At 34.0% G+C, this 72089-nt stretch overlaps 1 protein-coding gene and 2 pseudogenes across 1 annotated transcript; all 3 read left to right on the top strand.

Annotated features, from left to right (window-relative positions):
• Positions 1-14366: 14366 nt before the first annotated feature.
• LOC120214488 lies at positions 14367-16711 on the top strand (annotated as a pseudogene).
• A 14253-nt stretch (positions 16712-30964) lies between these two features.
• LOC120214549 lies at positions 30965-62284 on the top strand (annotated as a pseudogene).
• Positions 62285-64219: 1935 nt separating this feature from the next.
• On the top strand, positions 64220-66432 carry LOC120214487 (elongation factor 1-alpha-like). Its single transcript, XM_039212375.1, has 3 exons — positions 64220-64332; positions 64953-65436; positions 65550-66432. The coding sequence occupies exons 2-3, from the start codon at positions 64975-64977 to the stop codon at positions 66429-66431; spliced, it is 1344 nt and encodes a 447-aa protein (XP_039068306.1). The 5' UTR covers positions 64220-64332; positions 64953-64974; the 3' UTR covers position 66432.
• The last annotated feature ends 5657 nt before the right edge of the window (positions 66433-72089 follow it).

The following is a 72089-nucleotide window of genomic DNA, read 5'->3' as shown; positions in this document are numbered from 1 at the left end:
ATATTTTTTTCAAGACCCCACTCACATATCATTTTTTTAACAAACTTAAAGATTGACTCACCATCATAAGGAGGAGGAAAACGACGAAAATTAAGTATTTTAGACTGAAGTTTCTAGTTATTATCAACATAATGAGCAGTAAGAGCAAAATAAGAACGTGAAGTGCATGCAGACCAACCATCACATGTAAAACAAACACGAGTTGAAACAAAATGCATTGAATCAAGTAGCAATTTTTATGCTTTTCATGCTCCAACATGCAATACTTAGTAACAATATACCTAGATATATCCTTAACAGAAAAATTAAGGTAACGATGGAAATCCCTAAGTTTTTCATTCTCAACAATACTATATGCATAACCATGACACAGAATAGCCTCAGCAAACAATTCACAGTATTTGTTTTGATCAAAAGAACTTACCAAAGAAAGATTTTCAACAATATATTACTTATTAGATTGGCATTTCTCAGTATGCATTCTAGGGTTAAATGTAACAATATAAGAATAAGTTTTATACCTTTTATTTTTGCAATACTTACACTAGGCATAAATCGAACCATCGACAGATTTGATGAAGGTGTAATGCTCCCAAACAGGAGAAGTTCTTCTCCCGAACTCGGCTGAACATTTAGCCTTCCTCTTAGATGATTTATTGATATCAATTGCTTGTGACAACAAATCATTTACATTACCTGGCAAAAAAAAAACCAGGGTTAGTATACAAAATTAATAATTTTAAATATATATATATAACATATACAAAAAAGGAATGAGCAGTTTACCTCCTTCAGAATGTTCATCATTCTAATCTGTTGGGTTTTTCATCATTCTAATCTGTTGGGTTTTCTCCTACAAAACAAATAAAGAATATATTAATTCAAATATTAAAATAAAAATTAAAAAAATGAAAAAAGGGAATGAAAATACTAGGATAATTTAACTCGTAAGACAAACTATCCATGAAACCGTAGAAAAATATGAAGGTTTCAAATAGTTTAGATTCGGGTTTGGATTTGGGTTCAGGTTCGAATTCAGATTCAAATTTGGGTTTGGATTGGGTTCGGGTTCAGGTTTGGGATCGAGTTCGGGATCAGTTTCAGGTTTGGGTTTGAGTTTGGGTTAGGGTTAGGGTTAAGGTTAGAGAAGATGAACAGTGGTGGGTTTGATCTAAACAAACAGTTTATGTTTCGATTTTCGATGTTTGTATGGATCAAAAAAATGGTTTTGGGATGAACAAGGATGAACTGATGTATGGGTTTGGTGTTTGATTGAGAAAAAAAAACAAGTTGGTTTTAAGTTTTAGGTGTTTGTAAGGGTTTGGGGAAGAACACGGATGAACAAGGGTTTAATTTTTGGGTGTTTGATCGAAAAACATGAACGAGTTTAGGTTTTGGTGTTTGTGAAGATCAAATAATGGTTTTGGGATGAACACGGATGAACAAATGTTGAATTTTTGGGTGTTTGATCGAAAAAAAAACATGAAATGGTTTGGGTTTTGGTGTTTGTGAAGATCATATAAGGGTTTTTGGGATGAATACGAATGAACAAGGGTTGAAATTTGGGTGTTTGATCGAAAAAAAACATGAAATAGTTTGGGTTTTGGTTTGTGAAGATCAGATGAGGGTTTTGGGATGAACATGGATGAAAAAATATGAAGACAAATGAATTTATGGAGAGAAGTCAGAGAATATTGAGAGAATCAGAAAGTCAGAGAGAGCAAAATAACAAAATGAGAAAAAAGAGGAAAATGGCTGAAAAATGAAAATTTTTGCCTTTTATACAGATTCGTTTGGGTTTGGGTTTTGACATGCGTGTTTTTTAACTTCATTTGACATTGTAGCGTTGTCTCCTAGTTTTAAATTTTTTCAATTTAGTCCAAATTTAATGATGCAATTTAAGCTTTGTATTTAAAATTTGTTCAATTTAGTCCAAATTTAATATTTCAATTTATTAATTTAAACTTCATATTTAAAATTTATTCAATTTGATCCTTATGTATTTTCCAATTCTTTCAATTAATATATATGTTTATATTAATAAATTAATATATAGGTTATATATACTAATGAACTACGTAATATATAGTTTATATATACCATATACTTTATATATATAGTTTTTATATATAGTTCATATGTAAACTATATAATATATATAAACTATATATGTAGTATATACTATATAAATAGTTTATTAATTAATGTATTCAACTATATAGTATTCATACATATAATATATACTTTGAATTTTTATAGTATAAATTATATAAGTATAAATTATATTATATAGTATATAAATATTAACTATAGTACATAGTATATAAATATCAACTATAGTATATAATTTATATATAAACTATAGTTTATATAGATTTTATATATAATTCATATGTAAACTATACTATATATTATATATAGTTTATATATATATAATATAGTATATAAATATCAACTATAGTATGTAGTATATAAATATAAAATATAGTTTATATATATAGTATATACTATATATATAGTTTATATAGTTCATTAATAAACTATATATATAGTTCATATGTAAATTACTAAACTATATATATTATATAGTTTACATAGTTTATATAGTTTATACATATATAGTTTATACATATAATTCATATGTAAACTATAGCTTACATATAGTATAAGTTAGTATATAATGTTTATATATAGTTTAAATACTACTATCTATAAACTATATAGTTTATATATAATTTCATAAATTATATAATTTATATATAGTTTATATATACACTATATAGTTAGGGGTGGCAAACGGGCTGGTCGGGTGCGGATACCCCTCCCCCATCCCCATACCCACCTAATATTTTTCAATCCACCACCCGCCCACCACCCATGATGGGTACAAATTTTCAAATCCACACCCGCCCACGCGGGTACATTTTCAAATCCATCCCCACACCCACTACCCACTAGCGACATACCCATCTAGACCCGCCTGACAGCAAACTAATGGGATGTTGGAGTTGGTTCCCAGACAGTTCGTGATGGGGTAGCAGAGCATGCTTCAATTTGTCAGAGGAGTAGCTCTACGAATGTTATGAAGACAGATTGTAGGGAGCATGTAGTCGCAGAGCTGGATTGTTGAGTTGCTTTCGATGTTAATGCTCATAATGCGCCTAATATGGGTTTTGAGGGGCTAAAGAACATGGAAACTGATGCTTTTGATGTTAATGCTTATAGTACGGTTAATTTGTGTTTGTATGGGAAGCATGGGCTAAAGAACATGGAAAGTGACATGGTTAGTGGGATTATGGGTTTAATTAAAGAGCCGAATATTTCCCTAATTAAAGACCAGATTAAAGACTAAATATCCTTAATATTTGGTTAAATTATATGTTATATATTATACAATATTAAAATTTATAAATTAGTCTCTAAAATTACACCTAAATTCATTATGGTCCAAAATTTAATAGATATTTAGTTGGGCGGGCGGGCGGATGCGGGGCGTGTAATGTCTCAAGCCCATTACCCGCCCACCACCCACGACGGGTACCACTTTATAAATCCACACCCGCCCACTACACGCTAAAATTATACCCATCCCCGCTCCAATTGGAGCGGATGCGGTGCGGAATCCACGAAACTGTACCCGTTTGCCATCCCTATATATAGTTTATATAAGTTAGTATATATTGTTTATATAGAGTTTATATTAATAAACTATATAATTTATACATAGTATATATTATTTATAATTATACATAATATATAAATATAAACTATATATAAATTGCATATAAAATTCATATATAATTTATATATACACTATATATATTTATATATTATAGTTGTTTTAAATTTTTTCTCAACTTTTGAAATGAATGCAATTTAGTCCATTTTACAGATTTTCTTCTTATTTTACAATCATTTCGATTTAATCCCTTTGTGTTGTTTAATTTATTTAAATTTTTATTTGTAATTTCATATTTTTTTCAATTTAATCCTTAAAATTATATTTGCATATGAAATTGACTCATACTTATTACTTATTTATATTTTTTAATTGACCCATAACTTTTTAAATGTGTATAATTTAGTAATTGTTTGTATTATTTTCAACCCCACATTTTAAAATTATTTTGATTTGATCCTTCATCAATGTGTATTGTTTAATTTATTTAATTTTTTATTTTTAATTTTATATTTGTTCATTTAATTCTTAAATTTTTATTTTTCATAAATTGATCCATGATTATTTATATTCTTAGTAATTTACTCTAAATCAAATACAATTACAAATTGTAATTCAACATTCGCGAAAGACGAAAATAATTAATCCAAAAATAAAAATATCCGATTTGAACTCAATCCATATATGATAGAGATCCGAACTGAATTTTATCTGCCAATGATGTGACCTGATCTGAACGAATCCACCTGAAATCCATCCGAACTTGAATTAACAGTCTTTAACTGCTCCAGACTTGAACTAGCATCGATTTGAATTGAAAGTAACCCGACATAAATCTAAATTGTATTTGGTGTCAAATCAACCTGAAAATAATCTGATTTAATTTAGAGAAAATCGCCTCAGTGACCAAAAATGCCTTATAATATACGATTTTAACCAACTTTTTTTGGATTTGCCAAAATGACCAACAAAATCGCAACGCGAAATAAAAATCGCAACGCGATCCCCAGAATCGCAAATCAGTTTCCAAAATCGCAACGCGATTCTTGAAAATCGTAATGCGATAGTACAAATTCGCATTGCGATTTTCCAAAATCGCAACGCGAATATGAAAATCGCAACGCGAACACATAAATCGCAACGCGTATCCGTAAATCGCAACGTGTATCCGTAAATCGCAACGCGTATGGGTAAATCGCAATGCGTATCCGTATATCGCAACGCGTATCCGTAAATCGCAACGATAATCCGTAAATCGCAACGAGAATCTGTAAATCGCAACGATAATCCGTAAATCGCAACGAGAATCTGTAATCACAACACTGAAATTTTGGGTATATAACACTGAAATCATAAACTAAATCCCTAAATCGCAACTCATTCCATCTCCATCTATCACTCTCTCCGGCGACATCCGTTCCTATATCCAACGACATCCTTCCCAATCCGGCAACAGGTTTTAGTTTCGCAGCTCGTCTGTTTAGTAAATTAATTTACAACCATGAAATCATCTAATGTTGATCATGTTTGGATAGATTTGTGTTTTGGAGGGTCATGGGATAATGTTCATGGGTTTTACAATATATGCCTTTACCCATGAATCTTCAACTAAAATTGTCTTTACAAAAGTTAACTTATGAAACTCTAATGCTACGTGTTTCAAATAAATTGAATTTAGAGCCCCTAAGTGGATTTAGGCTATCTTATCAGAGAAATGGTAAAGTTTATTTGTTAACCGACAATGAAGATGTTGAACGATTCATTGCTTACATTAGTGTTTCACAAGATGATGTTACATTGTATGTTGTTGAACCTAGAAGTAGTATTGTTGGGTCAGTAGCGGGTAGTAATCAACTAAGTTTTTCTCAAAACCCACAACCTTTCTCTAATCCAAATCCCAATCAACTTTCAGCAGCAAATTCCGGTTTTCGTATTGACCAGTTAGACGATGATGAGCCAACAGAAAAAATTGTGAGTACTAGTCAGTATTCGAAATTTGGTCTTGGTCAATATCCGGACTTTGATATTGGTCAATACACGGATTTTGATGATGTTTCAGAAGAAGAAACAGACCCTGCGTGTAATGATTTTGATATTGGTCAATACCCGAATTTGATGAAACAGCCGTTGCCGAAGAATGTATTGTTGATGATAATGAGGAGGAAGTTACGACTGTGAATGAACATGTTGAACATCCATTATGTAATTCATATAATCCTGAAGAAGAAAAAGAAGAAGAAAAAGTCCCCGAAGAAAAGAAAATGCCACGGGCGTATAACTGGAATATGCCAGAATTACTTCAGATACCGGAAGAAGAGTTGATAAAGAAAGCAGTTGATTGTTACACAAAAGTTATTCGTATCAAGAAAGATGATTGTTTTGATACAAAGGAAGACTTGAAGATAGCTTTGTATACGAAATGTGTGGAAGATGGCTATCAACTAAAGTTAACAAATCAAGCAAAGATCGTTTCGAAACAAGGTGTATGATTGACAAAAACTGTACGTGGCGTATGATTGCAAAGAGAATAAAAGATTGCAAAATGTTTCAAGTTAGGACTTTTATTGATAAACACATGTTCAAGAACCCAAGTTTTTCCTCACCATAGACAGGCAAACAAAAAGGTGTTGGGTGGTTTTCTGGCTGAGTTAATGTTTTGAATGACAGGGTATATCGGGGACATGAAATTATGACTGACATGAATGCTCGGTTCAAGATTAGTATATCATATTCTCAAGCTTGGAGAGCCAAATGTTATGCCTTGGAATTGTTGAGGGGGTCGCCAGAAGCATCGTTTGCCCAACTGCCGGCTTATTGTCACAATTTAAAGCTGAAAAAATCCTGGGTCGGTAACTCATATCAAACAGATAGAGATGGACGCTTTGAGTTGCTGTTTATCGCCATTGGTGCTACGGTTAGTAAATCAATATAATTTTGTTGACTCATTTTTGTTATTACATGCATTTCACATTTAAATGATTATATTTCTTGTGTATATTATTTTGTAGATTCGTTCGTTACTTGCATGCGCCCATTATTATAGTTGACGGAGCACATTTGAAAGGTCGATACCTGGAAGTAAACTTATTAGCAGTAGCATGGATGCTAACAATGGGATATTGCCAATAGCTTACGGGGTTGGCAAATCTGAAACCTCTGATTCATGGACATGGTTTATGGGGCATCTTAGGGATTGCATAGGTCCTATTAGCAATCTGACAATCATATCCGATAGGGCAAACTCAATTGACAACGCTGTTAGAAGGTGTTTCCCAGATGCTTTTCATGGACTTTGTGGTGTTCATTTGTATAGAAATCTAAAATCAAGGTCTGCTGGTATAAAAAAGCACAAATGGACATACTGGAAGGCTGTAAAAGCTTATCGGGAAGTGGATTTCAATAAGCATATAAATTGTTTAAGACGTTTTGCCTCAGTGTGCTCAAACAGTAGAAGATGTCGGGTTTGAAAGATGGTCAAGAGTACATCAACTTGGAGCAAGATATGGTTTCATGACGTCTAATAGTGCAGAATCAATCAACGCTCTAAGTCGTCTTCCCGGAAATTACCATTACTATGTTAATGGAGTTTTTTCGAGCCTCTATTTCAACAGTGGTACTACAAGAAAGAAACCATGCAGGTATTATTTCTTTGAATTCGTAACTTATCATATTTATATATTTTACTAAGTATTGTTTATTTAAATTTACAGGAACATTGGAACATCGTGTTACACCATGGACTGAAAAAAGATAACGAAACGTGTTGTGAAGTCAACGTCATGGAGAGTTGAACCATGTTCAAACACTTTGTTTCAAGTACTGGATAATAACTTAAATGGCTAGTCGATCTAAATGCAAAGACGTGTAGTTGTATGAAATGGCAAACATCTGGTTATCCGTGTGGCCATGTTATAAAGTTGCTCTTCATTTAAACCAAGATGATTCAAGCGCATACGCTATGGATTGCTACACTACAGAAGTTTATCGACAGACTATGCCGAGATTGTCTACCCTATTCCACATCCTTCTGAGTGGGACATACCAGATGACTTACAAACAGTTTTGCCACCAGCCATGGACAGAAGGCTACCTGGCCGACCAAAAAGTCACGATCGTATGTCTAAGGGTGAAGAGAAGAGATCGACATGTAGTCGGTGCAAGGAAAGTGGTCATACAAGGTTGACATGTGGATCACCAGTGCCATCAAAATCATCTTTTCCTCTACCAAAATATGGATCCTCATCAAAATCCAAAGCTCATATGGTGTCAAGCAAAAGGCAATCATCTTAAAATCCCAATCACAATTGGCTTCACCTTTTGGGACTGTTAACTTAGGTGATTTTTAAATGCAAACGTTGTATTATGTGGATTTATGTGTGAACTTTTAATTTTCAGTTGAATTAATGACTCAGGCCACCATTTTGACTTAACCAACTCTTGTTATTCAGTTGTTATCACTATTAGGCATGCATTTGACTATCGCAACACGGAAATTACAATCGCACGAGAGAATCGCAATGCGAAATGAAAATCCCAACATGAAAATCGCAATGCGAAATGAAAATCGCAACGAGAGAATCGCAATGCGAAATGAAAATCGCAATGCGAAATGAAATTGCAAACGAGAGAATCGCAATGCGAAATTAAATCGCATTGCGATTCTCTCGTTGCGATTTTCATTTCCGCATTGCGATTTTCATTTCGCATTGCGATTCTCTCGTTGCGATTTTCATTCGCATGCGATTTTCATTTCGCATTGCGATAGTCATTTTTGCCTTCAACATAATGCAGATTGAAATCAACAAAATCAACCATTACATTCAATCAATTAAACAAGCACAATAAATTATGTTCGCATCAATTACACAAATCAACTTTTCAAATCATCTTTTACAAATCAATTAAACAATCAAAAATAAGCATATTCTTATTTCCGATCATCTACTATTGAATCAACTTTTACAAATCAATTAAACAATCAAAAAAAATCAATTAAACTATGAATCTTTTGCAGCCATACATCATTTTCACGCAGTTCACTTCTGAGATTAACCTGCAGAAACCAAACATTTGCTCAACAACACTTTCTACACATCTAAAACCTACAAACAGCAAATTATTGAATTCTAGGTACTTAACCAAACATTTTCAAACCAAAAGTATATAAACTTACCAATTGTTATGGACATTTTTATAACGCGGATGCAGGTAGGCAGCGTCTCGTATATACGATTTAGCCATATAATGCCGAAACCACAAGCCTACTGCATCTATCTCTATCGGTGGGAGGTAGATACTTGATGCTTCCCGTCGCAAACGCTCCAACGGCAAGCATACGAGAGGACCACAATCTCCTCTGGCTCCGCTCGTTGTGTGTGGCGCGGTCTCGTCTCTAATAACTGTAATATTGAGCTTCTTTGGCTTCTTGTTTCCAGAACGAGTCCAATAATTGATCGCATCCAAGAATTTAGCCAAATGAGAGCTCCATCCCTTAATAACATCTCTTAAATCAGCCAATGATATGTAATTTATCATGCTGTCATACACTATTGTCTTAAGGGATGGGAGCTGAAGCTCGACGAGAATCCAATGTTTACGTTCCAAACAGGGATAACACCTGCAATCATAAGTAATAATTCATTCATTTGCGCACTTATTTCATAGCATTCTCAAGTGAACGCGTTAAAAGACGTCGGCATAATTGTATATCGTATATTTTTATTTTCTTAAGTTTTCTTATTATTAGAAGACGTGTCACCCACGCATCGATATGCTGTTTTACAAAAAAAGACATATATTAGTGACTACATAAATTTTAAAAAAAAATTAATCAAATTGAAATATAAGAAAAATATAAGACTTACCCCCCCATCGAAATAGCCATTGTTCGACCCCTAATAATACGCCCCACCAAGACCGATCAAGCAACAAATAGATATCATCGGTGAGCTTGCATATGTCAGTGAAACACACCCCTGGCTCCGCTCAGTAGATAAAATCAACAGCGGTCTTAGCCCAAAGGGTGTTATCCAGAATTGGTCCGGTAGTTGTTCCCTCTCCTCTTCAGATACCGGTATGGTACTGGCCGGTAACTCATACGAGAGCCAATTTGAATCCATCATGTCCGGCACGTCAGAGGGTTTTCTCAGAAGCCATACATATGACGCCATGTGAATCGGGCTCTTGAATGGTGGGAGGGACCTCTTCAATGATGACAGTGGCCTCTTGAATGGGGGAGGGGACTCTCGAGGAATGATAGGGGGGCCTCTTCAACGAAGGAGTGGACTCTTGAGGGATGACAGGCGAGTCAGGCTTCTTCTTGCGGTGTCTTCGCACTATTGGGGTGTACGGAGACTTAATAGCACGTGCACGCTGTCTGATGCGTGAACTCCGTCGTGCAAGCATAACCCGACGTAAAGCATCCACTCTATCGGCCGCTAAATAATTAAATACAAAAATCAGTAAATAAACAGACATGAATTTAAACAGTGAAAACAAAGAAAATATGTTTCAAACTTGCATTGTATTCACCCAAGTCATTATTCATCATAGTTCACAAAATGCATCAGATAACAAAGAAAATATGTTTCAATAATACTCTGAAGTTAGTATTTGTCTGTGTTTTGTCTATTGGTTGAAGTAATGCATCCATTCAAGTTTCAATTTGCAGAAGAAGAAATAGTTACTTTCGCAACACGAAACTTAAAATCGCAACGCGAAATGATAATCGCAACGAGAAACCAAAATCGCAACGCGAAACCAAAATCGCAACGCGAAATGAAATCGCAACGACAGAATCGCATGCGAAATGAAAATCGCAACGAAAGAATCGCAACGCGAAATGAAATCGCAATGCGATTTTGGTTTCGCGTTGCGATCTTGTCGTTGCGATTTTGGTTTCGCGTTGCGATTCTGTCGTTGCGATTTCATTTCGCGTTGCGATTTTGGTTTCGCGTTGCGATTTTAAGTTTCGTGTTGCGAAAGTAACTATTTCTTCTTCTGCAAATTGAAACTTGAATGGATTGCATTACTTCAACCAAAAGACAAAACAAAGACAAATACTATTTACAGTGTTAAAGAATACACAGTTTAGCAGAATTGGCAGCAACCGAACAAATTTACTTTCACCAAAAGACAAAACAAAGACAAATACTATTTCACAGTGTTAAAGAATACACAATTTAGCAGAATTGGCAGCAACCGAACAAATTTACTTTCAACCAAAAGACAAAACAAGACAATACTATTTCACAGTGTTAAAGAATACACAGTTAGCAGAATTGGCAGCAACCGAACAAATTTACTTTCAACCAAAAGACAAAACAAAGACAAATACTATTTCACAGTGTTAAAGAATACACAGTTTAGCAGAATTGGCAGCAACCGAACAATTACTTTCAACCAAAAGACAAAACAAAGACAAATACTATTTCACAGTGTTAAAGAATACACAGTTTAGCAGAATTGGCAGCAACCGAATAAATTTACTAAGCAATCTAAGTGAAATGGCTAATCTAAGTGAAATTACGAGTAAATTTATCATTAAGTTAATATGGAAAATCTTAAACTTACCTCGTTGCGTAGAGTATGAACCTCATCTGCAACGATACTATCATCTCACGTAGAGCGGCAACCTCACCACGTAAAGTTGGACACCTCCACACGCCATGCACCATCGTTATCGCGTAGAGTACCGATCTCCTCACGCAAGGCATTGACCTCATCACGTAAATCCCTTGACTCATCCCGTGGAGGTGGAGGTGGAGAACAGGGAGATAGGAGTCGTGGCATCTTTGCCGGTCGCCTATCATGAGGTGATGGTGGAGAAGAGGCTCGATGATGTGACGGGATAGGTGAGGCTCTCGTTCTAGAGGTGTATAGTCGGGTCGATCGGGTGATGGCTCTAGGTGAGGTGATGGCTCTCGAATTGGAGGAAGTGGATGTGCTCATCATCCGTGCCATCAAAAAACTCTGACTAGCTTGCCACCAATCAGTGGCAAGCTCTTCTCCGTGGGTGTCAGTCTTTGTAATGGAATGTTGGGCCTCCTAAAATATAAAAACTCAAACAAAGTTAAACGTCTACTATTAAATAACTGTTTATATATTATATGAAAGTATTTGTGTTAACTTACATTATTTATTGTCGCATATGGTATTAAGTCTTCCCAATCCAACAGAGTTTCCTCTTCCAGGAAATAGCCCTGGGAATATCATTTGACGTTTTTATTGCATATGTACGCATGCTGGGGAAAGCCTCGAATATCCAAATCTACAAACAATATAATAACAAATTAGTAATTGTTAAATAATTAATTATAATTTTAGAAACATTATATAGAAATTCTTACCTTAAAGGCCAACAAAGCCTGACAAAGTGTATTTCGACCATCGCCACGCAAACTTTTGCGGTCATCAAAGGCAGTAGACAACTTAGTCCAGGTAGCTTCCATATATACGAACCCCACGAAACAGATTCCATGCATTCAGATCCTCTACCAATATTATTAGCTCCCGAGGAATAGGTGTCTGGCCTCTCTGCCTAAAAAGCGGCATACACAAGTAGTAGAAGGCATACTCGGACAACATCGACGTCATCCATCCGAGTGAAACCAACTTTCTTATTAAACAATTTCTTCAGGTCGCGACGTGTAGGTTCGGCTTCTCCATTGACTCATCCGGAAAAACCGGGATAACCATGATGATGGGGGGCGATATGAGAGTGTACCGGCCTACATCATCGTGTCCGAATCGTATACCAGTGATTAAGCAAACTCCTTCCGCCCAAAACAAGTATACGCTGGTGGAAAATGAAACCATATCTCTTCCTCACCACGTTGTATACTGTCGGGTAGATTTGATGTCATGGTCTGAAGCCACAATGGGTCAAATTAGCATCTCCACCGGATGCTGTACTCTCAGCCATGGCCCGAAGCAGGTTTCCTCAAACAATTGTCTTTGAGCAGGTGAAAGCTTCGAAGCAATTGTAGTGGCTAGGCTAACTTTATTCCTTAATGTCAATGAAGCCGAAAAAAAATTTCTACAAAAAACAATAAACATACCAAGTTAGATATACCAAAAAACTACACTGTGAAGATATACCAAAAACAATAAACATAAAAAGTAGTAGTTATTCTTGAAACTAAAATTTGCAACACTGTTTTGTCTTTTGGTTGAAATGAAAATCGCAACGAGAGAATGACTGTCGCAACGAGAGAAATGAAAATCGCAACGAGAGAATCGCAACGCGAAATGAAAATCGCAACGAGAGAATCGCAACGCGAAATGAAAATCGCAATGCGATTTTGGTTTCGCGTTGCGATTCTCTCGTTGCGATTTCATTTCGCGTTGCGATTCTCTCGTTGCGATTTTCGATCTCTCGTTGCGATTTTCATTTATCTCGTTGCGACTCTTCTGCAAATTGAAACTTGAATGGATTGCATTACTTCAACCAAAAGACAGAACAAAGACAAAGACAAATACTAACTTGAAAATCGCAACGAGAGAATAGCAACGTGAAATGAAAATCGCAACGACAGAATCGTACGCGAAATGAAATCTAAGTGAAATGGTTAATCTATTATTGAAATGACCAGTAAACTTATCATCAGTTTCAATATGAAAAACCACTAATGCAACATTTCAAATAAAAATAATTAAAAAAACTAACCCTCGGAGGTTGATTTTCCATTTCTGAATATTGTGAGGGATTTCGCCGGAGATGGGACGGATTTCTTCGCCGTAGAGAGTGAGAGATGGAGATGGGACTGAGTTGTGATTTTAGGTTTTAGGTTATGAGTTGCGACGAGATTTGTCTTAATATTCGTTTTTGTAATTTGAAAATAAAATACGCGTAGCGATTATAATGGCGCTTTAAATATCGCGTTGCGATTTACGGATACGCGTTGCGATTTTATGTATTATCGTTGCGATTTACGGATACGCGTTGCGATATACGGGATACGCATTGCGATTTACCCATACGCGTTGCGATTTACGGATACACGTTGCGATTTACGGATACGCGTTGCGATTTATGTGTTCGCGTTGCGATTTTCATATTCGCGTTGCGATTTTGGAAAATCGCAATGCGAATTTGTACTATCGCATTGCGATTTTCAAGAATCGCGTTGCGATTTTGGAAACTGATTTGCGATTCTGGGGATCGCGTTGCGATTTTTATTTCGCGTTGCGATTTTGTTGGTCATTTTGGCAAATCCAAAAAAAGTTGGTTAAAATCGTATATTATAAGGTATTTTTGGTCACTGAGACGATTTTCTCTCTTTAATTTAACATAAACTCGATCTGATCAGAGTCGATACATCAAATCTACCTGACTGAAGCATGAAAGATTATCCGATTTTATACTCGAAATCTATTCGTTCAATCACGTGCAACTGAATGTTTCCTCGTAAAAGGAGCGACGAAAGCGTGAAGTTTGATGTGAACACAAGTGTTAGTGAACCAAAAAGGTTTCATATTTTTCATTTTATTTCCTCTTTCTTAATCACCGATAAGAAAAATAACCGTTGTAAAAATTCACGTGTCCTACTACTGCCCAGAAACCTGTCTTTATCAACCCATCATATACCCCAGTGGATTCCTTTTTCTATTCCTTGTTTGTTTCCATCAACTTGTTCTGTTTCCACCCAAAGAAATAAACTCTCTCTGCTTCTCAAATCCATTCAATTTCACCATCTTTCTTCTTCAACAAATCCCCCACCCAAACAAGGTATAAGCATACCCGGTTTCTGCCTTATAATGGGGTTCCCAGAATAACCAGAAACTTGAAGCCATAATGTCGCCGTTTTCTTACAAGGTTACATTCATCGTATCGGCTCTGTTCATCTGTTCTGTCCAACGCTTCACCGGAATCTTCGCGGCGACGGAGTTCGATTTCGGCACCTTAACTCTCACAGCTTGAAACTCCTTGGTGATGCTCACTTAAACAACGGGAGCGTGAGACTCACTCGCGACGTCGTCCAAGTCCCTTACTCCGGCGCCGGAAGAGCTTTGTATTCGAAACCGGTGAAATTCCGGGAACCGGGAACTCATTCTACGTGTAGCTTCTCGACTTCTTCTCCTTCTCCGTTACCAACCTGAATCCATCTTCCATCGGCGGCGGTTTAGCCTTCGTCATTTCTCCGGACGGTGAATTCGTCGGCGCCGCCGGTGGCTCTTTGGGACTCTTAGATGATAAGCGTCAGGCCGCGGGTTCGTGGCGGTGGAGTTCGACACTCTTATGGACGTGGAATTCAATGACATTAATGGAAACCACGTGGTTTGGATCTCAACAGCTTGGTTTCTTCACAAGTTGGTGATTTGGGAGCTTTGGATATCGATCTAAAGAGCGGCAACCTTTTTAATTCATGGATCGAATACGATGCTCCATCTGGTGTTTTCAACATCACCGTTTCCTACTCAAATTTGAAGCCGAAAGAGCCCATGCTGTCATTCCCTCTAAATCTGGGTCAATCTGTTAATGATTTCATGTATGTAGGATTCTCAGGCTCAACACAAGGAAGCACAGAGGTACACAGTATAGAATGGTGGAGCTTTAGCTCTTCTTTCCAGTCAACATCTCCGGCGCCTCCGCCGCCACCAAAGGCTACTTTATTGAACCAACGGCTAACTCTGTTAAGTCAGCGCCACCTTCATTGGTTCCTTCGAGTTCCCATTCGAGTAAGTCTTCTTCTTCTTCTTCATGTCATAACCGGCTTTGTAAGCAAGGTCCAGGGGCGGTTGCAGGGGTGGTAACAGCCGGGGCTTTCGTTTTCGCCTTATTCGCCGGCGGTCTCATTTGGGTTTTCTCCAAAAAGTTCAAGCATGTTGAGAAATCGAGTCATTTCCATCGGAGATTATCAAAATGCCGAAAGAGTTCAGTTATAAGAGCTGAAAGCAGCCACGAGGTGCTTTAATGCCAATCGGATAATCGGTCAGGGTGCATTCGGTACTGTTTATAAAGGTATTTTACCGAATAACGGCGACATTGTGGCCGTCAAGAGATGCAGTCATAACAGTCAAGGCAAGACGAGTTCTTGTCGGAGGTTGCAAGGATGGTCACATGAAATTCTATTAGTTTACGATTTAATGCCTAATGGGAGTCTTGATAAAGCATTGTTTGAAGCCCGAACGCCATTGCCATGGCCTCATAGGCAGAAAATTTTATTAGGGGTAGCCTCTGCTTTGGCCTATTTGCATCAGGAGTGTGATCACCAGGTTATTCATAGAGACGTCAAGACCAGCAACATAATGTTGGATGAAGGGTTCAACGCCAAGATAGGCGATTTCGGTTTAGCAAGGCAAATCGAGCACGATAGGTCCCCCGACACCAAGGTAGCCGCTGGCACGATGGGATATTTGGCTCCCGAATATCTCCAAATGGGACGAGCGACCGAAAAAATCGATGTGTTTAGCTACGGAGCCGTGGCTCTAGAGGTGGCTAGCGGAAGAAGACCGATCGAGAGAGACGCAAACGTCGCGGCGAAAGCCAAAGTGAGGGGGAATTTGGTGGAATGGGTTTGGAGTTTGCATAGAGAAGGGAGATTGTTAAATGCAGCCGATGCAAGACTCAAAGGTGAATTCGACGAGGGCGAGATGAGGCGGGTCCTTTTGGTCGGGTTAGCTTGTTCGCACCCAGACCCACTGATTAGACCCACAATGAGAAGCGTAGTCCAAATTCTGGTGGGTGAAGCCGAGGTCCCGATGGTACCAAGAGCCAAACCCTTAATGAGTTTCAGCACATCTAATCTATTGTTAAGCTTGCAAGACAGTGAGTCTGACTGCAATGGTATGACCACCCTGTCAAGTTCCTCATCGGAAAGTAGCCACATTGGTCCGGACCTGGTTTGATTCATACATTATTCATTTGTTTATGTATTTATGACACAAAATCTTGAAGAAAGCACAAATTCCAGTGATTTGGGCATTGCAAAATCCTGTGCCAATCAATGTTGAAAATAGCACCACCCCAAGTGGCAAATGGAGACAAGAGAGTTGGAGTAGAGGATCGGTAAAGTACAGAGAGAAAAAAAAACAAAAAGGCTCATATTTATTTCTGACTTTGTTTAAATTAAGAAGACATTTTTCAATAAAATGAAGGAAAGAATCATTGTTATCATAAAATTTAAATCTTTTAGACTTCGGTAAGAAGAAAAATGATGAAGAAATTCCATGGAGTGGGTTTGTTCGAGGGGGGAAAGTTGGTTCTCGTTAAGACTTCAATCACAAGCATGTCCCTTTTTGTATCTTCTGCAAGGTAATGAATTGCTTTTCGCTTGAGAGAGTGGGATTAAAATAATTATATATATATATATATATATTTATGGCAGTTCAGGTTGGTTGAAAATTTCTACCATAAAAAATATGAATTACATCGGGTTTAGTGAATCATCAACAAAATCCTATTTCCATATGCAATGGGGTAAGGGGAGATAGGGTAGTAGGCTGCTCCCAACGCCAGGTTGAGAGCAGCTTCTGTGGAAGACCTCCGGCTGTCAGAAAATTAAAAATAAAGATAAAATACAATGCATGTATAAATAAATAAATAAATACATAGTTGAACAATCTTCATATGTGCTTCTGTAATGAGAAGTAATCCCTGTAAATAAATCCCTACGTAAAAATATCTGCATATAGACAGAAATGTAAGTCCTGGCTAAATTTAAAAAGAGGAAACATGAAGAGAATGATACACAATAGTCAGCGATAGCAAGGTACGAGAAGGAATAAAGTCAAATGGGTTAAAACCTAAACTACTCCGTTACCCTAGTTCTAAGCATTTATAAATTCCAATGACAGAAACGTATAAAAAGACCCATACTACTCGACTACCTTCGCCTTAAGTCTCTATACTTTCCTGTCAGAGGTCATGTCCTTGGTAAGGGCTAAATCTTTCAAATCAGATCTCAAGCAGTCTACCCACTTCCTCCTTGGTCGTCCTCTCCTTCTGGCGCCGTCGACTGTAATCGACTCTACCCTCCTGACCTCATCCGACGATTGTCGCCTAAGGACATGCCCAAACCACCGTAGTCTTCCCTCCTTCAATTTTTCGGATATAAACACCACCCCCAATGACATCCTAATTGCAGAGTTTGGTGTCATGTCCCACAGAGTCCTACCACATGCCCATCGAAGCATTCTCATTTCTGCAGCCTCCATCCTCCTTGCGTGATCCTTCTTGATTGCCCAACATTCTGATCCATACAGCAGCGCTGGTCTTATTGTCATTCTATAAAATTTTCCCTTAAGTTTTAGAGGCACATTCTTGCCACACAAAACTCCAGTAGCAACCCTCTACTTTAGCCATCCCGCCTTTATACTGTGTGTAACGTCATCATCTACGCCCCCATCTTTATATATCATAGACCCTAGGTACTTGAAACAATCCTTTGAGGAGAGAACGTGTCCTTCGATGCATACTTCTACATCTTCATCGTTTTGGATCCCACTGAAGTTTGAACATAAATACTCTGTCTTTTCAATATTGATCCTTAGACCTTTTTCTTCCAAAGCAGTCTTCCAGGTAGCCAGTCTACTATTTAGCTCATTTTTGTTTCAGCAACTAGGAAAATGTCGTCAGCCAAAAATATACACCATGGAACATCGTCTGGTGTCGCACAATAGATGTCGTCCATAATAAAGGCGAAGATGTAAGGGCTAAGAGTCGACCCTTGGTGGAGTCTGATTTCTACTGGGAATGCCTCGGTGTCGCCAACTGTAGTCCTGACGTATGTAGTAGATCTACGGTACATATCACGAATCGCCCGGATATAAGCAGTTGAGATCTATCTCGTTTCCAAGGTCTTTCAGATCGTATCGCGGGGTACGCTATCATACGCCTTCTCAAGGTCAATGAATGACATGTGAAGATCTCTATTTTTTCCCTATATTTCTCCATAAGCCGTCGAAGTAGATGAATCGCCTCCGTAGTAGACCTGCCTAACATAAAGCCAAATTGGTTTTCCGAAACCTAGTAACCTGTCTCAACCTAGCCTCTATCACTCTTTCCCATAGCTTCATGGTATGACTGAGTAGTTTAATACCTCTGTAGTTACCACAACGTTAGAGATCTCCTTTATTCTTATAGATTGGTATCACCGTAGACTCTCTCCACTCCTCTGACATCTTGGCAGTCTCTAAAATAATATTAAAAAGTATAATTTTTAAATCACATCAAATTAGAATAAAAGATATATACTTTTCGAGTGGAATTGAATTGGCAAAAAAACTCATTCTCTAACTTTAATTCATATAAAAAATTTGCCTCTAAATTATACCATCTGACAATTTTATGGCACGCCCTAATATTTAACACTTAAAAGTAGGGGTATTCAAAAATACTCGACCCGAGTGGCCCGGATGACTCGACCAATCGATCTGACCAAAAAATCAGGGTATTTTCTTAAAATTTTCAATTTCCAGGTCAGGTATCCGACCCGACATTTCCCGGGTTGGTCCCAGGTCACAAAATTAATTTTTTTCGAGTACCCGGTTACCTGAGTACCCGATTACATTTATTTTTTATATAATAATATTGTATATTTAATTATTAATAATTTTATATATTAAATTAAACTAATAAAATTTAAAAAGATCTCCCACTATAAAAAAAACCACTTTTAAATTCTATGTTTGGAGGTTGGAGTATATAATTCGAACATTTAAATTTGTGTATATTTTTTTTAAAAAAATTAATAGTTTGAAAATGATAAAATCGGGTATCCGATTACCCGAAATACGGGTACCCGACAACATCTGGGTCAGGATATGGGTCGGCAAATCATGTACCCGAATTTGGACGCCCTACCTTAAATGATAGATATGGAATGGCATAAATATGATAAAATATGATATTTTTGGTTGGATGTAACCTAAAATATTATTCTTTGTAACATTTTTTATTAATATTACTTTCTTCGTAACATTTTCAGTTGACAACAAAAATATTACTTTTTTAAGTTGCAATCGAAAATACTATAAAAAATGTAATATTTTAGATTACGTTCAACTTTAAATATAATATTTTGGGCAAATTATACGTTTAGTACATAAACTATTTGTTTTGATCCATTTTAATACCTAAAGTTTCTAAAATTTCAAAACCATACTAAAAGTTTAGTTTTTATTTCATTTTAGTATCCCGTTCAAACTTAATATTAAGTTTTGAAAAAAATGAAAGTTTAGATAATAAAACATATCAAAATTGATAGTTTAGATACTAAACACGTAAAGTTTTTAACGACGGGTATTAAAATGAAACAAAAATTAAATGTTAGACATGATTTAAAAAAAAAATTAAATATTAAAATAAACTAAAACTGATAATTTATATATTAAATATGTAGTTTGTTCTATATATATTTTCATCACAATTATATATATATATATATATATATATATTATTTTTATTACTATATTTTAACCTTAAATCAAACCGCTATTTAGACTTTAGCTATACTGCCACTGTAACAAGTGGTGTCAGGTTGTAGCGGGCACCGGATGGGTGATTTTGAAGGACACCTTCCACTTCACTGCCTAGATTGGACTTCACGATCTCACGTGTCTGCCCAATTGAATGAAAGGGAAATGCCAACAAAATTCCTAAACTTTTCTGCAATTTATTGTCACTTTACCCCGCATGTGCTTTGATTTTTTCAACGCTTTCGACCTCATAAAATGCCCCATTCATCTTATCCGGACATGTCAACTAGACCAAGCTCTGACTCTCTGTCTCTGTTTCTGACCAGCTCTAAATTTTTTGTGCAGTGAATACATGCGTTGGTGCCATCCTCATGGATACAAGGTTTGGTTCCCTCCCATTGGAGCGTCTTTGGTTCTAATAAACTATACACTTCACGCCTAAATGTGCCTCATTTGCCCTCTCAGTCCCGGGTTCAAATATAAAAATGTTAGGAATGTAAGAGTTTTGATTGAGAGTTATCTTTAAATAAATATTGTATTATATTAATCCAGAGTAATAAAAAAAATCCAAGATTTGAAGTCTCAAAGAATGATATAATTTTAATTATTTTACATTGTTTTAAAGGGTAAAATACATAAATTGTCCCTGATTATAAGACATAATTTATTGAGTTCCTCGATTATTAAAAGTTATAAAATAATATATCGATTATAAATTGTTGCTTTGTTGAGTCTAGTGGAGTAGCCATGGTTTGGTCAAGGTGGGCACTGAAATCCAAATTTTTTTCGATTAATTACTTATTTTACTGATGGTGTACTTCCTGGAATTTTTCGTATCCACCTTGAAATCTAAGTTTTCTTTAATTAATTACTTATTTTACGAACGATGCTCACCTTAAAATTTTATTTGTACCCGTCTCATTTAAAATTTTTATGTTGTTAACATTTACGAGCCCACCCTAAAAATATTTCTGGATCCAACACTGTTTGAGTCCATCGATTATTATAAGTTACAAAATGGTCACCTAACTATTCATATGTTCCGAGCTCATCCTTTTTCATTAAAAGAATGATGGCAGTCTAACCTAGACCTTTATCTATTAACTGAGATATGATAGTCATTTGAGATCTTGAGATCATATTTTGTCATATCACAGTTAACAGATTAACGTCCAACTCAGATATCCAAGCTACAAAACTTAGTGGTGTTTTTCCCCAAGCGCCGCTACAAATATATTTTGTAGTAATCTATTGCCATTAATTTTTTGACATAAAATGATGAGTTTGAAGCATATGGATAGTTGAGTGACTATTTTGTAACTTTTAATAATTGATATACTCGACAAAGCAATATCTTATTATTCAGGGATAATGTCATAACTTTTTATAGTCGGATACTTAACAAAACAACAGTAGGTCGGAAGATCATTTGTGTACTTGAAACTTTTAAGAGTTTCTTTCTTTCAAAATTATCACACAATAAAAAAATTGTTTCTCATTTTAACATTTATACTTGATTATTTTTCAGATTGATACCTTTTTCTGTCGCGTGAAAAACAAGTAATTTATAGAAAGTCTTTGCTGATGTGACTGAAGGTGCATTTTACATAAAGGATGCTTCCTATAAAACACATCTTTATTTATGTGATAGAAAATTATGTTAATTTAGGAATTGGTCGATTCTGGAGGTCAAAATTAGAAATAATTTTTAATAAGGTATATTTTAAGTAAAAAAATCCATTTTTAAGACCAGTAAAAATATCAATTATAAAAAATAATATAAAGTGTACGAAGAATTATCACGTGAAATATCATATTAACACAGTTTAAAATTTAATAATTTAATTAATATTTATATTATAAAAAAGTATTATTGAGGGTAAAATTGATTACTACATTTATATGGATTAAATAAATTGAAGGTTATGGCAGGTAGAGCAACAATAAAGATTCCTTGCTATCTTCTTCAAAGTCATTGATTATAAAAACAAATTTGGTATAAGAAGGATCAAAACATTAAGTACCTAATCCATTACAAATCAGACTTATTTTTCCTTAAAATAGACAGAACATAGAATATGAGTTTATTTTATTGAGTTGGTACTGGATTTGCCCACAGTATTTTGATCTCAACATCAACCCACAACCATATAGTTGATATTGACTTCCTTCTTCCCTGTCTAAAAATATTTAATTTATACACGAGCCAAGTCTCAATGTTAAAGGATTGTTCTTATCCTTAATTAGTCACAAGTTCGAGCATTAACGACGGCAAGAGTATTTGAGCATTTATTATCAAATGATTGGGAGTTTTAATTTTTAATAGTCGAGAGATTCAACAAAGCATCGCTCTATAGTCGAAGGATCATTTTATAACTTTCAATAGTTTGAGAACTTAATAAAGTAGCGCCTTATAATCAAGGGATCAATTATGTACTTTACCCTTAATTTATTTAGTATTTAAATCTATAAGAATCTTAATTGTATTGGACAAAAACATTGGGTCTAATCCCTCCCAATATAATACTTATTGAATATCATTATCGTTGGGGCAACCTTAGACAGTTCAACAAACAAACAAAGTATTAAATTATTATATAAAATAGTATATAAACATCATTTTAATATATATATTACACTTAGGGTAAAACTTAGGATCATTTTAGGATCGTTGGACGAGAGAAAATCAAAGGTTGAGATTAACTCATTGTTTTTTTACAGTGAATATCCTCTCATTTCTTAATGTTAATCTCAACCTTTGATTTTTTTCTCATCCAACGATCCTAAAAAGGGTCTAATTTTGTTTTTAATTTTACACTTGTAATTGGATTGTAGTCCATATATATTTTCATTTATTTTGTTTACGTTCTTTTAATTTTTGTGTGTGTCATGAAAATAAATTATCAAAGATTGCCATCAGTATTTTAAAATAGTTTATATTACTTGATACATAATTATTAATATAATTTTTTGATACACTGATACTAAAAAAGAAAAATTACAAACAACTTTAAAATGATATTATGTGTCTTCAAAAAATAAAAAATAAAAGAAGGAGATATATTAATATTCTAAATCTATTTATAAAAAGCTTCAAGAAAAAAAATCTGTTTGTAAAAGCTTTCCTCAGCAGCTCTTGATTCATGTATTATCTTAGGGCCGTTTGTTTAAGAAAAACATATTTCAAAAAATAAATTCCGTAAAATAAATTATATTTCTTAGATTTTTTTTTGAAAATCATTTTACAATATTTGGATGATATTATGTAATTTATTTTCTACCGGTTGATATTTTTTTTAAAATTCTTTATTATAAACATTAAATACAATAAATAATATTATTTATTAACAAAACAATAATATTATTTTTAAAATATTAGAATAATTCATTTAATATATTTATATCATTATTATTATTATTATAATAAATTTTTTTTGAACAGGAATTACCAATCTTATTGCATGTAAAGGACGTGTCAAACACCCAAAAGAAGTTCAAAAGACTAGCAAACAAAAGCAAAACGGTTGACGAGCAAAAACAGAGACAAAAGAAAAACTAAAACTCAATAACTAAAGGAAAAACAATTGACACTTCAAATCCTTGCTGAAGAAGTAGAAAAAACGGTGATAAGCTCAGCTGCAAGGAAACAAATAAAAAACTTGAGCCTTCAAGCACCTGACCAAGCCATGAGAGTCTGTCGCTAAGGGGGATCCACCCAACGACATTCCTTCGATGCAATAACTTCGACACAACTTGGAGCTTCTTCCACCCAGAATAGGTATCTCTTTCCAAACGAAGTCTCCGCTGCCAACGCATGCACTGTCGTATTCCCACTATGATGTGTGAAACGAAAAGAGCACAAACATAGACAAATTGCATGCCTTTATCTCATCCACTATACCACTAGTTTCCGAGAGACTAGGCTCCGGTGATCGCAATTTATCAATGACCAATTTAGAATCACCTTTGACTATAATATCCGTAAAACCCAAAACAACAGCAAACAAGACCGCGTGGAGAGTAGCGATGGCTTCTACCAAGAAAACAGATGTAATTCGTTGCACCCATCTTCTGCTCACTCCTAAAATAAACCCCACAATCATCTCTAATAATAATTGTTGTCCATGCATGTTGTTGTCCCTGTATAAACTGAGCATCAAAATTAATTTTGACTGTTGGAGTTGTTGGAGCTTTCCACCAGACCAGAATGGGCTGTTGCGGACCATAAACAATTCTATTTGCATTCTCAAAATCATTGCACTGGGTCTTAACAAGGGTAAGCACATCCTCCTTCCTGAGTCTCTTGCCTTGATGATACTGTAAATTTCTCGCATACCATAAAGCCTAAATGGCTTCAATAATCCCAACATGCTTATTAACTGAATATTTTGAAAATAAACAATCCAACCAGGCTATAAAATCATCTGCTAAATTAAGATCGGACTATGAATACTGTAAATCAGACCATACTAATTGAGCTAGAACACAATCACGTACGATATGCAGTCCATTCTTGGCATAAATATTGCATCGCGTATAAATGATATTATTAACAACTCGCTTTCGTATAAACATTGTAAGGATGAGATGTAGCTAAGAATGAATCGCCATACCTATAATTTGAAATTCCTTTGACAAGAACTAGCCCAAATGTGTTTAAACACGACTTGCGCTATCGCCGACACACTTCCTCCTCCAATAACAACCTGTACCCACTACGAACACTAAAAAACTTCGATTTCTCTCCACCCCAAATTTTTTGATCATGTTGACTATAAACAAAGAGTGGAATGTTTAGTATTAGCTCCGCTTCTACATCAATGGAACTAATATTTTGATATAACAAATAAGGGAAAATGTTTTTGGACCAAATTGAATTTGTTCAAACATTGTAAATTAATTCAAAAATTTTAAGTTTTTAAAATGTGAAACTAACAATTTTGGGCATGGAAACACCTATGACAGAATGTAAATTTGGCCTACAAGTCAAAGGTTTCAAAACCCCTTTAAAGGTTTCAAAGCCCCTACACAGAATTGTAGATTTTTTAGCTCCCAACGGCTACAAATCATCCCTAACGGCTAGTAACTCATTCCAACATATAAAAACATGTTGAGGACACTTGAAGAAGGTTACCAACACCTATCCAAGCAATCAAACACAAGAGAGAAGTTTTTTATTCTTTATTTTCTTTCTCTTGTAAATATTTGTGTTTTTGTGAGCTTTAATTTGTAAACACCTTCCTTTTGGAAAATCCCAGGGAGTTTGTAAAGGTTATCTCTTTATCCTTGAAAAAGAAAGAACAAATTAATGGACTTGTTAGAAAATCCTAAGTGAAGAGCTTAGGTAGTAGATGTAGACTTCATTGAGGAAGTTGAACCACTATAAATCATTGTGCAAATTTTCCTATCTTTTACTCCTTACTCCCTAAACTTTAGAAAGCTAATTTACCCCCTATTGGCAACATTTTCGGTTGATCGAATCGAGCTTCATCGAGCCCAACAAAATCGTTGAAAATTTCTCTAATAAGTTGCTCATTCCATTTTCTATTGCATTGTCCCTTGATGATTCAACAAATCTCGGCTGACTTAGAGGGAGCCAAAAATCATTCTAGGTAGAGATCATCCTCCCCGATCCCACCTTCCAACGTAAGCCTTTCTTAAGCAGCCCCTTAGCGCTCCAGATACTCCTCCAAATGTATAAAGGAGCCGAGCCAAGGTGAGAGGATAAAAAATCACCTATCGAGAAATATTTTGCCTTCAATAGTCTTACAACCAGCGATGATGGATTTTGAAACAACCGCCAACCTTGTTTTGCAAGTATATTAAATTTTGATAGATCTCAAAACCCAAGTCCCTCATTCTCCTTAAGTTGACATAAAGCTTTCTATTGACACCAATGTATTCTGTATTTTCCAACAGATTTTTGCCACCAGAACCGAGCCATGATTCCTTCCAGCTCCATACACAAACCTTTCGACAACAAGAAACACGACATGGCATACAAAGAGACCGTCTGAAGAACAAACTTAATAAACACTTCTTTACATCCCTGTGAAAGGGCTCGGATAAACCACCCCCTAACTTTACTCTAAAATCTGTCTTGAAGATAAGTAAAGGCCACTTTTTTCTTCCCACTATGGCCGGTAACCCTAGATATTTTTTTGGATTCGAAGTACTTGAGACTCCCATTATACATCAAAGATCCCCTCTATTTTCTTCAATTACATTTAAGCTAAAAAAGAGACACAACTTATCAAAATTGATTGCCTGACCTGAACACTCTCCGTATACACGAAGAATGTAACACCCCAACCCGTATCCGACCCGAATACGAGTCCGAGATGTCACATTGATTTTTAAAACACTTTTCCTTACAAAATAACAAAACATTTGAACTTATTTTAAGAATATACGATAATATACTATTAAATTATGTTCGGTATAAAATTTTGAGGCAAAAACGTATTTATGAATAGTAGTAATGAACATTACCGTGAACAGTACCCTGCTACAGTACCAAATGTTAAAATTTTCCATATTGTTGACAGGGAACCGATACCCTGCTACAGTATTGCTACAATACTTCCGTAAAACATTCATAAACTCTTAAAATTTAACCTTTCATTGTTATACAAAATTACCATTTACATATATACATTTAAAACATTAGAAAAGTCGATCAGAACGTTCATACTAAAATATTTCTTACATGCCAACATACTATACACAATCAAAATACATACTTTATCAATTAGTTTTGATATGATCTTCTAGCAGTGTTGTTGTTCTTGCCACTTCTATTTCTGCTATTTTTGGTTCTTGGTACCTACGTGTAAATCACTTACACGCTAAGTCATAGACTTAGTGAGGCATATAAATATAATAATTATGCATTCTTTAAGAATATGAACATGCAATCTATCCATTCAATCATGTCATATGTAATTCAATGTAAACGATAATAACATGGTAACATATAACAATAATAATGCAATTACCTCTGATAACATTTTATAAGCTCATGTACATTACTGAGAACTCAAGGAATTCGAGTACATTGAGGTTGTACACTATTGCTGTCACCATAGCTCGTATAAGTCCCACTGAGTGGCATATGAAATTTTTCCCGAAGGACCTGTGAATATGTCCTGAAGGACCTATGAGTTGTCCCGAAGGACCTATAAAGCCCTCGACTCTTGGCATGCCAACTATACCTATAGCTCTCATATCGTATACCATGGGCATTATTCTTATATTTCATATATTCGTGTACTCATGCCATTTCTCTTGTGATCACATAGTTCATATCACTTATCATATCACATGTGCATTTGAATATATTCTCATATATCATTTATCAAATCATATGAACATATATACTTTATGCATGTGTCATAATAATTATCATGTATATATGTTCATAACTATTGTACTATAAAAATCAACATATGAATTAGACTTATCACAAGTCTTATTCCATTGTACTATACTTATAATATGCACTCACCTTGGCCTTGCTTCCGTTGATTCAATTCTAACTCTTCGATTATTACGGAACATGATTACGTTTTATATCAACATAAACATAATTTTCAAGATGATTATCAGAAGCCTAACCCTTGTAATTTGATACTAATAACTTAGACTAATTTAATGAACTAAACTTCAACTTTTCCTTTAGGAGGTATCGATACCCTCCCCATAGGGAATCGATTCCCTCTGTATAATCTGTAAAAACCCAGAATTTACTGTTCAAACCCGAAAATCATCAACTCTTCACTAACTTTTCTCATACAAAGTTCCTTTCATACCACCAAACTTAACTAACTTCTATTATTTCAACACTTTAGAATCTCCCATACTTCATTCAAATTCTTAAAACTAAGAATCATACCTAATTTTCCTTGTTATCCAAACTTAATTCTAACACTTATAACTTATTATTCACACCTATGACAAGTCAAATTCAACTTGTAAATTCACTTATTAACTCTTTTTTCAGAAATTTACTTTGAAACCCATTCTCTTTAATCTTCTATAACTCAAAACTCTTTGAGTTTCTAAGCCCATTTTTCCTTCCATCATGTTTCCTAAAGCTTCATGAATCAAAACCATGCTTGAATTTGAAGGATTAACCAAAAGAAATCAAACTGACCTTGAGCTTGGGTCTTCACGTTTGGGAGAAGAAGAAGATGAAGAAAGAAGGAAGAAGAAATGAGAGAAATCTGGAAACATTTGTTTCCTACATAAGCCCCATGTGGGTTTATAAAATAACCCAATTAATATTTTATTCATCCACTTATTCAATGACCCTTTTACCCTTTTACTCTTCCTTCATTTGCTACTTAATCCTACACCAACATCTTTCAATTAATTCCTTCACTTTTAAATTTATTTAATTTGGTCATTGCATTTAAAAATCTTACACTTAAATCACTAACCCGGTATTGAGGATGATACAAATAATCTCCTTGATTTGAATGGCCACAGTTGCCACTGCCTCGCCAAAGATTAGACTGCCATCTACAAAGAACATGTGAGAAATCGACGGGGCATATCTTCACACATTATTATAAAAATTATATCTACAATTTTATAAATAAAAATATTAAGATTATTAGATTTTATTAAAATAAATTTATTTTAAATTATATCAATTATTTATTAAAATAAGAATAATATATTATTAATTATATTAATTACTTATTAAAATAATAATATTATTAAAATATTTAAAATTATTTTATTTAAATGGGAATATTATATTATATTTTATAATATGTACGAATCAACTTACCTCAGTGGTTAAAGGAAGTGTTGTTTCTAGAGGTCACAAGTTCGAGTAACATCAATTATAATAGATGATTGAGAGTTCATTGTCAAATGATTGAGAGTATTTAGAACAAATATTACTTTGTAATCACCTTAGTTTAATAAAAAAATAATTCAATAATATTATTTTTATGGAATTAATAAATAATATTAATTTTATAAATAATTTATTATATATTAATAAAACAAAAGTATGATATTGTATATTATAATAATATAATTTTAATAATAAAATATTATATTATATTATTAAAATCATCGATAAATATAATTTAATAATTAATATTTTTATTAAAATGATACTAAAATAATATATTAATATTATATATATAAAATAATAATAGTTTGAGTGTTTATGGTTTGAAGTGAAAAGTTCGTAAAATAACTTACTGAAAATCAGACCGTAAGTTAGAAAATGCAAAGGAATTTCAGTTGACCATGAAAATTAATTACATTGACCATTTGTTTTCCACCAACCAAACACTAAAAAATGAAGAAAACATTTTCCATAAAATCAATTACTAAGAAACAAACATACCGTTATAGTGATCTCTAGTTTCTCAAAATCTGCATTGTTACAAAGAATGATTATGGGTTAGAATTTTAATCTACATGAATATGATTTGAAAATTAAATTATTTTATTTGTATTTGATCTAAACTTAAGAGTGTCTTATATGACCTGAAATTTGATCCGATTGTTAGGTTAAATTTTGCATTCAACCTAACTTATATATAAAAAAATTATTTCTATTAGATAAAACAATGATCTAATTAGAAAAATTAAAATAAAAAGTGGTAGTATTAAAAAAATGAAACACCCCAAAATTGAAAAATAAAGGGTAAATTACACAAATAATGGTTATTAATGTTTGAGTAAATTTTCATTTTCCCTACTGAAGTTTTAAAAGTAACAAATTGGTCATTAACACTATTGATTCATATCGACCACTCACCGTTAACAGTCGTTACTGCAGTAACGGAATACTGACGTACCACATTAACTAGCTGACATGGTATAGTTACTTTCTCTCACTAAAACTTGCTGATAATGAAGTACCATTAACTTTCATCTCTAAAATTGGTGCTTACCTTTTGATTCATTTGGCTTGCTAATTTCTTCTCTCCCTTCTCCTTTGTGTAAATAAGTTTAATAAATCTGCAAATTGCCACATTTCTCCGTGCTCGACTTAGTTTCTGAAGAGGCCAAGATAGTTACTATGAAAATGATTTTGGTTTTGGTTGTGTATAGAGAAGATTAAGAAAATTTGAACAAATTATGGGAGAGTGAAGGGGAACCTTGTTGACTGAGAGAGAAAGAGGGGTTTGCGAATATGACCAAATTATGTCAAAATGTAAGATTAACGCGCCACATCATCATTCTGTTCTTGCAGTAATAACGGTTAACGACGAGTGATCGATTTACTATAAATCGATAACGTTAATTACCAATTTGTTACTTTTAAAATTTTAGTGAAGAAACTAAAACTTACTCAAATACTAATGACTATTTTTTTAGTTTACCGTAATTTTTATTAGTACATGCCAATCTTAACCTAGACATTTCTTTTAACTTTTACGTTGGATCCTTTTAATTTAGTTCAAGATTCTTACTTACAGTAATCAAATTAGTTGAAACGTAATTTTTCCAAAGACAAGAACAAGTTTTTCTTTTCCATACATAAAATCATTGTTAATTTGAAGTTTGTACTGTACCTTCACTATTTATTGCAAATTTAAAAGAAAATGAGAGGATAACATCTATATACTAACACGTTTCCTTATAAGCTTTCTGAGATGAATATAAGATAATATCTATTTAAAATCTCTTAACTATTTAACAATGGACACTCATATACCCTCGACATATGCAATGCTTGAACCTGAAACCTCAAGAAATAACTATAAATCTCTTAATCACTAAAGTCACTTTATTCATGTCCTAAAGTCAGAGGAAACAAGGTGTGTGTATATATATTTGTGTATGTATGTATTTATAGCATGCTGACATAACCTGTATAGGAACTGGTCTAATATGGCAAAAATCAGAGGAAACAAGGTTAAATTTGATGCCAACAGCGTGGTGCTTGCTGCTGGAGCAGCTTCAGCTAATGAGACTTTAATCTTTTGCCTGGCAGATCCTGGTGAATCCATCACAAGACAGTAAGGATCGGATATAAACACTTCCACAAAGCAAGAAAACAACCAATGAAGATAAGAAAGCAAGGACGACAGTGCATCAAACCAAATCAATGAACACCTTACTCAGCCATACATACCTTCTATCTTACAAAGATGGAATAGTTCGAACTTCATTAAGTGAATCCAATAGCGAGTTTAAATACCCCTAAAGCAGGGGATGGATCGAGGCGGGGTGGGTGGGGGCAGTCACCTCCTAAAAATCTAAAATTATCATATATTTTAAAAAATATTTCTATGTATTTTTTATTGAAAATCTGTTTTCATCCCCTAAATTTTTATAAGTTCAAATTTGCTCCCTAAAATTTTATAAGTTTAAGTTCGATCTCCCTACTTAAAATCTTGCGTCCGTCCCTTCCCTTAAGCAAAGCACACTCGAGAAGATACGAGAGATCGAACATCTACCTTCAAAAGACAGAGTCTAATCCACAAAGACCACTGCTAGCGTCCAAAGATTTCATCTCAAATCATTTATTAGCAGCAAAGTATGACTCCTCAACATCGGCTCCGATAAGTTGACAGCAAACATATTACCATGAACCTAAACAATCTGCTCTATTTCTACAAAGCAAATCCTGTCAACTACTTATTGACTCGATCAATTACTTGACAGGAAGTGAGGGTCAGTAACTTTGATCGATGACAATGACAAATTTTTTTTCCTAATGATTTTTTTCTGCTACATAGAATTGTGCAAATTCAAAAATGGAAATGAAAGAGATGTTAATGTTAGCTGCGATTACAAAAACTAAGAATAACTGCAGTCCTGAGGTTGAGATTATGACCAAGATTGATCTAACTTGTTCGAAATGAAAGCGAGATGATCAGTCTAAAGGTTTTTCTTACAAAATCACAGGAGTAATATGATTTAAACATCGATTTATAAAAGAGGAAGTAACTGTTAAATGGCCTAATACTATGAAGCAACTAAGAGAAACACAAAGAGTATTTATTATATTGTGGAACTGTTATCCTTGGACATCATAGAGGTGACGTTTTTCCACTTTTGGAACTGTTATCCTTTGAACAACACAAAGTGAAACTCTATCTTCAGCTCCATTATTGTGGTTTCCCAAGAAATAGGATGAAAACTCCTGCACGAGGCAATTGAATAAAAAAAATGGGAATGCATGACTTAGAGCAAGAAACCTTGATCCATGGTATGTAAAAAACATCATTGATAATACGTATAAGTTGAATAAAGAAGAGTATAGTTATGGCTTCCTATGTTCCTCTTTCGAATCAGTGCCAATTGCCAGCCAGAGTTCCCCCAAACTCTTCAGTAATTGACGAAGAATCGGATCAAAATACCCCAATGAAGTGATCGAGGGAACTCCAGAGGATAGCTGACTCTTGGGAATTCTTCCTTAAGAACTTACAAAGACATGTTTTTTCACATGTTGTGTGATAGAGATGATGAGATATGTCTTATTTCTAACTGAGACGCGGAGATAAAATACGTAATCCAGCGTATGGGCCAATCTTAGCAACTTCCATATAGTTATCATCGTTATTGTTAATGTTATATTGCCACAAATTATTTGCAAAAGTTCAGGACTAAAGATGAAAGCGTAATGGTGCTTCGAATGGGTACGTCTTTAACTCTTTTGAGTTTAAGATATCTTTTCATTTATTATTTCTAATTAACTGTTGCATTTTTAATGGATAGGCCACACAGATTCCGTACGTGAGGTTGAGGAACTACTTCCAGAATTGAGAGACAAGAATCAACAAGGCTATAACTACCTTACTAAAATCCTGAGGGAGAAATGGATTCAATTATTTGATAGGGATAGATGATATGTTCATATGAAAATGAACTTGACTAAGGCGATCAATTCATCATTGAAGGGAGTGTGACATTTGCCTATCACTTCCATTGTAAAAGCGACATATTATCGGTTGGCAACCCTTTTTGTAACATTGGGAAATAAAGTAGTTGGTTGGATGGCAGATGGCCACATAGTTCACCCAGACATCCTCACAAAATTTCAAACATTTGTGTAGGCATTCAAATGCGATGAAAATAAATGCGTCTCTGGCGAACAAAATAAATTCAATATTTTGGAATATTCTAGGACATTAGAAGACATACAACACAATGCATTCATAGTTAATCTACGAAAAAAATTTTGTGATTGTATAGTTGACAAACGTTGTAATTGTCAAATAAATAAAGCATTTTTCTTTGATAAATAAGCTAGAAACGTAGTATAGAGAAAAAAAAGATCGATCCGCAGGGATTAAGGAGATTTTGATGTTGAAAGGTTTTGATTCTGACTTTATTTAGAATGCAAAGAAAATTGGGGGGTTTAATTAAAAAAAATAGAAAATAAATGCAAAAGTAATAAAAGTAAATTTGAAACAATTTTAGAGAAACTAAGGAGAGGAAATTTAAGAAGGAATGAGTCAATAAAATAAAGTAGCCTTAGGCCTTGCTTTGCCTCAATTCCAATTGATTAACGAAGAGGATTTTTACTCCGGATACATGCCAGTTATAGTGCAACACCCTAATCCAATTTGACCCGAAGATCCATGGATTACAATGTTACAAAAGACTACCAAAATTGTGATTTCAAATTTTTTTCTTTAAACTACTTAGTAAATCACTAAAATAATTAATCCATAATGGTAAAAGTAAAACGATATTAAAATAAGTTTACAAGACAATGAGGAGCTCCCAAAATACATCCAAAATAATACATATAATGAGTACCAAATAAGTTACGACTGAATACATAAAAAGGGTCCATAATAGTACATGCCCTCTAAAGGTGACTCAAGACGTACTCTGAAGGTCTTTGGAAATCTGGTCTACTGCGCTGGAATGTCTGGCGATGACAATTCCCCACGATCTGCTCCCTAATAACCTGTGCTTGGAAACACATTTTGAACGCTGAACTTACGAGCTTAGTGTCTCATTAATAACTATACTATACTATATGCATTCATTAAAAGAGTTGGCTAGGCAAAGACATAATATATTAAAACCTAATCTGCTAAACTGTGGAAGGTGTCATGGTGCGGCGAAGGAATTCTGTCATATCAGAGCTTGTAAAATCCCAAAAATCAGGTTAGTGACCAAATTGTAAGATTTTAAAACTTTGTGTTTAATTTAGAAAAAATAGGAAAAATTTAAGGAATTAAGTGGTAATTTTACCAAAAAGAATTTATTCCATTAATGGATTTAGTTTAGTGACCAAATTATAATTTTTAAAGTTTGGTGACCAAAGTATAAACTTTGAAAAAGTTTAGAGACCAAAATAGTAATTTTAAAAAATTAAAATAGGTCTCGAAAAAAAGAAAATAAATATATTATTTTCACATTTTTAAATGTTGGAAAATAATATTTAAGGGTTTAATTTCATGTTTAATTTGGACTGTTGGATTAAAGTGGCAGGATTGTAATTTTTGGAAATTGCAAGGGAAAATGGTAAAGTGGGAAAATATTTTGTTCATCTTTGACTATTGGAAGATGATAAGGCTGAGATGTCTCTGTTTAGAAGATGATAAGGTTGAGGTGTATAGGTTTAAAGGTAATTATGAAGTTTTATTAAGGGTAAATTGGTATTTTCCAATTTAATGAATTTAATATTCATTAAATGATAATTTAAAGCTAGATAAGCATGAGAAATATCTGAAGTTTCATGCCAAAGTTGTCTCCATTGCCGTGAGTTTCATAAGGTAAGAGGAAAAATTTTAGTTTTTGTTTTTCGAGCTATTTTCTTGAGAATTAGACTTCGGTGTAGTTAGGAAAAATGTTCTACGTTCAATTCGCTACGTTTTGACATGAATATCACTAGGTTTTATGTTCAAGTTCATCTTGAGTTGATGAAGGGGATGTTGATTTCTTGTGTTTTAGGGGTTATGAAGAGTTAAGCGATTTTAAAGAATTAGTTGTAAGAATTGATGAAGAACCTAAGGTTGAAGTTAATGAAAACAATTTAGATTTTGAATTTGACAGTGAGTTTGAAAATTCACCAGAAATTATATAAAAATGATTTGGAGGTTATTTCTATATACTTGTGTTTTTATATCAATCTAGTTCTGTTTAAAACAAACGGGGATCAATTTCAAGGTGTATACGAAAAGATATGAATTTTTAACCGAGGAAAAGTCAAAAAAACGAGCAGCAGATTCTGCACAAAACAGATTATGTCAGTCAAATTTGAAAATGCACCATAAATTGTACTGAATGAATTAGAACTAGTTATTTATATGGATAGATTCATATTCAAGTATAGTTTTCAACGGAAAAAACAAAATTAAATTCCAGTGTGTATATCAATACAGAATACTGATTCTTTAAAGGTAGTGCAAGTTGTCTGAATATGGAAATTTTAGAATTTAAGTTGAAATGGATTAGAAGATGAAGAGTAATTTTTAAATGTAAAAGTACCATTTGGGTGAGTTAGAATAATTATGGAAATTCTGGAAAGTGTAATGATTTTGGAGTTTAAGTATTAAGTTGGGATTGAATTTCAAGTTTATCAAGTTGTAAGGTTGAAATTGAAAGAGTCTAAGAAAGTAGAATGAAATTGTAAGCTTTTGAGTGTTGAAGTTTTGATTTGAACTTTTATTTTAGTTACTGGAAATTTTATATTTTTAATGGGAAATGATCATAATAGTGAAGAGCTATTATGAAATTAAAGGAAAAGTTGAGATTAATTCTAGAAAGAATTTAAAATACGTGGTTTGATTTTATAATTGGTAAAAGTTGAAGATCATGTCGGGAATAATTATTTGTGGAATTGAACAAGTGTTTCAAGAAGTTTGAAGTTATAATGGAGTTATGAGTTAGGTTGATATCGATTTAGTTATCGATTTTATTTTATAAATTTTCAAATGTCAAAATGAGCTTATGTTAGAACGATACTAATATGCAGTTTAAACATTTTGTGTTATAATTTGGTATTATCAGATTACAATAAAACTAGCAATCCGAACGATCTGAAAGGAAAGGACAAATCTTGTGACTAGTATTATCGTATACAAGTTCTGCAGGGAGGCAAAGGTAAGTGCAATTTATTTATTATATTATTTTGATCGAGGACGACTTGCGATAAGTCAACGTCACCTTGTTTATTTCAAAGATATGAATTATGTTTTGATTATGGAATTATATCCATAATATTTTTAATAAGTTTAATGAATGGTTTTGGGTATGAACTGCCCATGTCACATTTTATGAATGTGAATTAAATATATTTCTGATTCTGATATGATTTTTATCAAATGATTACGAAATGAACTAAAAAGCTCATTGTATGTTATATGGAGAGTCATAGATACAATTGGCATGCCATGAGGTGGAGTGATTATCTGTTCTGATTCTGATATTATGTGGTGTACCGGAGTGTACACTAGTATATATATTCTGATATGAATGCACTTGGTGTGCATATTGTTATTTCCGATGTGATAGCATTGTGTGTGCTTATCTGTTCCAACTCTGATGATATGAGATCTGTATTGCGCACACTCGTCTGACTCACTTACCTTATATTCTCTTAAAATATATTTTGGGCTATAAAAAATGAAATACGAAAGTTCTGAAAAGTTTCTGATTACAAAAGAAAATGGATTGATTATTCTGTATGATCTGATTTATTATGATTCTGTGAAAATTATCAGACGATTCTTTTTAGGTTTCTGATAAAGTTCAGCATGGGATATCCAGTTTGAAATTCTGAAAGTTTGTTTATTTTATTTTAAATAAATTTATATATATTTTGATATTGTATTTATTTGTTCTCACCTTTAGTATTATTGCCTCACTAAGTTATACTTAGCGCGTGATGATTTTCATAAGTAGGGTCTGATTTAGATACGAACGTTTTACGATGAGCTTTCCAAACATCATGTCCAGATCATCTATAATACCAGTATCAGTAAGACATCATTGAAGTTTCTTTTGACTAGTAGTGGCATGTATAATTATGTCAGTAGTTTCTATTTATCATATTTATTTTAAATAATTTGTAATAGTAAACTAGAACTATTTTAGTTTACTTTACTTAGTTTAGTTTTATTAGTATCTATGCATGAAAATATTATATTACATTATTATGTTTTTAAAAGATTTCACGAAAAAAACATGGTTTAGAAAAGTTACTGATTAACAAATGAATTTATTTTCATGTGACAAAGAAATAAATTATAAAATAGATTTTTAAAGTTAGAATAAGAATGTTTTCAAATGAAACAAGTTGATATGACATCTTTGACTCGTATATCGAGACGTATACGGGTTAAGGGTGTTATAGAGCTCACACTCCTCTAGCATACCAGGTGGGAATCCAGAATTCTGTCGTCAAAAAATTAGAACTACCAACCACTCCGTCAAGTCTTGGGGCATTTGGTGCTCAGTCGGCTATTGAAGTTCCATAGCACTGACTAGAATAACTACTGACTGTCGTAATCTGCTAAAGAAAAACTCGAGTGTCTTGGTTGTTTCTTTAGCGTCAAACAAGGCTAGTTTTATGTAACATAACTGTTACAGTTTCTACTGTTATGATATTAATTACTGTTATCGGTTGAAGTCTTATTTAATACTATTAGAGTGTATTTGGGGCACCTCGAGTCTAATCCCTTAGCCTATAGATTTTTTTATATCAAAATCTACTCGTGGGTACCAATGTTGACCTTTCAATATCGATACTGAACCTTTGGTATCGATACCCACCTACTGGTATCGATACCCACTGACTGATGTAGACTATTTGATTAAGAAAGTATTGATACTCAATGTTGAGTATCGACACTCTGGTGTTGGGAATCGATTCTTAACTGAGTATTGATACTAAATTTCAGTTCAATGTTTAACAAATACTTCAATAACGATACCCCTATAAATAGTATCGATATTCCTACCCTGGTATCAAATATACTCAATGAATGAGTATCGATGCTACCCTTATAAAACTGTTTGATTTAAACTTGACTGAAGAAAATATCAATACTGTAAGGTTCTAATAGTATCAATACTGTCGTTCATGTGGGTTCTATTTTGGTATGAAAATCCTATATTTCCATGCCCAAAAGTCCCATTGAGGTCCCTAAATGATATTTTAGTATTTTATTTGATAAAGGGGGTCATAAAAGGTTTTAACACATGACGGAACACAAAAAATATGAATCTACCATGAAAATGTTTCAAGCTTATACAACATACCAAATCTCATCTAAATGAGCTACACATTGTATATGTGATTTATAAATGAGTTACATTGAGTATTTGGGTTACTAGTAGTGTCAATAGCTCAACCCAACGTGAGTTTTTCCTTCCCCCTGCTTAAGAGCCTTCCCTAACTTCTCTCACTAGACAAAATCAAGCATATAAATTACTAATGTTGCTGGGATAATTAGAGGAGAATCTAAAACATTCTAAGAGGCCTAAATCACCCCAAAACAAAAATGGAAAATACTTGGTTTCTAAACCTCCACTAAACTTATTTTTGGTTTTTCATTCACCAAAACTCACAAATGGGAGCTTGAATTAGAGCTAAAAGTGAAAGCATGATGGTTCTTACCTTAGCTTAACCTTGAAATAGCTTGAAATTTATAAAGTTATCACCTTTAGGCTTATCTTGAAGAAGGAGATGAAAAAAAGAGAAAAAAACAAGAAGAGTTGAGAAAAGAGGGAGGAGACAACGTGATATCACCCATAATTAATAACTATTCTGATTTTGAAATCTTTAATGGTGAATTTACTTCCTTGGTCCCTCTTATTTTGATTACAGACTAAAAACACCCTTTTTACTCTTCATTAGGCTTGGATCAAGCATAAATCCATCTAAATTTGGGTCAAAACTTCTCATAAACTAAGGAATTAATTCAAGGCCCAACTCGGGTTGGTCCAAAACTCCTAACCCAGAATCCAGGTCATTACAACTCTCCCTTGCTAATAAGAAATGTCGTTCTCAAAATTTAACTGGATAGAATAGGTGAGGGTAGTGAAGCTTCATATCCTAATTGGTTTCCCAAGTTGCCTCCTCGACACCATGGTTCCTCCATAGCACCTTGACCAAATGAATCTTCTTGTTCCTTAACTCTTTCACTTTGCTTTCCAAGATTCTAATCGGTTCTTCTATATAGGTCATATCTGGACTGACCTCAACCTACTCTAAGGGTATGACATGCGAAGGATCGGAATGGTACCTCATGAGCATAGATACATGGAACATGTTATGGATGTGCTTCAACTCTAGTGGTAAGGTTAACCTGTAATCCACCGGTCCAACTCTCTCGGGTATCTTATATGGTCCTATGAAGCACAGAGTTAACTTTCTTTTGCGCTCAAAATGAAGTACTTTGTTCCAAGGGAAAACCTTGAGGAATACCTTGTCCCTAATTGTGAACTCAATGTCTTTATGCTTTAAGTCTACGTAAGACTTCTATCTATCTAAATCTTCTTTAAGCAGGCTCTAAATCATCCTGACATTCTCCTCCATCTCTCTAATCAAGTTTGGGCCTACTATCTTTCCCTAACTAAGATTTGTCTAACAAAGTGGAAGCATACACTTACGGCTATACAAGGCCTCACATGAAGCTATCTAAATGCTCGAATGAAAGTTATTGTTGTAGGCGAACTCCACTAACGATAAATGGTCCTCCAAACTACCTTCTAGATCGATGATAGTGCACATGAGCATGTCCTCAAGAATTTGGATAATTCACTATGACTGGCCATCTGCTTGAGGATGAAAAGTTGTAATGAAGTGCAATTTGATGCCTAAGTATTCATGGAGGGCTTTTTAAAATTGATAATTGAATCTGGGGTCTCTACATGATATGATAGAAGTCAATACACCGTGTAACCTCACTATCTCATGTACATAAAAATGAGCTAACCATAGTCCATCCTAACTAGAAGAAAGTGAGCTGATTTGGTTAAACGATCCACTATGACCTAAACGACGTCATGATTCTATCTGGTCATTGGTAACTTGGTCACAAAATTCATGGTTACCCTGTCCAATTTCTACTGAGCAATATGAATAGGTTGGAGGAGACCTGAGGGAACCTAGTGTTCTGCCTTAACCTACTGACACACTAAGCATCTAGGGACAAACTCTAGTACTTCCCTTTTCATAGCCGACCACTAGAACAATCGGTAAAGCTCCTGATACATCTTGTTGTTGCCTAGGTATACTGAACGTGGACTGCAATGCACCTCATGGAGAATCTTATCGCGCAACTAAGTGTCTACAGGTACGTAGAATCGACCCCTGAAGTATAACACATCTCCCTATAGCAACTCAAAACCTGGGGCCTCACCCTGACGGACCTACTCAACCTGCGTCCTTAGTCAAACATCTGAACTCTGTAGTTTCTTAAATTCACCTAACAACTCTGGCTTGACTCGCAACTTGGCTAACAATCCACCATCACTGGATAAACTCAACTGTGCCAGAAAGGCTAAAAACTCTGATATGGACTTCATGCTTAAAGAATTTGCTACAAAATTGGCCTTTCTGAGATGGTAATATATCACACAGTCGTAGTCCTTAAGAACCTCAACCCACCTGCGTTATCTGATGTTCAACTCTTTCTGAGTGAGAAGGTATTGGAGGCTCTTGTGATCGATGAATATGTAACACTTCTCACCGAAAAGATAGTGTCGCCAAATCTTCTAAACGAACACCACTGCTACTAACTCAAGTTCATTAGTAGGGTAATTACGCTAATGAGGCTTAAGTTGTCGAGACGCGTAAGCAACAACTTTACCTTCCTGTATCAAAACACATCCAAGTCCATTCAGCGAAGAATCACTGAAAACTGTGAAGTCCATACTAACTATGGTTGGGTCAACACCGGGGCTTGGGTCAGGATGACCTTCAACTGTTCGAAGCTCTTCTGTCACTTTTTATCCCAAACAAAAGTGGATATTTTATGAAGTAGTTTGGTCAATGAGGTTGCTATCATAGAGAAGCCCTGAATGAACCGACAATAGTAACCGGCTAACTTAAGGAAATTACGCACCTCTGACATATTCTTAGGTGGTTCCCCCTCAACTATAGACTGAATTTTCTAAGGGTCGACTCTAATGTTGTCTTTAGACATGACAATGATACTTCTGATAGTCAAAACTCACACTTTCTGAATTTGACATACAACTGTATCTCTCTGAGGGTCTGAAGGACGATACAGAGATGCTGATCATGCCTCTCCTCTGATTGGGAGTACACCAGAATGTCTTCTATAAACACCACCATAAACTGGTCTAGGTATAGGTGGAATATTTGGTTCATAAGGTCCTTGAACGCTGCTAGAGCATTGGTAAACCAAAACTCATAATGACAATATCATATCCTGAAAGTTATTTTTACAACATCCGTTTCTTTGAATTTCAACTGATAGTAGCTTGACCGTAGATCAATCTTTGAGAATAAACACGCCCCTCTCAGCTGCTCTCAAAAGTCATCTATCCTAAGTAGTGGATAATGTTTCTTAATGGTTAATTTGTTTAACTGTCTATTGTCAATACATAACCTCATTGATCCATCTTTCTTCTTAATTAACAAGATCGGTGCTCCCCAAGGAGAGATGCTTGGTCATATAAGCTATTCTCTAGTAACTTCTGAATTTTGGTGCCATACGATAGGGAGAAATGGACACCGGAGCCGAACCCGACATTACTTCAATGTCAATCTCCAATTCACGCTCGGGTGGCAAACCTAACAATTTTTTGAAAACAAATCGAGAAAATCTTGCACTGCTCGGATATCCACAAGTGTGGGTACTAAAATTCGGGTGTCGATCATCCTTTAGGCTTTCAAAACTGATACAATCCTCGTCTGGTAGGATATCTCACTGGTTATTATCAATTTGGTTCCATCAATTGCTTTGAGCTTAAGCCATCTAGCTTTGCATCTCAAACTGACATCGTGCTCGATTAGCCAATCCATCCCCAAGATCAAGTTGAAATCCCTGAAAGGTAACTCCATCAAGTTCTTTGAGAAAGTCTGATCCTGAATCCTTACTGGTTATCTATTGAGTAAATCTAGAGGGCTTGAGACTCGAACACCTATCTCTAGGTTCTCTTTTGGAATTTATATCTCTTAAATTAGGTCGGGGAAGATGTAAAAATAGGTGGAACCGGAGTCTATTAATGCGAAAACTGGAAAGGAGTATATGGTAAATGTACCTGATATCACAATTGGTAATCGACCCCATATACTGAGAGTGTGGACCTCTGCGTAGGAGTCAGAGACACTCTTTGAACTCTCAAAAATTCACGGGCAAAATGACCCAAAGATTCGTAACTATAGTAACCCTCAAAACCCTGCTGACAAGTCCCCACATGTCTCTTCCCACACCGCACACAGAAAGAATAATAGAAACCTCTGGGTGGAACATGTGTACTAACTCTTAAATCAAGAATTAAAGGTCTCCTTCGGGTCTCGGATCTATCCTCTCTATCTGAACTCTGGCCAGTCTTTCTCAACTATGTCGGTGGGGTTCTCGATAAACCTTGACTTTCTCGGGCCCACTTGGCCAGTGTCCGAGATGGCCTTAATGACTCAGAGGCTCTCCTGATATGTCCTAATGCTCACTGGACTATCTATCATGCCTATCTAAGGCTCTCTCCACTACCTTCACCTAGTGGGTCAGTTGGGATAATACCATAGGGGGGTCGGCTACAAGATGCTATATAATATCACCGCGAACGCCCTCTCTGAATCGATAATAGTGACTCTCTTCTGTCAATATCAATTCTGTAACATACTTATAACACCCATAGTCTATAGATGTCTTGTAATATGAGCCACAAATGCCACATCAATTAGATAAACATTTACTATTCTTGAACATTTAAAATATCATTTCTTTTTAAACATTCACTGTTTTAACTTTTAAATTTTTATCTTATTCGTATAAAATCATAAAATAATATTTAATCACTGAAAAACAAATCCAATTTTAGTCTGTAAGTAGGTTGTTCAAAGTTGATCATAACTATATATATATATATATATATATATATATATATCATTGCCTAAATATTGCTTAATTTTTAAAACATTTAAAATATAGTATTTATACTATTCATTCATAAATACGATTAATACTAAAAATTAGCCAAAATTAAAGAAAATAATCCTAGTTACTAATACATGCCCTTTAAAAATGAATCTAATAAAGCAGTCCAACGAATATAATGTACATGTCACTAATAAGTCAAAGTTAGGATATCTTACTGAAACTGTTGGTAGGTTTGATTTCCATAATATGCTGGCAAGCTTCTCACTTTACGTCCTCTACTTTATTCAAATCTAAGCATGAAAATCATCACACGCTAAGTAAAACTTAGTGAGGAAGAAATATAACTAAAGTTATATAAAACCATAAATTTCATAAAATATAATAAATAAATTATAATTTAAATAAAAAACATTAAACTTCAAACTGGGCTAGTCAAGCTGTTTTTCCTTCTAAAAACCTGAAAATCATCATCTCATGATTTTATCAAAAATTATGTAAGTCAACATTAAATATCATAAATAACTTTTGTTCTTTTCATTCAAACATATTTCAAAACTTTATTTTCAATTCTATGTTCATTTCTTTCATATATTTTCATAACTTTCACATTTATTGTTATAGCCCAATGTATATGTAAGAGAAAATAAGGTACGTGAGTTTAAGGTGCTCACTAGGCACAACACGGTGCCAAATTATAATTGAAACTTCGATATGATGCACTTTAGTGCAATCATAACCTGAGCACTAACGGTGATGAACATCGGTACAATAATGTACCAAAGCTGAACTGATAACTAATAACTAAAAAGTGCTCACTAAATGGCATGCCAAATGTACCTATGACTCTTAATGCAAAGTACAATGGGCTTATTTGTAACATCATAGAATCATTTATTAATCTATATTTGATAACTATAAAACATATGGTATTTGTAAATATCTAATAATTGTAATCATATGATATGTATAAATATCTGATAACTGTAATAATTTGATATTTGTAAATATCTAAAAATTGAAAATCAACATAAAATCACTAGCAAAGTGACCAAAAGAGCTGCAACTGTATCAACCCTCAAAACCCTACTGATAGGTTCCCACATGTCTCTTCCCACACTGCACACAAACAAGATGATTGAAACATCCGGGCAGAATATGGGTACTAACTCTTGAATCAAGCGCTAAAGGTCTCCTCCAGGTCTCGGATCTACCCTCTCTATCCGAACTCTGTCCAGTCTTTCTCAATATGTCGTTGGGGTTCTCGACGAACTTTGACTTTCTCGGGCCCTCTTGGTTGATGTTTGAGATGGTCTTGTTGACTCAGAGGCTCACTTGATATATCCTGAAGTCTCGCTAGAATACCTAGCCTGCCTATCTAAAACTCTCTCCATTGCCTTCACCTAGTACTGCTATATAATTCAAGGCTCAAGTTGTCCCTAGGAAAGCTAAAGTCCAGGTGGTCAGGGCCTTTATTAGTGCATCAAGTACATAGCCATGACATAATTGAAATCACAAACTTGGATGATATGACTACTTTTAAGGTGAATGGTCAAAGAATGAAGGTGTACAATGGAGCACCGATCCTGCGAGATAAATTGGCGTCGTTACTCCACGATGCCTAAGAGTTTACTCCTCTTCCCTGAACAAATTTTGTTGTAACATAATCTGCATTCTATACATAAATATTTTTTCTTTATCTTATTATGCATGAGTGTTTTATATTTATTTTATTTTTTAATATCATATCTCTTGTTATTTGTACACGTGGTACCATAGGGCTAAAACTTAATTATAGAGGGACGCTAAACCCTAATAAATTATTTGGGCGATACTTTTAATAGGGAAAATTTTCCCCCTTAATTATTTTATCTTTTTCATTAATTACTTTATCTTCCCTTTTCACTTTTTATTTATTTACCCCCAGAAAACCACCCACTAACCTACCATTTTCCCCAAAACTACCTACTTTACTCTTCTCTTTCACCGTTTCTCTTTCACTCACTTTCTTCTTCAACATTTGTTTTGCCTTTTGTTTTTTATCTTTACCAAAAAACCTTCATTATTGACATCAAAAAATCCTTGTTCTCTCCATTAAACTTATCATGGCTCGATTCAAATCAACCCTTGATGCTTCCACCTCATCCACCGCTGCAACAAGCATTTAACGCTTCCAAAGTGTTAAGGTTGAGAACAATTTTAAGGCGTTGCCAAAATGCCAAGTATACTTGGAAGATGACTTTGTAATCCCTGAAGCTGATGAGGAACCCTTCGGATCGGAGGTAATGAACATCATCTGGAAACACAACTGGGAGAAATTTGCCAGGCACCTGAAGGAAGTGGCGCCAACGTTGGTTCGAGAATTTTATGTGCATCTAGGAAACCATTCCCAGCACTCTGTTTATGTTCGAGGGAAGTTTACCCGGTTCACTCCCTCCACCTTCAACCATTATTTTAAACTCGAAAAAGTTTAGAACCACGATAATAAAATCCTTTCCAAATCCTACTCTGAAACTTATGATGGTGTGTTCGAAAACCTATGTTTTGGCTAGGCAAAATTTGAAAGGAACTCCCCCAACCGAAAGCGTGTAGATTGTCACACTCTAAAGCCAATCACGATGCTGTGGAACCATTAATTAAAGGGCAAGCTGATGCCAACATCTCACAACACCACTATGTTGTTATAACGACTAATGTTGCTCCATTCCATCATCTACGGGTGATCGATGTTAGAATATGCCTAAAGACCAATCATATGATGATTGTAATAATATATTTAATTATCGATTTTATTGAATAAAGGCATTGCCACTATTATTTTCAGTTATGTGTCTGTGTTTAACATAAACTGAAAGATAAGAAAGTCCATATAATAACATTATTAAAAGATCCATAGTCAAGTATTATTATGGGCATGGACAATAATAATACGCTTAAGACTAACATGTTATTGATTGATGACAAGGAGTTCTCATTGACATAGAGATGTCAGAATTGATACATGATTATATTGTTAGAGAATAATGTATTGGATTGACCCATCATGAGCATATGTCTTGGATTATTATGTAACGGTCATAACATTGCTCATGGTGATGACTATATGTATGATCCTCAGACTTGAGATCAATGTCATCCCAACATATATTGTTGTATGTTTTGATACAGTTAAACATGCTCCGTAGCTAGTTGCACTATAAAGACTGTTATTAAATATATTTCGATATATGTAGTAGGGTGTATATGGTTAAGATAGGATTTGTCCTTCTTACATAATAGGAAATATATCGCAGCCACTTGATTGAGTGAGACTAGAAATGCATGGACATGCTCGAATAAGTTGATATGTGATATCATATTCGTTAATTATAATATACTCTAGATATCAAGAAACAATAGATGGGCTATATAAGTGTGATTATTCTAAGACTTGTGCCTATTCTAGATATAAAGGACAAAAGGATGTAAAACATAAAAGAGTTAATCACAAAGATGATATGTCGAATGATAATTTCTTGTAACTTAGGTGATAATGATATATTGCTAGATGTAACTTATTGTATGTAATAGTAGAATTGTTCTAATAATTACTACTAACGTTACAAGAACCTACAGGGTCACACCCTAGGATTGAAATGAGCAAAAATGTACAATTTATTGTATGTTACTAAAATATATCTAGAGTTATGATATGTATATTTGATATGCATATGATTTTAATTATCTCGAATATAGTAAGTACGCATTAAAAGAATGTAATTTAGATTACAACTCTTTTAATTGGTATATATAATTTGGAATAATTAAATAAGTTTTAAATAAACATTAAAGATTATAATTCAGATTATAAGTCTTTAATGTATATTTAATTGAATTAATTAAATAATATTTTATTGTTAATTTGAAATAACTTTGAAAACCCTAAGATGTTAGGGTAATGGATATAAAAGGGTGTGTTAGGTCTAGCAGCCATTTTTTAACTCATACACATAAACCTTCAACCGTTTTCTCTCAAAATAGTTTTGGGGAAAACAAATATTGCTCTCAATCGGGTGAATTGAGTAGAGGTCGAGACGTGATTTCGTGGAGGCTTACGATTCGAATCGATCTACATCACCAGTATTCACTGTTGTTCTTGTTGTTTTTCAAGGAACCCGTTGTAAGTATTCACATCCCTTTCTCCCGATTTTGATTTTACGTACTTGGATCACTGGTGAGACCATCGAGTTTTGTTTTTGTTGTGCCGTGGGGTGCGCCGACGGTCCCAACAGTGGTATCAGAGCCAATTGTATGATCCAAATTCGGGTTAAATTCTAGGATGATGTAGTATGTATGAGATGCATGTTCTAGTTTTATCAATTTCAGTAAATATACTGATATCATTGTTCGAATCGATAACGACAACGATTAATATTTTAATTTGTTAATATGTTTTTTAATCGATTTGTTGCTGCAAGGATTTTATGAAATCCATATGTCAATTGTTGACATGATGATCTGTGGGAGTGCGATAGCAGATCGCGTTTGGCAGTGGAACAAAGGTTGTTCTCATGCAGAAAACCTTTGGGATTGAAAATCCCAAAAGCGCGATTCTGTTGATAAATGTTATTAAATCGTGAGGTTTTTCTATAGAAATGTAAGTACTATTTTTCAAAAAAAAAATCCCACCAACCGTCGCGGTACAAATTGAAGGAACATATTAATTTTTTTAACAAAGGCGTAAGAACGTGTATATATATATATATATATATATATATGATATGTTTGTTTTGCACGGTGTTTGACATGCATGGTTATAGCCCTTGTTCACTTTATATTGGTTTAATTTGAAATACGGTCAGCGAACCGTGCCTTTCTATATCTCTGTTATATTTCTCTTCTCATCTTACTCCCTCGTATGTAAAACGAGTTTCTTTTAAAATTGTAAACCTATGAAGATTCACAAGGAGAAGAAGAATGGCGAGAAGATACCTAGAGAGCAGTCTTAGGCTTTACGGTTCTTGGTTCTCCCATTGTCTTGGGATGGGCCACCTTAGTCATTGTTTTGGGCTATAACCATTGCATCTTATTTATTGCTATATTTGTTATGTATGCAATGCATCAAATGATAAAATGAGAATGAATATTTATGAGATCAATAAGGGCCTAATATTAAAACGAACAATGATGAGATAATTACGCAAATCCTTCTTTAAAATCTAAGTTAACTTAACCGTCCAATATTTACCCTCGTTAAGGCTTCGATCGATATTGTGTGGGCTTTGCCAAAACATTGGCACATAAATTTATCTTGGTTAAACGTGAAGAATAAGCAAGTGATATTCACCGGTTGAAATATTGGTAATAACATAGCTATGTTATTCTAATAAGATTAGAAACCTAGAAGTTAAATATTTGGATAAGTCATGATATGACTTGAACAAAAGTTTCTCACCAAAATGAGGAGTTACATGAGATGTAACTAGTAAAGTGTTACTTACCTAAATAATCATTATCCTAAAAGAAAAGCCAAAGTTGATTTAGGAAATTGATGTATTATGGATCCTCACCCACAAGAAAAATTTTCGTTGAATTTTTCTGAAATTAAAACAGAGAGAGTTTTTAATTTTGAATAAAATAGTGGGAGTAATTTGTAAATAAAGTCCTATTTATAAATTTTAATTCGATAAATTTGCTTACTTTAATATTTTCATTGTTGTTGATTTAATGGCAAACAACACTTTATCACTGCGATCACTCCTTGAGAAATATAAACTTAATGGCATAAATTTCCTTGACTGGTTTCATAATTTGAGAATTGTTATCAAACAGAAAAGCAAGGAATATGTCATTGAGGAGCCTGTTCCTGATGAACCGACAACTAATGCTTCAAGAGCTGACAAAGACAAATTCAAGAAACATATGGATGACATATTATATATTGGATGTCTAAAGCTTGCCACCATGACTCTTGAGCTTCAGAAGCAACATGAGGACATGGTTGCATATGAGATGATTCAAAATCTCAAATAAATATATGAAGGGCAACCACGTCAAGAGAGATATGAGACCTCTAAAGCTCTATTTCAATGCAAAATGGCAGAGGGAACTCCTGGAGGAGCTCATGTCATCAAAATGATGGGCTACATCCAAACGTTGGAAAAACTGGGTTTTCCTCTCAAAGATGAATTGGCTACCGATGTTATCCTGCAATCGTTGCCATATAGATTTAGCCAATTTGTCCTTAATTTCAACATGAATGAAATAACAAGACTTTGCCACAGTTACTTGGCATGTTACAAACTGCTGAAAGTAACATGAAAAAGGTTGGACCTAAGCTCATTCTGATGGTCCACAAGGACAAAGAGAAGGGAAAGAAAAAGGTAGTGGAAAAGTCTAAGGGCAATGGTAAGACCAAACCAAAAGGGAAAAATACATTGAAACCCAAAGGGGGAGTTAGCAAGGAAGGAAATGTTTCCATTGCGATAAGACCGGACACTGGAAGAGAAACTGCCCTGTTTACCTTGAAGAGGTCAAGAAGTCAAAAGCAAACGGAACGTTTGTTTCAGGTATTTATGTTATTGATGTTAATTTGTCAACATCTACTTCTTGGGTATAAGATATCGGTTGTGGTTCTTATATTTGTACTTCTGTACAGGGACTGCAAAAGAGAATGAATCTGGCTAAAAGAGACGTGAACCTACGAGTGGGAAATGGAGCAAGAGTTGTTGCATTAACTATAGGGATATATGTTTTATCTTTGCCTAGTAGACTTGATTTAAATTTAGAGGATTGTTATTATGTGCCTAGTTTGACTAAGAACATTATTTATATTTTTTGTTTGGACAAGATTGGTTTTGAGATTATTATTAAGAATAATTGTTGTTCTTTTTATCTCGACAATGTTTTTTATGGTAATGCACAATTGGTTAATAGTCTCTATATTTTGGATCAAGAAAACACCATTTATAATATAAACACTAAGAGATAAAAAACAAATGACTCGAATCAAACTTATCTTTGACATTGTCGTTTACGCCATATAAGTGAGAAACACATATCAAAACTCTATAAAGATGGATTCTTAGATTCATTTGTTTTCGAACAATATGATGTATGTGAATCTTACTTGTTGGGAAAAATGTCTAAAGCTCCTTTTAATAGTAAAACTAAGCGAGCAAGTGATTTACTGGGGTTAATACATAGTGATGTATGTAGACCAATGAATACACAAGCCAGAGGTGGAGTCCATTACTCCATTACTTTCACTGATGACTTCAGTCGGTATGGGTATATTTATCTTATGTGCCATAAATATGAAGAACTTAAAAAGTTTAAGGAATTTAAAAATGAATTTCAAAATCAACTAGGTAAGAGTATTAAGGCACTTCGATCAGATCGAGGTGGAGAATACTTAAGCATGGAGTTTGATGAACTCCTAAAAGAATGTGGGATTGTCTCATAGCTTACACCACCTGGTACACCATAGTGGAATGGAGTTTCTGAAAGAATGAATCAAACACTGTTAGACATGGTTCGATAGATGATGAGTTATAGTGATCTTTCGACTTCTTTTTGGGGACATGCACTTGAAATAGCCGTTTTCACACTAAATCGTGTTCCATCTAAATCGGTTCAAAAGACACCATACGAGATATGGACTGGGAAACATCCCAGTATGTTTTTTTATAAAGATTTGGGGTTGTGAAGCTTATGTAAAACATCAGATGTCTACAAAACTCGAACCTAAATCTCATAAGTGTATATTTGTTGGATATCATAAAGAAACTAAGAGATACTATTTCTTCAACCCTAACGAGAATAAAGTGTTTGTTGCTCAAACATGAGTTTTTCTCAAAAGAGAATTTCTCTCAAAGAAAGGGATGGGTAGAAATATTGAACTTGGAGAAGTTCAATAACAACAAATAAATGAACCTGAAGTTGAGCATGTTTTACAAGTTGTTGAGGAGCATTCAACAGATTTAGAAACACAACCACTGCGTAAATCCACAAGAGAATGCCGTGCACCTGAGAGATTTGGATTTCTATTTACGACACATGGAGATGTTCTTCTTATAGATCAAAATGATCCCATGACTTATCAAGAGGTAGTGTCTAGCCTAGACTCTGAGAAATGGCTTGAACCCATGATATCTGAGATGGATTCTATGTATGTAAACCAAGTATGGACTTTGGTTGAACCACCTGAAGGGGTCAAACCTATAGGGTGTATATGGGTTTTCAAGAAGAAAACTGACATAGATGGTAATGTACAAACATACAAGGGGGGATTAGTCGCTAAAGGTTTTCGACAAGTTCATGGTGTAGACTATGACGAAACATTCTCCCATGTAGCTATGTTTAAGTCCATCCAGATCTTGCTCGTAATAGCTGCATTCCATGATTATGAAATCTGGCAAATGGAAGTCAAAACCGTTTTCCTTAATGTAAAACTTGAAGAGGATATGTATATGACACAACCAGACGGTTTTGTCATTCCAGGAAATGCTGGAAAGGTTTGTAAGCTACATAGGTCTATTTATAGACTAAAGTAAGCTTCTCGAAGCTGGAATCTTCGTTTCAATGATGCAATCAAAGAGTTTGGTTTTATCAGAAATGAAGATGAGCCTTGTGTTTATAAGAAGGCTAGTGGGAGCATTGTTTCTTTCCTAATCTTGTATGTAGACGACATACTCATCATAGGAAATGACATACCTACTTTACAATATGTTAAGACTTGGTTAGGTAGTTATTTTTCTATGAAAGATTTGGGTGAGACAACGTATATCTTAGGAGTTAAGATCTATAGAGATAGATCAAGACGACTTCTAGGTCTGAGTCAAAGTACATATATAGATAAAGTGCTGAAAAGGTTCAGTATGGAAGAATCCAATATATGATTTTTGCCTATGAAACATGTCATTTCTCTTTCGAAGGAAATGTGTCCTTCAACTCCACAAGAAAGAGAATAGATGAATAAGATTCCATATGCTTCGTCTATTGGTTATATCATGTATGCCATGATATGTACTCGACCAAATGTATCGTATGCTTTAAGCATGACGAGTCGGTATCAAGAGAACCCTGGTGAAAATCATTGGGTTGCGGTTAAAAATATCCTTAAGTACTTAAGAAGAACTAAGGATAAATTTCTTGTCAATAGAGGGGAGGAATAACTTAGTATAAAAGGTTATACTGATGCCAGCTTCCAAACTGACAAGGATGATTCACAATCGTAATCGGGTTTTGTGTTTTGTCTTAATGGAGGTGATGTGAGCTGGAAAAGTTCGAAGTAAGACACAGTAGCTGATTCTATAATAGAGGTTGAATACATTGCAGCTAGTGAAGCAGCAAAAGAGGCTTTTTGGATCAAGAAGTTCATATTGGAATTAGGGGTTGTTCCCAGTATATCAGATGCTGTAGAACTCCGTTGTGACAATAATAGAGCCATTACACAAGCAAAAGAACCCAGATCTCATCAATGATCCAAACATATTCTTAGGCGCTTTCATCTCATTCGAGAGATCATAGATCGATGAGATGTGGAAATATGTAGAGTACACACGGATGACAACATTATTGATCCCTTGACGAAGCCTCTTACACATCAGAGGCTTGATCGTCACACTGAGTCACTCGGTATTAGATATGTGAGTGATTGGTCTTAGTGCTAGTGGGATATTGTTAGAGTATCCCTCAAGACCAATCATATGATGATTGTAATAATATATTTATTTACCGATTTTATTGAATAAATGCATTGCCACTATTATTTTTAGTTATGTGTCTGTGTTTAACATAAACTGAAAGATAATAAAGTCCATATAATAACATTATTAAAAGATCCATAGTCAAGTATTATTATGGGCATGGACAATAATAATACGCTTAAGACTAACATGTTATTGATTGATGATAAGGAGTTGTCATTGACATAGAGATGTCATAATTGATACATGATTTTATTGTTAGAGAACAATGTATTGGATTGACCCATCATGAGCATATGTCTTGGATTATTATGTAACGGTCATAACATTGCTCATGGTGAAGACTATATGTATGATCCGCAGACTTGAGATCAATGTCATCCCAACATATATTGTTGTATATATTGATACAGTTAAACATGCTCCGTAGCTGGTTGCACTATAAAGACTGTTATTGAATATATTTTGATACAGTTAAGATAGGATTTGTCCTTCTTACATAATAGGAAATATATCACAAGCCACTGGATTGAGTGAGACTAGAAATGCATGGCCATGCTCGAATAAGTTGATATGTGATATCATATCTGTTAATTATAGTATACTCTAGATATCAAGAAACAATAGATGGGCTATACAAGTGTGACTATTCTAAGAATTGTGCCTATTCTAGATATAAAGGACAAAAGGATGTAATACATAAAAGAGTTAATCACGAAGATGATATATTGAATCATAGTTTTTTGTAACTTAGGTGACAATGATATATTGCTAGATGTCACTCATTGTATGTAATATTAGAATTGTTCTAATAATTACTACTAACATTACAAGAACTTACAGGGTCACACCCTAGGATTGAAATGAGAAAAAAGGTATAATTTGTTGTATGTTACTAAAATATATCTAGAGTTATGATATGTATATTTGATATACATATGATTTTAATTATCCCAAATATAGTAAGTAAGCATTAAAAGAATGTAATTTAGATTATAACTCTATTAATTGGTATATATTATTCGGAATATTAAATAAGTTTTAAATAAATATTAAAGATTATAATTCAGATTATAAGTCTTTAATGTATATTTAATTAAATTAATTAAATAATATTTTATTGTTAATTTGAAATAACTTTAAAAACCCTAAGATGTTAGGGTAATGGATATAAAAGGGTGTGTTAGGTCTAGCAGCCATTTTTTAACACACATATATAAACCTTCAGCTGTTTTCTCTCAAAACTGTTTTGGGGAAAACAAATATTGCTCTCAATTGGGTGAACTGAGTAGAGGTCGAGACGTGATTTCGTGGAGGCTTACGATTCGAATCGATCTACATCACCAATATTCACTGTTGTTCTTGTTGTTTTTCAAGGAACCCGTTGTAAGTATTCGCATCCCTTCCTCCCGATTTCAGTTTTATATACTTGGATCGCTGGTGAGACCGTCGAGTTTTATTTTCGCTACGCTGTGGGGTGCACCGATGGTCCCAACAATCGATTGATGTAGGCAAAATTATATTTGAACAGATCTATGAGTGCGCCAAACGCGTGAGAGGTAACTTAATTTTCCTAATCTAATTACAACTCTTTATAAGAAGAAAAAGGTACCAAAGGAGCCCTTGGAAGAGTTCATCAAATCCAAGGAAGGCATTACCAAAAAAAGGTGTCTGAGCTAATGAGTTTTGAAGATAATGCTCCAGAAGAGGGATTAGAACGAGGTGTAAAATCTATAGCTACGACGAAAATGACAACTATGGTCACCAACACTCGAGAGACAAGGGAGCGACTAGAACGCTTGGAAGGTCAAATGCAGACCTTTTTAAATTATGTCAAGGCCAAAGATACACAACTGAACACCTTCTTCGAGAAACTGTTATCGATTACCACTAAAGACCTACCACATTTTCCCGAGGAAATATTGTGTAAATCAGTATCCACAGGTGACAACACATTTTTTTCCTCGGCACCAAACGTTCAGTTTAATTCCCCAGTTGATGTCACCCCTCGCCACACATTCCTCTCTAATCCATGAAGAAGGTCACGGTCAGATGGATGAGTACATCAGCTCATCCTCTTCCTCTTTAGAGAATATGCAGGAAATTTCGTCAGAATTTTTCGAAGCAGAAGACTTTGCCCCAATAACAATTTTTGTTAAACCCATTGATGACGAGCCATCCACTAAACAAACCCAAGAATAACCCTCGGATTCGAACAATGGACATCGAAGCTGAACCCGGCATTACTTAAATATCAAACTCCAAACGCGAACCACCCGCCAAAGCACCCTATTGATTGAGAAATTGATCGAGAAATGGTTGTAATACCTTATTCATGAGGGTGAAATTTTTTTGGGGGCATTTGTGAGGCCAAATGACATCACGAGGAATTCGTAGGAGCCGTAACGTATGATACATGATGTCTTTGGTTTGTCTCCTTTGACAAATCTAACTTGGTAGTATCCTGACCTCAAATCTAGCTTGGTAAACTACCTTACGTCGCCAAGTTGATCAAATAAGTCTGTAATGAGGGGAGATTGGATACTTGTTATTCACGGTGAACTTGTTTAGGGTTAGGTAATCTATGTACATATAAAGTGATCCATCATGTTTCTTTTGAAACAATGCTGGTGCTCCATAGGGTGCCTTGGAAGGTCTGATATAACTTGCATCAAAGAGTTCCTTCAATTGTCTATGTAACTCTTCTAATTATGGAGGAGCCATTCGATAGGGTGCCTTGGCGGGTGGCTCCGTTAGTGCCATACAATAGGGAGCAATTGATACTGGAGCCGAACCCAACATTACTTCAATGACAAACTCCAATTCTCGATCAGGTGGCAAACCCGATAACTTTTCAAAAACAAATCGAGAAAATATCGCACTATTCACATATCTATGAGTGTGAGTACTGAAATTTGGGTGTTAAAGACGTGAGTCATGAAGACTTCGCACCCATGGTTGATCATCCTTTGGGCTTTCAGAACTGATACAATCCTCGCCTGATGGGATATCTCACTGATCATTATCAATTTGGTTTCATTGATTGCTCTGAGCTTAAGCCGCCTTACTTTGCACCACAAACTGACATTGTGCTCGGTTAGCCAATTTATCCCCAAGATCAAGTCGAACTCCCTAAAGGGTAACTTCATCAAGTTCGTTGGGAAAGTCTGATCTTGAATCCTCACTGGACATCGTCTAAATATTGTTTCCACCAAGATGTCTAAACCTAGAGGGCTTGACACTCGAACACCTATCTCTAGGTTCTTTGTTAGAATATTTATCTCTTGAATTAGGTCGGAGTAGATGTAAGAATGGTGGAACCATAGTCTATCATTATGATAACTAAAAGGAAAAAATAGTAAATATACTTGATATCACAGCTGGTCCTTGACCCCCTGTACTGACGGTGTGGACCTCTACGTAGGAGTCAGAGTCGCTATTTAAACTCTTGAAAAATCACGGGTAAAGTGACCCAAAGAGCCGCAATTATAGTAACCAATAAACCCTCCTGACAGGTCCCCACTTGTCTCTTCCCACAGTGTACACACACAGGATGATTGAAACATTTGAGCGGAACATGGGTAGTAACTATTGAATCAAGAGCTAAAGGTCTCCTCCGGGTCTTGGATCTACCCTCTCTATCCGAACTCTGCCCAATCTTTCTCAACTATGTCGTTGGGGTTCTCGATGAACCTTGGCTTTCTTGGGCCCTCTTGGCCGGTGTCTGAGATGGCCTCGTTGACTTAGAGTCTCTCTTGATATGTCCTGAAGTCTCACTGGACTACCTAGCCTACCTATCTAAAGCTCTCTCCACATGCTTCACCTAGTGGGTGAGTTGGGAGAAGACCCTGGGAGGGTCGGCTACAAGATGCGATAAAATATCACCGAGAAGGCCCTCTCTGAATCGGTAACAACAACACTTCTATGTCGGTATCAATTCTGTAGCGTACTTGTAACACCCATAGTCCATATATATATAGTAATACGAGTCACATATGTCACATCAATTAGATAAACATTTACTATTCTTAAATATTTAAAATCTCGTTTCTTTTTAAACTTTCACTTTTTAAACTTTTAAATTTTTATTTTATTCGTATAAAATTATAAAATAATATTTAATCACTAAAAAAAAATCCAATTTTAGTCTGTAAGTAGGCAATTCAAAACTGATCATAACTATAACTATATATATATATATATATATATATATCATTGCCTATATACTGCTTAATTTTTATAACATTTAAAATATAATATTTATACTACTCATTCATAAATACGATTAATACTAAAAATTAGCCAAAATTAAAGAAAATAATCATAGTTACTAATACATACCCTTTAAAAAATTAATCTAATAAAGCCGCCCAATGTATATAATGTACATGTTACTAATAAGTCAAAGTTAGGATGTCTTACTGAAACTGTCGGTAGGTTTGATTTCCATAAGATGCTGGCAAGCTCCTCACTTTAAGTCTTCTACTTTATTCAAATCTACGCATGAAAATCATCACGCGCCAAGTAAAACTTAGTGAGGCAGAAATATAACTAAAGTGATATAAAACCATAAACTTCATAAAATATAAGAAATAAATTGTAATTTAAATAAAAACATTAAACTTCAAATCGGGCTAATCAAGTTGTTTTTCCTTTTGAAAACCTGAAAATCATCATCTCATGATTTTATCAAAAATCATATAAGTCAACATCGAATATAATAAATAAATTTTGTTATTTTCATTCGAAATATTTTAAAACTTTCTTTTCAATTATATGTTCCTTTCTTTCATATACTGTCATAACTTTCATATTTACTATTATAGCCCAATGTATATGTAAGAGAATATAAGGTAAGTGAGTTTAAGGTTCGCACTAGGCACAACATGATGCTGAATCATAACTGAAACTGCGATATGATGCACTTCAGTGCAATCATAACCTGAGCACCAACGATGCTGAACATCAGTACACAAATGTACCAAAGCTGAACTGATAACTTAAAAGTACTCACCAAATGGCATGCTGAATGTACCTATGACTCTTAATGCAGCATACAATGGACTTATATGTATCATCATAGAATCATTTATTAATTTGTATCTGATAACTGTAAAACATCTGGTATCTGTAAATATTTTATAACTTTAATCATCTGATATATGTAAATATTTGATAACTGTAATCATTTGATATATGTAAATATCTAAAAACTGAAAATCATCTAATAAATGTAAACATTTAGAATTCGTCATCATAAATATCATACTTGGGCAGTTCATACCCAAAACCATCCATAAAACTTGATGAATTTTTTTATAAAAATATTCCATTCTGAAAATTTATAAATTATACATGAAAATAAAATGAGGTTTACTTATCGCAAGTCATCATCAATTACAATAATCAAATAAATAAACTGAACCCACTTTAACACTTTATTTTTTTTAATCAAAATATAAGCCTCACTAAGCTTTAGAATTAAATCATTTGCCTTCCACCCTTTTCAACACACAATTTATCAAAATTCAATATTCTGGCAGTTTGCACTACCTTCAAACAAATTTTATTATGTATTACTTTATATACTGAAAAGTTATTTTGTTTGCACCATTAAAAAGTAGACTTGAATACAAATCTAACCATATAAGGCACCCTGTCTAGTTTCAATTTTACAATTTATAACGATTTTCAAATTTAACTGACAAAAGTTGTTTCAGGCAGAATCTGCTACCCTGTTTTCTGACTTATCACCGATTAAAAATTCATATCTTTTTGTATACCCATCAAAATCAGTTTTCGTTTATTCTGAAAAAAACTATACTGATATATGAATCCAATGATATAAGATTCATTCTTCAATTATCTTTGTAAAATTTCTTGTGATTTTCTAAACTTTCTGTTCAGAACATATTTTCTAGGCAGATTTCACCAACTTGCATCCTTAACTTATTCACTAAATCTATAAGCTTACCAATTGAACATATAGGCTTGAAGTACACTTCTCATGCACTAGGAGTCACATCTTAACGTAACTTCGACACTGGCTCATCGCAAGTCAATGTTTGTTTCGGTAACCTAAATACAAGTTAAATGCACTCATGTTTGCCTCGCTATCGAACCTTCTCCGCGAAAATCTTCTCAATCCCCTACTTTTTCCTTCCCTTTAAGCTACTTGAATCACTAGATTTACCTTGATCTGACAACATTATATAATAACATAAAATATTCAAACTATATGCTAGCATTTAACTAACATAATCTACACTTAAATATAAAATTCGATAGAAATAAATTCGATACTTAAATCGATATAAAACTAAATCGTACTTCCATTGTAACTTTCAAACTTCTCAAAATACTTATTCAATCCTATGAATATTTATTTTCACTATCAACCCTTCAACTTTTGCCAACTACGCAATCAAACCACTAATTATGAATTCTATATCCTTCATCATTACGATCATGTCACATTATTTACACAAAATTTCCAGCACCTCAATAGAATTTTCAAATCACTACTTTAACATTCATAAGCTTGAAATTTCATCCTAAACTTTCTTAGACTTTTCGAATTCAACCATACAACTTGATAAACTTGCAATTAAATCTCAACTTAATAATTAAACCCAAAAATCAACCTACTAAATAAAATTTCAGCTTTACAATAATTTACCCAAGTGATACTTCCACATTTAATAAACTTGAAATCAAGTCCCTATAATATTGAGACTTTTCGAATTCCATCCTCAACTTTACCAAACTTGCAATTTGGTTCCAATCAACTTTCTAACTTAAATTTCCAGCATTTCAACCATAAAAAATCAGCATTGAATCCTTCAAATATTACATTCTTGCAATAATATCCCTCGATTCTCAAAACTTGTATATTATCCCTTTTTACTAGTTCAAGCTTCCAAATGGATCCATATTGATCTCCAAAATACATGAAAAACTTCTAATATCATTTCTAGACCATAGGAAATTTTCAATATTTCCCCCCACTTTTTTCCCTAATGGTCGAATATCACCTTAATCTTAAGGCTAACTTTTTATTCAATTTCAAGCATGAATTCAACTTCCTTAGGTTAATTTCATGTTATTCTAACCATAACAACATCAAATTAAACCAAAATCCAATAATTCACTAAACTCCTAATTAGGTCAAATGATTTAAATCACTCCACACTTAATTTTAAACATCACACGTGCTTGAAAATTAATTTCTCTAAAAAACATAATAATCTTTCATCAATTCTTCAAACTCCAAAACCCTAACTTTCAATCTCAACATATAAGAATCTTCACCATGAAATATTAGTATCAAATGACAGGGAATTTCATGTAGATTAATTCTATATCTAATAGCTTAATCAAAAAATCAAGTATATGACTTCAAAAATCAAAAACAAAATCTTACCTTAATAAGTTTGGTATTTTCGGCCATGAGGAGGAAGATAGCTAAAAAATATGCTTCATCTCTTGATAATTCTAGTATTTATTAATTAACACACTTGGCATTTAACTAATTAAATTGAATTTAAAATTCAATTCTTAAGAAATTTCATTTTTATCATTAATGAACCTTGATAATTACCAAATGCCATTGCAATATCTTCCATTAAAATTTTCCTTAGTCAAAGATGAATTAAATTGGTTTTGACTTTCTATTTTGGCATGTAATTTTCAAAAATTGTATTTTAGTCACTAAAATTCCATTGTTCAATCAAATCTGAAAAATTATACTGATCAAAGCTAAATTTCTTTGATCTAAAATATTAAAATAACATCCTTCAAATTTTCGTAAAATTTTGATTCGATCCGACTATCTGATTTCAATACCAAACTTTATCGCTTTATAGCTTTTAACACAAATCTCAAATTAAAAATCCATTTTCCATAAAACCCTAAACTATAAATTTATGAAATAAAATTCTTTTTAGGAAAATTTACACTTAGGTCCCTAAACTTTTCCCAATTAATACTTTGGCCACTAAACTTTCAAATTTACATTTTAGTCACTAGTCAAAATATGGGTTATTACAATACTTGCTGAGCCTGAGGAACTCCCACTCATACTCCATCACTGAGCGATCACCTTGAGTTAGGTGTAGGAACTATTTCATCAAGTCATCGGTGTGAGTCTGCTTGATGTACTTCTGTTTGAACTCCGAGAGAAACTGCTCACTAGTCAACCTCTCTGGATCCATAGTTGCCTCGATCATCTCCCACCAATCTATGGCGTCACCTTTGAGCAGGACGGTGGCACATTCCAAATTATTACCCTCAGGAGTAAATACAACTGTCAGAGGGTGCAGACTGCATTTCTAAGCCACTGGTCGTTTGTAATAGGGTCATCATCCTCAGTACCGAAAAACTTGGTGGTCTTGTATATACAGAGTCGTTCTATTGGGGGATCATGGGGTATGGCTACTGGTTATGCTGGGGGTATTGACGAGGGAGGTGGTGCAGCTGAAGAACTAGTGAGGGACCTAACTATCTACCTAATCACGGAGGTGAGGCCCTTGAAAAAGGTCACCTCCTCAACTTTCGTATCTAGTGGGACTCCTCGATCATAGGTATCCAGGATGACACCCTCACTGATATTTGGTGGTGGTTAGGCATGACTCTCGTCTCTTCTATCATAGCTATAAGTTGGGTCGTTTACCATAGGCTCTATTTGAAATTGGAAAGAAAAGAGGTCATTATCGTCATTCCAGTTATTATAGTACTCTCGACTCCCTAGAGGGATCTACATGTACAGATATTGACTGACTCTAACCCGTAGGTCCTAGATGATTTATTGCTGCAACAAGGTGGACTTTAGAATTTATTTGTGTTTATTATTATTAGTATTCTATTGATTATCTTTTACGATAATTTCGGTGATTTAAGGTGTCTAACTTATTTTCAATTATTTTTTGTATAGATGGATTCCAAAAATCCAAAGTATTCCAAGGCAAAGTGTGATGAAATGTGAAGGAAGTCTCTTCATATCTTAAGAAAACTGGGTACAACCCTGAGAAGATTCCATTTGTCCTGGTCTCTTGTTTCTAGAGGGTGATAACATGATTGAGAGGTCTACCAACCTCGACTGGTATAAGGGCCCCACTTTTCTCGAGGCTCTTGACCAGATCAATGATCCTAAGAGGCATTCAGACAAGCCACTCAGTCTCCCACTTCAGGGTGTCTACAAGATTGGTGGTATTGGAACTGTCCCTGTTGGTCATGTTGAGACGAGTGTCTTTAAACCCTGTATGGTCATGATCTTGGTGTCATTAAGAGCGTTGAGAAGAATGACCCAACCGGTGCCAAGGTCACCAACTCTACCGCCAAGAAGAAGTGAGGAGCGTTTGAGCGATACTTGTGACTGCAATGATAGTTTTCTAAAATTTGCTTTTAATTTTGTTGTAGTTTTTGTATGGTATTTGGTCGGACCAATTTTGATATGCTTTTATGTGCTATCATGTATCGATTGAGAGATTGAGTTGTCTTTACTTTTTCTTGTTCAATTGCCTCCCAAGATTTACGTTTTTGAGTGCATTGGATTCCATGAGTTCCCCATAGGTGCTGGCAAAATAGTGAGAAATCTATAACATTGTTTTTCAAAATTACTTAGAATCTTCAACTATCAATTGTGTATGTCTTTTTATATATATAAAATAATAATATTTCTTTTATTAAATTTTATATTTTATCATAATGTATTATTTTTATAGGATAAACTATGTATTTAGTCACTCAACACAATCACTTTAGTTTTGTATGTCACCCAATTATTTTTCAAAATCATCACAAGCATTACGTTTTGCTTTTATTTTGATAATTCATCCTTAAAAAATAAATAAATTATTAATGTTGTATTTTTTCCAATACGACATGAAATTATCTTATGATATGTCAACATCACTATTAATTTTATGGTAAATTATATATTTAGTCACTTAATTATCATTTTGATTCCGTTTTGGTCACTCAACTATTTTTTCTTCAAAATTATATCTTACGATATGTTTTGATTTCATTTTAATAATATCATATGCATGACATAAATGTGTGATATATTGTTCTAAAGTATGTTTACTCATATATGGTAATGAAAGTATAATATACTTATCACCCTTAGTGATAATGTTCACAGTTAAGAATAGTGTTGCCTTTTGGATCGAGAGAACTATAATATTGTGCATAATGAAGTTATGAAGGCTACAATTTTTAATTGTGATAAAGTGAATAAGATAATGTGATGACCCAAGTTAGGCTACAATTTAAACATGAATTAAATGTAATAAATTCAAACAAGAGATAAAGATTATATAAACCAATGAATAATGGCTATAAGTTCCTAGCATAGACACATGCTTAATTTTGTGAAATTCATGGAATATACAATAGGTGTGTATCACTGAGTTTTTTTAGCTCAACATTTGAATTTCTCCATTTGTTGGTCACATGTTTTGTTGATCACGATGGGATAACGATATCATTAAACGAGTCTCAGTTAGGCGTGTTAAAAATATTCGATCCGTTTATCCGATGATCCGATCCGAATAATCGGATATGAGTTGTCTTGCGAATTTTGATTTTTTTATTATATAAATTCAGGATGAAGACAAGGTAATATTTGTACAAAGATTTTCAACTATTTGACAATAAACACTCATACCCCTACATACGCAGTCACGAACTCGGGACCTGAAGGATAACAACAGTCTCTTAATCACTAAGGTCACTTGGTTCATACTGAATTTTGAGTTTAAATATCTAATAAACCTTTATATTTTTCTAAAATAATCTAATAGTTCAGCCCATATCAATATTTAATTTTGACACCGTCCCTAAATATCGATAACATTTAGAATTGTTTATGAACGTTTTTGAAATAAATATTGTTAAAACAAAAATAAAATCTGCATGAATTAAAGATATTATTTTAGGGAAATTTTAGTTCAAAATGATAAAAAATGTTCATTATTTAATAAATAATTGAGAATAATATTCTTACCATTATCTCCTTCTCACTATTTGAGAGATAAAATTACAATATCAATCGAAGGAAAATTTCTACAAACCAAATACATCTTAATTTTTGCATTTTGCATTTTGCATTAGATGCTACTGCAATGGTAAGATGCTCCTTTTATGACCGAAAAAGAAACTTTGTTAAAGAGAGGGGGTAAATTGGTGATTAAAATAATTTAAGGACGATCGTGTTACTTTGTAAAAGTGAAAGGGTATTACCGGTTTTCCACTGAAAAATTACGTCTTTTTAGGGCATCTAGCTGACGTGCAAGGAAGTAGAGAAAATATAGAAAAAAACCTTTGTCGGCTGTGTTGAGATGTCGAATGCCAACCGTTGGATTAAATATAATCCAACGTCTCAGAAAGAAACCCTAGCTAAACCTAAGCTGAGAGCGTGGCTACTTAAGCTGAAGCAGGCCGCAACTCTCGCCCTCATTCTCTCATTTCTCCATTCTACACAGCTTCTGGTTGTGCAAATCCAGCTATAGTTCATTTTAGCAAACAGGTACAAATCTCTTTGAAATGTTAATTTTCTAATTTTTTTTGTTCTGATTTGGATAAAAAATCTTGTCTGATTTGTATCTTGTTGTAAGATTCTTATCTGTTTGTTTTATTTGGATAATACTGGTTTGTGTTGTTTCGGATCTGATTCCAATTGTTTTGATTGGGATGAGTTTTTTAAATTTTATGCTTCTATGTTGGTTTAAAATCTTATGATTTTAACAGATCTATTGAATCAAATTAAAACCAGTGGAAATCTTGTTAAAAAAATAATCTAAATGTAAATGTAACTTTTTTCTCTGATTGAAACTTTGGATTGATTTTACTGGAATAGTTGTATTTTAAAATATAGTAGCTGTACTTGAGTGGAAAGATCTCAATATCGCTGGTTGACCTGAGCTCGAATCACAGCGGCCACGTTCGTTGATACTGATTATTTTCAGTTTTATACATTGGATTCATTTCCTTTCTCTAAAATAAGTTGAATGATTGTGTATATAACTTTTTTTTTTAATTTTAACAAATGGATGATGCACTTATTGTTGGATATTCATAAGATATGGTTTTATGTTGTAGTTCTTGTTGTTGTTAGGCTTGAGATTTGTGTTCCTTCTCGGTTTTTTCATTTTCTCCGGCGAGTTCTATAATGGGTAAGGAGAAGATTCACATCAACATTGTGGTTATTGGCCATGTCGACTCTGGGAAGTCAACAACCACTGGCCATTTGATCTACAAGCTTGGTGGTATCGACAAGCGTGTGATTGAGAGGTTCGAAAAGGAGGCTGCTGAGATGAACAAAAGGTCATTCAAGTATGCCTGGGTGCTGGACAAGCTTAAGGCCGAGCGCGAACGTGGTATTACCATTGATATTGCCCTGTGGAAGTTTGAGACCACCAAGTACTACTGCACTGTGATCGATGCCCCTGGACATCGTGACTTTATCAAGAACATGATTACTGGTACCTCCCAGGCTGACTGTGCTGTTCTCATCATCGACTCAACCACTGGTGGTTTCGAAGCTGGTATCTCTAAGGACGGTCAGACCCGTGAGCATGCTTTGCTTGCGTTCACCCTTGGTGTCAAGCAGATGATTTGCTGCTGCAACAAGGTGAGCTTTAGAACTTATTTATGTTTATTATTATTATTGTTCTATTGATGGTCTTTTACGATAATTTCGGAGATTTAAGGTGTCTAACTGGTTTTCAATTATTTTTGGTATAGATGGATGCCACAACTCCAAAGTATTCCAAGGCAAGGTATGATGAAATTGTGAAGGAAGTCTCTTCATATCTTAAGAAAGTTGGGTACAACCCTGAGAAGATCCCATTTGTCCCTATCTCTGGTTTCGAGGGTGATAACATGATTGAGAGATCTACCAACCTCGACTGGTACAAGGGTCCCACTTTGCTCGATGCTCTTGACCAGATCAATGAGCCCAAGAGGCCTTCAGACAAGCCACTCAGGCTCCCACTTCAGGACGTCTACAAGATTGGTGGTATTGGAACTGTCCCTGTTGGTCGTGTCGAGACTGGTGTCCTTAAACCTGGTATGGTCGTGACCTTTGGCCCCACTGGTCTGACCACTGAAGTTAAGTCTGTTGAGATGCACCATGAATCCCTCCCGGAGGCTCTACCTGGTGACAACGTTGGGTTCAATGTTAAGAATGTTGCTGTTAAGGATCTCAAGCGTGGTTATGTTGCTTCGAACTCAAAGGATGATCCTGCCAAGGAGGCAGCCAACTTCACCTCACAAGTCATTATCATGAACCACCCTGGTCAGATTGGAAATGGATATGCCCCAGTTCTCGACTGTCACACCTCCCACATTGCCGTCAAATTTGCTGAATTGTTGACCAAGATTGACAGGCGATCTGGGAAGGAGCTTGAGAAGGAGCCCAAGTTCTTGAAGAACGGTGATGCAGGGATGGTGAAGATGGTTCCGACCAAGCCTATGGTTGTCGAGACATTCTCGGAGTACCCACCTCTTGGACGTTTCGCTGTGAGGGACATGCGCCAGACCGTTGCTGTTGGTGTCATCAAGAGCGTCGAGAAGAAGGACCCAACCGGTGCCAAGGTCACCAAATCTGCCGCCAAGAAGAAGTGAGGTTGCATTTGAGCAATAATTGTGACTGCAAGGATAGTTTTCTAAAATCTGCTTTTATTTTTAAAATCTGTCATGTTTTGTTTGAGACCCTGGTCATCGTTGTTGAATCTATCTTTAGTTTGTCTTGCTCAATTTCCATCAAAGCCCATTTCTATTGATGTTTTCATGAGGTGTTTCGCTTGCTTTGCTCATTAACTTGGTAGGCATTCAATCTCTCTTAGCTATTTGTTTTTTGTTGTTTGAACTCGACCAAATTCCAGTTTCTTAATTAGGGGTATGTATTTTCCGTAAAATAAAAAATAACTTTAGGAAAATATTTTAGATGCCGTATAGATCATTTGCACTAATTAATAAATTTTCTAAAAATTATTTATTATAAATATCAAATACATTAAATATTACTTAGATGTTTATTATTTTTAAAATATTAAAATAATTTATTTAATATTATTTATGTAAATGTTATTATCAAAAATATTATTTCTATAATTGTATGAATGAAAATAATAAGACTAATATATTCTACTAAAATAAAAATATTATAAATTATATCAATTCTTTGTTAAAATAGGAATATTATGATATATTTTGAAAATTATGAATATATATATATATTTTAAGTTTTTTTAAAACATCATTAGAGTATCATATTAATATTAAATGTATAAAAATTAATATTATTTATTTGATTTTAGGAAATTAATAAATAATATAAATTTTATTAATAATTTATTATATATTGCTAAAATAAAAACATATATCATATATTATTATATTGTAACTAAATATATTATTACAATATTAAAAAATATATCATATTATTAAAAATATTAATAAATATATTTTAAACATTTTAATAACTAATATTTTTATTAAAATGATACTAAATTATTATATTAATATTAAATATATAAAATAATATTATTTTGAGTATTTATGTTTTGAAGTGAAAAGTTTGAAAAATGACTTATGTAAAATCAAACAATAAGTCATTTTCCCAAAAATGCAAAGGAAATTTTGTTGAGCAAGAAAATGTTTTACATTGACCACCTTGTTATCTGCGAACCAAACACTATAAAATGAGGAAAACGTTTTTCAAAAAACATTTTACGTGAAACAAATATATCCTAAATCTTTATTTTAGTTATTATTTGTAATGCTTTGAAATTTGTTCGAGAGTTGCAAGTTTTAAAGTTTGGGACTGAAATGTAAAAACAAAGTTAAACAGGTTCAATTAATTAAATAGGAAGTTCAAAGCATTAAATTGAAGGAAATTAATATGTTGGGATCAAATTGGAAACAATTGATGAAAATTAGGGACTGTAATGAATGTAATAAAATAAAATGATTGCTTTGAAAGGATTTGTAAGTTAATGGACTTAGCTGTAAGACAACTGAAATTATTAAGAATCAAATTTACAAAAAAAATATTTTATAAAATTCTTGAAATATAATAAAATAGTAGTGTAACACTTACCTTTGTTAATTTAACGTTCAGATAATTTCCGTTCATAAATTATATGTTTTATAGATTATGATAAGATATAATGATTTAATTTTATTATCTAAGCCATGTTATAAATATTTTATTTATGCATTTGATATTTGAAAGTATAGGAATTCCAATTTCATAAGTTACGTATTTTCGCATTTTTATGAAATGTTTTAAAGATTTTAAATATGTCATAGTTTTTATAATTATGAAATTTAGGATTATTTTAGTGATCGAATGTAACATTTATGAACTTATTCAATGTCGAAAAGATTGAATTTAAGATAATATACGTATCCTATACGGTAAAAAGGATTTCATTATGCTAACAGTGTAATCAATTATATGAATCAACTTACTTTAATGATTAAATGAATCGTTGTTGTTTCTAGATATAACAGATTTGAGCACCAACGACTACAATTGGTTGACTGAGTGTTTATTGTTAAATTGTTAAAAGTGTTTAGAATAAATATTATTTTATAATCACTTTAACTTAATAAAATAATAGTATAATCAATTAATGGAATGATCGACAATTAGTTCAATTAAAAAAACAATATAATCAATAGATACTATTAACTTCTATTACCTAATAACATATCTGACTTGGCATTTAAAAAAAATCACATTAGTGACAAGCGATCATTTATCCCGTTACTTCCCGGCAAACTTCCCATTTCCTTCTCTAACAGTCATGATTCAAGCTTAAACATCACCGATAAGATAAACTCGGATAAGATCCAGGCTGGTCCTCCGGTGATGCTGACAGTTGAAAATGCATGCTACCATAGCTCTCCAATAAAAGCTGCATATCTTTTATGTTATCATATTGGAATGATGATTATCGACAAACAAATAAACATGATCGAAAAGGAAAAACAAATAACACCATAATTTACGTGGAAAACTCAAAAGGGAAAAACCACGATCAGAGGGAAAAAATTTCACTAATATGAAGGAATAAAATACAGAAGGATTTTGGTGAAAGAAAAACACTTGATATCTAACATTGACCCTTAGTATCTATTTATAGGGATATATATTTGATTACAAAGGAAAACTAAATAAAGTATAAATAAAGTTTTCTATTTTTAATCAAACTTGGTTTCCTTCTTTTCCAATATTTATATATTAGTTAATTTGTGACACTTTGAATTCGAGTCTAACTCTAACAAATCTCCACCTTGACATGAATTCTAAAAGTGCAAAGGTTTTGAGACAAAACACCCAAATTCGATATGACACCCAAACTCAACAAAAACAATTATTCACTTCAACGAACAAGTTCTCCATCTCTTCCACAACACCCCTCAAAGGGGTAATCTTCAGTAATGGACACCGACCAAATCCAAGCTTTTTCTAGACTTGGATTTAGTCTTTACATCAACATGATTATCATAAGCGCCAACTTTGCTCACAAATGTGTTTCACCACGAGCAATATCATGCACAACACGATCCCGATCATCAATGATAGTTTTATCTTCAAATTCAACATGTTCATGAAATTGAACTTTTTTATGCTTCACATAACCGTTCTGACCACGGTTATTTTGTTTAACAACGTTATTTGACACGGTGGATGAAACACCAACTGCATTATCTAAAACTGTTGAACTCTGTAGAACATAAAGCTTGGTAGTCTTTCTCTGCCCTTTCAACACAACAAGAGAATCCTTGCAAATTTTCATAGCTCCACCTTCACTGGAGAATTTGTACCCTTTTGAATATAGAATACCTAACGAAATTAGATTTCTACTCAAATTTAGAACATGTCTCACATTACCAAGTGTTCGAACAATCCCATCGAACATCTTAATCTTGATTGTGCCAATACCTGTGACTTTACAAGGGACATTATTTCCCAAAAATACATCACCTGTAGAAACAACTTCATATGTCGCAAACCAGCCACAATTAGGACTTATATGAAAACTACTACCAAAGTCAAGTATCCACTCATCACTTGTTATAAAGTTATCGTCAGCTGCAACTAGGAGTTCTCCGTCATCATACTCCTATACTATACTGACCTCACCAGATTTCCCAGAGTTCTGCTCTACAGCTTCTCTTTTGATTTTATTTTGCAGCTTGTAACACTCAAATTTAACATGACCTTTCTTTTTACAATAGTGACAAGTTTTACCTTGGTTGGAAGATTTCGATCTACCTTTTCCAATATTATCAGAAGAACGCTAGCATTTTCTCCCACTGCCTGAGCTAGTCAATTCATGCATCACCAGACCATATGTCTGGAGCTCAGAACCAGATACAAGATATTTCATCTTGTCAAATGAGTGCAGGCCATTGTAAACTTCTTCAAGAGTGAGTGTTTCGTGACTGTACAAGATTGTATCTCTGAAAGACGAGTAGGAAGGAGACAACGAACATAAGAGGATTAGTCCTAAGTCTTTTTTATCATGCTTCACTTCTAAAGTCTCTAGATTAGAGACAATTTCCTTGAATGCGGTCAGGTGCTCTTCAAGAGACAAACCTTCTGCCAACTTGAGCGAATAAAGACATTGCTTTAGGTGCAACTTGTTGGTCAATGATTTTTGCATGCAAAGTTGCTCCAATTTCGCCCACAAAGATGCATCTGTTTTTTCTTTCAACACATCCTGTAAAATTTGATTTGATAAGTGTAAACGAACCTGAGAAAGAGATTTATGATCCTTACGCTTTTCCTCATTCATCCATTCTGTTACCGAATTCTCATCAAATCCTTCTATTGCATCGTTGAGATCTAATTGTGCAAGATCATATCAAATCTTCACCTGCCATAGTGAGAACCTGGTGTTTCGATCTAATAGTGGAATATCATACTTCATTATTGCTATAATCTTGAACCCAAAGCTCTGATACAAATTTGTTATTGTAATACCCCAAACATTAGGTCAGTGACTAGATTGTAAGAATTCAAAATTTAGCGGTTTAATTTTAATAAATTGAAATGTTCAAGGATTGATTTGGGAATTTTTGTTTAGGATATATTATCAAAGGTTTAAGGATTGAAGGGAAAAATGGTTTTTGGCATGAAATGAATTTAAAATTCATTTTAAGGTTATATAACATGTAAGGAAAAGGAAAGAAAGGCCTAGAAACTCTTTTCTTCTTATTTTTCCACCGTGAAACTCCATTGCTAAGGTGAGTAATCTTGAAGTTGATTTTTCTTGCATTTTTGAGTTGGTTTTGTGTTTTTGGGTGGTATAGACGCTTAAGAAAGCTTAAAGATGATTAGAAGCTATGTGATTGATAAGTTAATGGTAATTTGTAAAATGGGTTTTTAAGGGAGTTGTTGAAAATTGATTTGTATTTGGATTTTAAGGATATATTTGACTTGTAAAAGGTCTTAATAAGATAATTGAGGTATTAGAAATGATTGGGAACATGTTTGAAAAATGAGTTTAATTTTTAGTTTTAAGTGTTCTAGTGAAAATTTTGGATGTTAAAGGGGATTTAATTGATATAAGTTGGTTGTGATAAGTGTTACTGAGTTTATGGGCATGAATGGAGTTAGAAGTATGAGATTTAGGTGAGTTTTTGGTAAAATTCGAAATGAAATAAGTGAATTATGGGCAAGAGTATCGGTACTGGAAGAACATTATCGATATTGTATAAATCGGATGAACATAATCAATACTAAAGGGGTAGTATCGATAATGGGGGTACCGATACTGTAATTGAAGAGGAAATTCCAGAATGCAATTTGGGTATCGATACTGAGGTAGGTATCAGTACCATAGAAGGGAAATATCGGTATTGGGTGTAGATTATCGATACTGTTCAGATTGAAATTTTGAATTAGGTGTTTCATTTAGTTTATGTAGATGCTGATTTTTTAACGATTAATTGAGCTCCGATATTCATCTTGGTCATGTTAACGTATAGATTCAATCAAAAGCAAGTGCTGAACGAATTGAGCGAAAGTGAAAATAATTTTTACTTAAGGCTTAAGTGAGGCAAAGGTGAGCGCATACTACTTTAATGTATTAATACAAGGAAAGAAGACTTGTGATGAGTCGACTTCCAATGATTTTTAACTAAAATAGAATTTTTAATAGTTATTTATATTTTTATGGTTTTATTTAAACCGTAATTCAAAAGCATTGATTTGATTTCATTACTATGAGTATATGTTCAATGTGAATAAATGATAATTTGAAT

Source organism: Hibiscus syriacus, unplaced genomic scaffold, assembly GCF_006381635.1.
Source record: "Hibiscus syriacus cultivar Baekdansim isolate YM2019G1 unplaced genomic scaffold, ASM638163v2 tig00110065_pilon, whole genome shotgun sequence".
NCBI classification, from domain to species: domain Eukaryota; kingdom Viridiplantae; phylum Streptophyta; class Magnoliopsida; order Malvales; family Malvaceae; genus Hibiscus; species Hibiscus syriacus.
Note: the sequence above shows the minus strand (reverse complement) of the source record. Positions and strands in the feature narration are given on the sequence as shown.

Excerpts from the sequence above, each read along its gene's own strand:
- LOC120214487 (XM_039212375.1), top strand. The coding sequence starts at position 64,975 with ATGGGTAAGGAGAAGATTCACATCAACATTGTGGTTATTGGCCATGTC. Across the intron at positions 65,437-65,549 it reads TGATTTGCTGCTGCAACAAG|ATGGATGCCACAACTCCAAA; the intron begins GTGAGCTTTAGA and ends TTTTTGGTATAG.